Here is a 57821-nt window from a genome sequence, read left to right as displayed (position 1 = left end):
GTAGCTCCAAATTCCTGCTAGTATTGCTTTAGAAGTTTTTTTTTAATTTGATAGGTTAAAAATGATTTTTGACTTCCCTGATGACAGTGAGGGAGGACATATTCATTTGCATTTTGCTTTGGGAACTATTATGCACAATTCTGTTACCTATTACGTATGAAGGCCCATCTATTACTAAGGCTTTGTTTCTCTCAAAGATTACACACATGGATATCCGTTCTTAACTATGCCAGACTGTTACCAAATTATTTTACTGCAATAACTAATGTGATTTTTTTTTTTTTTTTGAGACAGGGTTTTGCTAAATTGTCCAGGCTAGACTCAAACTTGCGATCCTCTTGGCCTCCTGAGTCACTGGAATTACAGAAGTGTGCAACTATGCCCAGGTATAATGTGATAATTTCAGAATATATTTAGTAGCAATACTAATATTGCCCTCATTTGTTATTCTGAGTAAGGCTTAAAAATGACTTTTAGAACACCTAGAACAGTATCTGGTACATACTATATGACTCAAAGCTGATTAATATTGTATAAGCTATTATAATCACATATAGACCTTAGGTTTGTTCATTGTCAAGAAGAGAATATTTTTTATCAGAAGATAATTTTATTCCTTCACAGCAATAATATCCTGAGTCCCCTGCTCTGCAGCTCACTTGCTGTGTTACCTCAGGCAAGACATTTTAATTTTAACCTCAGAGAGACTGAGAAAGCATTATACAAGCAGGTACCCAATGTTAAATGATCCTCCTTCCTAATTTTCTGCTTTTCTTCAGTTGTTTGCTGAATCTTTTATCTTGAGCAATTTTAAAGTTGTTGTTGTTTTTTTTTAATTGAACATGTTACAAGAATTTAGTCAAAAAGATCATGTCACCTTCAGACTCCTCAGCTGGGGCAGCTGTGGTGGAGGGATCAGGACATCCTACTGGTGCCACACCAGCTGCTGGAGCAGGCCCACCAGTCCTTACATTGCAAATGAGGCTCCTAAATGTTGACATGGCCAGGCTTTTGCAAACAAACCAGGCTAAAAAGGTTATCTTGAGCATTTTAGAGTAAAAATGACACTAAGTTTAAAACTTACTACAAAGAAGAACTAACCTTTTCCCATCTCCTTTAAAGAGATTAATTTCAGGATATAATATGGTGAGTGTTAAGGGAATACCAACCATGAGGGCAGCTAAATGCCAGACCGCAGTCTCCAAAAAGTTAAGCAAGATGCTGTTTAGAGATAGATGGTATGGAGAAGATTAACTACAGTGAATCTACTAAGTCATGATTCTGTTATGTAGTTAAAATAGATGGGCGGCATTTTGACTGCAGGCATCCTAGGTTTTTAAAGGAAAGTTATCATGTGCTTGGGAGGCTGAGGCAGGACTGCAAGTTCAAAGCCAGTCTCAGCAACTTAGCGAGGCCCTAAGCAACTCAACAAGACCCTGTCTCTAAATAATACATAAAATCGAGCTGGGGATGTGACTCAGTGATTAAATGCCTCTGGGTTTAATCCTTAGTGCCAAAACCAAACAAAAAAGATATTTAAAGCAGTGTGCAGAGGCATTTATCTCTAATTCCAGTGATTTGGGAGGCTGAGAAAGGAGGATAGTAAGTTTGAGGCCAGGCTTGGAAACTTAGTAAGACACTGTCTCAAAACAAAACAAAAAATAAAAAGGTCTGGGGATGTAGTTCAGTGGTAGAACCCCATGGGTTCAGTATCTAGTACTGGGGGGGGGGGGGGAATCTGTTTCCCTTACAACAAAAGAGGCAAAAACACTACGTAATAATATTTTTACAATTCCCCTACATCAAGCAGTTTGCCAGTGTATCTATATATGCTAGAAACACATCAAAAATCCATTCAGAAATAACAAAAAAGTACAAATTTCGGCACACAGTTTTTTGAAGTATACAATTTGTTTTTATTTACAATACCCTATAAAAATGTAAATTTAGAAACTTTTATTTTCATTAATTAGAACCAAAAAAAAATAAAGCACAGTAAGGAAGAAATAATAATCAAGTATTCACTTGATCAGTTGTGAAGGGAAGGTAGGAAAGGCGCATAGTGGAAATAGTCAGTAGGTGATGGTGGAGGGAAGCTAGGTAATGTCACTGGGGAACAGCTGGTGAAGCCTGGGTTACAGAATGGGAAGAAACGGAGATGAAGAACAAGGACAGCTGGTTATAACAGGATTTTACTGTTGTACAATACATGTATGTGCAAAACGTTTATTCTCTTTAAATGTCACAGCCAGTCCCCCACTACATTCGAAAAGGTGAGAATGGCATAAAGTAGACTGGAAGGGCATGTAAAATTGATTCAGATTTAATCTTCTTCAGAACTGAAATCTCTAGGGACCAAAACCCTTATCCTGGTTGATTGCTGAAAGGAAGGGTAAGTGACAAAAGATCATGGCAGGCTGTACCTGCTAAGATTTAAACCCAGGTCCCTGGCTGTCTGGGAACGAGGCTCAGGTGAGATGGACGAGCCAGGGCGGCAGTTCTGCCCATGTTGGAGGATAGTGAAGAGCAGAGCAGGCCAAGCTTAGCTTCTGTGGTTACATTTGAAGGTTTCTACCCATGACACCAGATGAAAATGAGGAAAAGAGATGGACAAGCATGGCTTACTGAAGTCACCTCAGGAAGACAGAGTGTGCAAAAAGCTACACTGCTCAAGCAGGCTGTAAGTGAGGATCACCTTGGGTGCTCCTGAATGCACTTGAGGGGACAGGCTCAAGCACACTGTGGTTGTAGCTGGAAAAAGGCTTAACCGTGTGCTGTTTCCATTAGGGTGGACAAAACAAAGAAAATACAGGTGGGGAAGAGGAAAATAACTTCTCAACCTAGAGCTGGGCACCAGCCAATTAAGAAATATGATCTTATTAAATGTGCCATATACCCTGTATTTATATTAAAACAAATAAGTATTTCCACCAAATTAATTACAAGACGAAATAGAAACAGATTAAAAATATATCAGTTGGTTTGTTTAGAGATGGTATGTGTCAACTAAATATTTTTCAATCTAAAATTCATTCTTTAAGGACCCTCTGGAGATCATATAAATGTATGTATGGGGTATGTGTGTTTCTAGAACTTGATTTCTATTTAGTTGGCTCTCCTACAGTCATATTAATATGGGATAATGAAAAAAGACTTCAATAGGATGAGGGGAAGAATCTTTTGGCAGGCTACAATCTACTTTGAACTGGAGTAGTGGTAGTGGGATCAAGGGAGATATAATTTTTTGTCGCTAGGGCAAAGAAAATGCAAAATTGAGAAGAATTGAGTAAAAGTAGGACATGCAGAATTGTAACACAGAAAGTAAAGAAGAAACCAGCATAAGTATCACCCAGCCAAATTTCACAGAGCAATGGGGAAAATACCTGGCATTTAGAGACAACCCCTGTAAACAGGAATCAATCCCACAAGACTTTGCTTTGGGGAATAAGCTACCTTCCCTCCCTCATTAAAAACACTCCATTGGTGATGGCAGCAGTGCAGGTGGCAGCCCAAAGGAGGTACAGGACACATTTGGAGATCTTTTATCGTATCCCCTGAACTAGCCTAAGGGTATAAAAAAAGAGAAAGAAAACTTGTTTATATAAATAAGTTTAAATAGAAAGTAAACTTTTGTATTAAAATTTCAACCTTGTAAAGATTCTCAATAACAAAACACCCAAGACATTGTTTTACTCTTAGTCAACTTCAATGAGGGTACTGTTGCACCCAGTATAGCATTTTATATCAGTAGATACGCGAATATTTATTTAAAGTCTTTACTCTTTTCCACCAAATTCAGTTTTATCCTCCCCTCTATCATAACTTCTAAAATGCCAACTTTGTTGACATGTGCAACTATCCTTTTTAAAACTTACTGCAGTTTTGTCTCCAGCAAGTTCAATTTCTGCCGGTCGACATAGCGAGAAAAAAGGGACACTAGGTTTGTGGGTATAGAGATTGGTTTGGCCAGGGCTGCTTGGGGAATCCGCAGAAGTTCTCGGGTTGCCATGAACATCACCTCCGTCCTGATAGGGAAAACCAAACAACAAGATGAGGGAAAAAAAGAAAGATCACCTCAAAAAACTTAAAATAGAGAAATAGTCCGTACTGACCATTGGTTATTTTGCGTTGATTCTGTAGCAGGGTCTGAACTCTGTAAGTCTTCCCCACGGCTCAGGAGAACAAGGAGCAGTGACAGGCCAAACTATGAGAGAAGACAGGGTGTCAAACAAAGCATCCAAACCTCCTCTACGACAACTGATGGGATCCTAGCATTAAATGGGAATAGCACTAAGCCACAATGACCTCACTGCTGTGCTTCTCTGTGAAACCAGGCAGAAAATGGACAACCCTGAGCTAGAAGCCTACGTCCTTTCTCCCGGTTTTGCTTTTGGCACAGCCACGACCAAGCACAGCCTTTGGAAACAGAACATCATGGTGTCCAACATTCTTATCTGTGCCTCACCCTGGGGTGAAAGGATGATCCCCGCCCCCCCATCATGTTTAACATGGGGTTTGGCTTTTTTCCTATTTACAAGAACTGAAATGGATTAAAAAGAAAAGTCAAAGTTCATGGAAAATGAAAAAGCATGCACGGGGCACTGGGTTCGATCCTCAGTACCACATAAAAACAAACATGTTGTGTCCACCAAAAACTAAAAAATAAATATTAAAAAAATCTCTCTCTCTTAAAAAAATAAAAAAAAATAAAGAAGGGATAAACAAATGCATTCATCTTGTTTAAAATTAAAATCCAGCAACATAAGGTTTAGAAACTGAAATATAAAAAAATGTCTTATTTAGTGGCGGTAAAAGAAGGAAACGTAGGTTAAAGGGGCATAAAATGAAAATACAAATGCGGACAAGAAACAGGTTAAATGTAAGAATCACATGATCTATAATGAAACATAAAGGGAAGGATAATCTTGCCTTTCCACAAAATTTCCCTTCATGTTATGGGGGCGGACACTGGGCTATATAATCTTATCTGGTCTCAGTTTCCTACTGCCTTTACCAAAATTAAAACCAAGAGACCAAATCATATCCCTGTTTACTTCAGAAGCCCATCTACATCCCTGAGGCGGTTACTTCTCCTGCTGATGTCTGCCCTTCAGAGTCATGCTTTGGTAGGATTGTAAGCGGAAGGCAGAAAGAGGCCTTGAGACTATTTTTCACCTCTACTGCACAGAGTGCCTGAATGAGTGCCTGTTATGTATGGGTCACTACATGAAGCACTCAAAGCCATCATCTCAATGAAGTACGAGGCCAACTCTGTGAAGTCTACATCATCACTTCTACTTTACAGATCAGGAGGAAGCTGCCCTAGGAAAGTGAGAAAAATCTGTCCAGAATTCTAAGGCTAATATGGCAGGAAAGAACTAAAACCTTGTCTGTTTAAAAACTCACATTTGTTCCTTTCTTTTATGCTTCCACTAGGAGTTTATTTAATCTGACATAAATGAAATGGGAAATTCTACTTATAATCATATAACACAGACCACCAACTGTAACTTAACGATAGACCTTCCTTCTCATTATTAGGAACTCTGACTTTACTTGTGGCACCAATGATGTGCACTAAAAGCTATTTCTCAGACTTTTTTGCAGTTAGGTTTATCTAAATCCTGGCCATTGATATTAAGTAGAAGTTGGTTTGAAGTCCTGGAAAAGGTCCCAATGAAGAGCGCAGAACATTAATCCACATCTTCCATAACCACCCTCCTTCCTAATGTAAACTCCACACCATCTTAGATCATGAGGGATCATGTTCCTTCTGTATTGTTTCCTCTAACAAAAGTTCACAGTCTTGCTACTAAAGATGACAGGAAAAAAAAAAAAAAATGGAGCCTGGATCTCTTGAGTCCACTGTGAGCCGACTACACCAGATTTGTTTCTTCAGGAGATACATAAAATCCTACTGTGTTTCAACAAAAGAAAACAAAAAAAAGCAGCAAAAAATAACAACACTGTTTATCTCTAGCTTAAAACTAACAACACTATTCTTTCTAGCTTTTGGTAGTAGGATTAACGCAACTTCTGACTAAAGGAAAGAATCCCTTTTGAACAAGTTATCACAGCATGGTAGCCACTGCTTTTAAATCTGTAACTCAAATTTAGATGTTTCACAAAATCTAGGGACACAAAAGTCAAGACCACCTTGTTCTGGAGCACAGCTGCAAGGTGAGGGTTGGAGGGTGCTGGTGCAGCTGCACTTTGAGGTAGGTTCATTAGCTGTTGCAGAAGGCTGGTGACAGTCACTGAAGGAAGATGATAAAGGAGGAGAGAGAAGGGACTCAATAAACATGGCAGCACCTACAAAAAAAATAAACAAAAGTATTACATCTTGTCAACTGTTCTTTAATTACTGGCCATCAGTTGCCACGGACAGAAAGATGCTCAGCAGTATACTCAACCACTCATGGCAAGATTTAAGAAAAAAGAGGTGGCAAGCCCAGTGGATATGACTGAAGTCTCAACAATGGATTCTAAGGTATCTATTGAGAATGTTTTCAATTCAATCTTCACTGGAAATGCCATGACTTGTAGTACCAAGGGGGCTAAAATCACTTTTCAAATACTAAATTCATATTAATACACCATACTATTATTTTAGTATGAATGTTGAGCTCATTTCACAAACGTCTAAAAGCCTACAATGTGCCAGACACAATGCCCACCCCACCTCCCCACCAAAAAGATGGTAAACAGGTCACACATGGACCCTTAGACATCTGAAGCATAGTGGGGAAGACTGGCAATTTTGATATACTGTAAGAAGCACTCTAAAGTTTAGACTGCTACACAATTACTAGCACCTTCAGACTTAATTTTATCTTATTTATAAAAGCTCAATGAAGAAGTGAACAAATAGTTAAGTTAAAATACAGCTGGTTTTACAACAAAAAAGGAAATCAAGAGCTGAATGTGGTGGCACATGCCTATCATCCTGACTGAGGATCTTAAGTTCGAGGCCAGCCTCAGCAACTTAAGCAAGACCGTTGTAAAAGTGCTCGCCTAGCACACGTGAGGCACTGGGTTCGATCCTCAGCACCACATAAAGTAAAATAAAGACATCTGTCCACTTGTAACTAAAAAAAAAAAATAAAAACATTAAAAAAACAAAACAAAAAAAACCACGGTGATGTATTATTTTAAATGGCACCTAAGGACAGAGACTGGGTCACTTTTTGACATTTAATACTCTAAACAAACAAAGCTTTTTAATCATAGATATTTAAATACATACATGAAAGTACAAATAACAGTAATTGTTCATGTATCCACTACCCAACTTCAATAGCCAAATTACTGTATTATCAGTAATAAAATAACAGATTTTATTAGATCTGTTCCTTCCATATGGTATCATTTCTTCTAAAAATACTTATTTCTCTAACAAAATCTCATTATATCAAACAAAATTAAAAATAATTTTAGTATCAGTTAATAGCTACTCAAAATTCCTATTTTTCCATTTGTGTCAACAGTATCTTTTAGCAGCTGATTTATTTTAATTACGATTCAAATAAGATCCATATATTGTATTTTACTGATGGGGTTTAAAAAAATAACAGGTCCTTTGCCACAGTCTGTATGTCCTCTTCTCATGCTATTTATTGAAACAAAAAACATGTGTGGGGCTGGGGTTGTGGCTCAGTATGTAATTTGTCTCATTGTTTGAATCTGGCGCCTGCATCCCTGTGATGCCACTTAATTGGTTCTGCCATCCAGTATGTCCCCATTAACTGATGGTGATTACAAGTTTGATTAGATTCTGGTTTAATGGTGGGAGGTGGGGCAGAAGAGGGAGGCAGGAAGACTGCAGGCATTATGTCAAGAAGCACAGTGCTTAGTGTCCCATTCTTGGTGGTGTTTGCAGTGCATCGCCAGGTTCAGCTGTCAGTATGCTCCAAACAAGTCCAGGCTTACAAAATGATTATTTTCTGAAGTTCTTCTATAAAGAATTTTATATTACCAACTCTGGTAACCATGACATTTGGTTATAATAAAAAAGCAGGATAAATGCTTGAGTCTTTCCTTTATTTATCTATTTTTAGGATGAACTGATGGTGTGGCAGTTTCCAAAGAGGACTGGTTTATTTGGTGTCATTATGAATTCATTAAATGAAATACATTTACTACATTCATTCAGTCCACTGTTAATTTTTCTTTCTGATATAAATGATCCCATTTTTAGCCAACAAGAGCCCTTTCAAAGTTAATCTGTGCATCCACAGGACCCTAGTAATCTATTAACTTCTTTGCATTCAGGCACACAATATTTTAGGATTGCCTTAAATTTTCAGGCCCCATACCTGAAACTAACTGTACCTTCATGAAAATAGTTTTGAGAGATGTGGTCTACTGCTTTTCAACACACACACGTAAAAATGCAGCCTGAATATTTAATCAAGTCTTCCTCACTAGGAGGTAAGCTCCATGAGGACAGGCATTTTTGTATTTCTAGCTCCTAGGACTGGGTGCTGTTATTTCTAAGAAATAAAATAGTGTCTAATATGTATCTGCCAACTGAGTAAGGCTCTCTCAAACTTGCTCTGTAATTATGGCAAGAGCGCCTGCTTACAGTGTACATGGTCTGAAATAGCAGTAACTTTTTTTAGTTTAGTCAACTTATTAGGATAAACCTCAAATCTTTAAATTTTCTTCCAACCATTTTTCATTCTTAAAATCTTTTAAAAATAAACTTTCTTACCCACTTCACTTTCTTAATGATTAGACCTAAACTGCTCATTCACTTCTATAGATGCTAAAATTTTAAGGGTCTACAAAAGGAACAATTTCCAATTGTCAAAGCATACCATTTCTAGTGTATCCTGTCACCATTTGTTTTCTGTGGACTAATTACCCAGACAGGTCTCACTCAGCTTGTGGCTGACTGTGACAGGCTCACCCGAATACCTTTTATTATTCTGAATCTCATACTCATTAATACCAGTCCTTTGTCCTACCTTTCTCAATTTCTTGTTTTGACCTCCTACACCATACTAAATTTTGCTAATCTCTTAGATACAGAAGTCCTGATCTATCTTCTATAAATTCTTTTTCCCGGTGGCACTGGTGATTGAATCCAGGGGCACCTTACCACTAGACCACATCCCCAGTCCTTTTTATTTTGACAAAGGGTCTTGCTAAGTCGCTGAGGCTAGCTTCAAACTTGCAATCTTCCTACCTCAGCCTCCTGAGTTGCTAACATTACAGACATCCAACACTGTACCCAGCCATACTCTATAAATTCTGATTCAGCATTTGGGGTACAGAGCCAACTTATTTGCTTCCCAATTAGTTCTGACATACACCATGTCTTTACAACTGTGTTGTGAATTAAGAAGGAACTACTGATTTCCTCATGTTTTCAGAGATGGTCTGTTCCACTAACTATGGGATTCAAAAAAATACACCTGAATTACTTAAGGTTGTTTTAAATAATCAAATCCTAATGCCAAAGTTTAGACAAAACAACACAAAAAGGAGAAGAGACAAAGAAATTAGATTCCAGAAATCTTATCAACTATGAAAAAAACTGCAAGGAAAGATGTCCCACATGGTGGATCACCTCATCTTGTGCATCCTTCTTGATAAGAAAAGGGAGGTTCCTGGCAGTTGTCATGAGAATGTCAGCTGCTTGCTCTGTGGAGAGGAATGGGAGAATACGGGCAACCATTCTCTTCCCTTTTCGAATACACATGATCTGTACAAAGTGGTCATCACTTGGCCTACAAGGGAAGAAAAATGACAATTTTCATTAACAAGAGCAATACAGGAAATCCTCATGTTTTCTCTTCTTAGGTCTTTTTAAAATTAATATGCTGCATTCATTTTCACTCTACAATGACCTGTACTACAAAATAGTGAGAATTACTTCTCCAACTTTAATAAAATAATAAAAAGCAAAATTTCAATTTCACTAATTACATTTTAGAAAAACTTGGTCAAACTATACAAGCATTATTACATTAACCCTTAAGTATCGACACAAATATCACATGGCTAATAGAGCAACACGTGAAAATGTATACATAAAAAATAAAAACATAATCTGAGTTAATTTTACAAGTGTTAACAGTTTGCAGACACTTTTCCAGGTAAATATACATCAACCACATACATTTTAATGCCATGTAACATGAAATTTATGGACAAACCACAACTATTCAACCAGTTTCTTGTCAGCCCTAAAAACACCAGAAAAGGTGTGTTGAAAAGAAAGTGCTTGTTTTTTAAAAATAATTTTAATGTATATATTTTTAGTTATTGATGGACATTTGTTTTATTTATTGATTTATTTATATGTGGTGCTAGGAATCGAACCCAGTGTCTCACACATGCTAGGCAAGTGTTCTACCACTGAGCCACAACCCCAACCCAAGGTGCTTGTCCTTATGTTCTGTTTGTGTATCTCCTGGCTTAGAAGAATCCACAACTCTACTGACTGTACAAAGGGAAAGAGAATTACTAGCCAATGTAGTCCTCTTACATTCATCATGTTAAGTATCTGGGATTTATTGAACATTTACCAACAGCAGGATTCTGTTCCAGATAATAAATGGAAAAGAGATGACACAGAAAAACAATAAAAGTTACAGAACTTAAGACTCCACTGGAAGATTTACTGGTTTCTACACCACACACATATTCTGTGGAAATTCCAAGGAAATATAAATGTTTACAATCCCCATCTTAGTAGAAAATCAAACAAATGAAGATTACATGCTAGTAATCATAAACCACATATAGTCCGTAAGCTCAAAACCAAAAATCTAATAGGCCCACCCCACCATTTATCTGTAGTACCGAGCACAATTCCTAGTAGATACTGAATACATATTTGTTGAATAAATGAACTCAGGATAAGAAGACTCCCCACGCTGACCAGCCACCAGCTGTGAAAGATTATGAAATGGCTAATATGAAATCACCTTTTGAGTTTGGACAATAGGTAGATTCTGAGTTTACAGAGATAGCAGGGAAGGGTCCTGAAAAGGCAGAAATGTGTAAAACTCAGTCTGAGAGAGACAGAAGTCCAGGTAGTCTCATGTTTTTCTCAAAGTGCACAAAGCTTACCTCTCTTGCCCGGGCAATTTACCCCTCAAGTTGTCATACATGCTACAGATTTTGTGCTTTCTCTCTTCCATCAGGGCAGGCCGCTCTTCTTCTAAACTTAGGAGATAACGCCTTTCATAATCCTCCACATCAAGAAGTAAACTATAAGTCTAAGGGAGAGACAAAGCAGGCCACAGCATGCTGTGTTAAGATCATCAAGTATCTAATAAACAACTTTACAGTTTCGGACCACCTGACCTGATAAGATCACCATAAACTTCAGATAAAACAAAACAAAAGGTGGTCTTTAAAATATAGGAAAACTGGGTGAAATAACTTAATTCTTCATGTATCATTTTTTATTTCTCCCTGACTTTTAATCTAGCAGATAAAGATAGTGAAATATCATTACACTTTCCAAATATACAGTGCAGCAACAATAGCACTGTATATATAACATTCTGTTTTACTGCCACAGTGAACTTTGTATTTATAAAAATATTAATAAGAAGTGATTTTACCACTGGGTGCCAGCCTCTGTTCTAAACACTTCATGCTCATTCACTGAACACTCGCCACAAGAAAACTATCATAATCATCTTCATTTTTATAGACAAAGAAACTGATGACAGCACAGAAATATTAAATAACTCACTTTCATATCATAGCCTCAGAAATGGAAGATATAATTTATAGCCTAGAAAATATACTCTAAGGCCATCTTCTATGGCTTTGCCACGTGGGATTTATGCTTTACACACCAACTATATATTTTCCTTAGCACCCAATGAGTGCCCAATAATTATCTATAAATTGACTTAATTAATCCATAGGAGAAACAATATAAATTTTATTCCCATTTTTACCAGGCTTAGAAAGGTGACCTGCCCAGAAATACTCAGCTCTTAATTCAACAAGTCTGAACAAAAATCCAGTACTTCTAATTTTAACTGCAGGATTCTTTCCATGATGCCATAGGGAAGGTATACCACAATTCTTTCTGTAGTGCTGTGGCACACAATAAGTACTTAATAAGAGTATATTTTTAATTAAATCAAAGAACACTGAGTCATTGCTCACTTCTCTGCTTCTTGGGTACACACATACTTGACAGTTCCTTATTTGAAACTAATTATAACAACAAATTCTAAAACTTACTTTCTCAATTATGACAAGGGTTTTTCTTCTCTTGTCCCGAACCTGCTTTTCTTTTGTCTCCTAAAAGACAAGAATATTCAGTGTCTAATAACTCTGCTAAAAACAATTTTCCAAGTATGCATCTGTAGTTCAACTGTGAAAATATTTTAAGAAAATTTTGATTCTGTGAAAGTTAATAATCTAAAATGACACTAGCACAAAGTTCAGAGTTGATGGACTCAACCAACACACAAACTGAATTTATAGATAGACAAATGGTAATTATAGAATTTTACGGAGGATTAAAATTTCATAGCAAATTTTGAAAACACACAGAAAATAGTATTTATTTTTTTGTGGAGCTGGAGATTAAACCCAGGGCCTTGTGCGTGGAATGCAAACACTCTACCAACTGAGCTATATCCCCATCCAGAAAATAGTAATTTTTTAAAAATAGCAAACTGGAGTAAACAGATGCTGTTTGCAGACAAACATGCCTAGTCTAGATTCCTGCCTCTTCTGGCCTTCACCAGCTACATGAGAAATGAAGGTGTTATTATTTCAGCATGTCTGTTGAAAACCAGAAGGCCATAATGTGCCAGGTTGTAAGCTCTGGGTTAGACTACAAACAACTCCGTCATGCCTGATCTCATTCCACAATGACTCCAAAGTAACTGGTGACCACCAAGACATTCTTAAATATATAATTCTACAGACACTTACATCATCCTCACTCCGAGATGTCACAACAGCATCAATCATTTTTCGAGGGTTATTCACACTAGAGACAGTAAGTTTCCCCAAAGAACCCTCAAACTGCACTGTAAGGACAAAATAAAAATAAAAATTCCAACAAAATAAAAACTCAGCAATGCAGGCAGGAAGCATTCACAAAATTTTTACTTTTCTGTTCTTTACTCATGGTGTAACAACTTACTACAAAAAAACCTACGTATCCTTTAAAGGAACTCCTTATTACAATCTATCCTTTCTCATTCCTCCTCATTTATTTTAGAAATATCAAAAGCACCCAAGAGGTCATCTGTCAAGCCATACACTTTATGCTCAGATAAAGGCTGATCTTTGCATATATTAAAGGCAATAGTACTTTATAAATTATTTCCAAACCATCCACATGCATAGAACAGCAGGAATGCCCTCTCCTCCCTGCCCCCAGAAGAGGACAAAACAGATAACGTATCACCTATATTTTATCAAATCAGTGGCATCTCAAATTTCTCTTATCATATAAGGGCCTGCATCTTACCTGGCTTATACGCATGCTCCAGTTTGGCCACCTGAGGGGTGATGAGCTTGGTGCGTTCCTTTTTAGGGCCATCACCTTGCACTTCTTCAGCAGCTGACAGTTTCTCCAGTTTTTCGAAGTAATTCTACCACAAAATGATTTCAGTTGCAACACAAGCACAGACTATGATTGTTCTTTACCATCAAATAATTATTTTACAATAGTGGCAGTAACACAACTTGAACCATAGAAATGTACTGATCTCTAATTTTTGCTAGATTCAAGCTAACATTTACTATATTAAAATTCATAGCATTTGGGCTCAGGGTGTAGCTCAGTGGTGGAATATATTCTTAGCATGCTTGAGGCCCAGGGTTCAATCCCAAACTGCCCCCTCACCTCTACCAAGAAAAAATCCTTAGCCTTCAAAAACTTTAATCGAAGGAAATGTCTTTAGACTGCCAATATACTTAACTGATAGAACCAGATTACTGAAGCCAAAGAAACTGAAAACACTGGTCTCAGAGCAAACAGCTCAAGAGTCTCTTGCTTGAAGCGAGGACAGAATTTGTTTAGTAAATTATCAACTGCTTGAGGACTACCTCAAAAGAAAATTCTACCTCGAACATGTTCCACCACTGAGCTACACCCCCAGCCCAAAGGCTACGACTTTTAATTTAAGTCAAATACCTTTTCTAGCCTAAGGGGCCAAAATGTTATTTTCAAAACTAGCACCAAGTATTTACCTGGTAATAAAAATCATCCAGGTAGGGATCAGTGCTTTGCAGCTGCATCATTTGGATTTTAGAGACCCAATCTTTTTCCCGCTGCAACATGAGATTGGCATATGGATCTTTTCGAAGATGATCTTGATGACTGCTCCTGTGACTTCCTCTATCTCCAGCCCCATTGATATTCCGATGCTGACTGAAAAACATATGCCACATTCACTCTAAGTAGGCATATTAATTATTAATTAATTAAAGGTTATAACATTACAGGAATCAAACAGGCCAATTAAAAATCAAGTCTTCAAAGGAAAGAGCTATGTAGTACATACTCAAGGAAATAAAACTATATGAGTAACAAAGATCTGAGTATCTTACCACATACTAAATACTTTTACTTATGGACTTCTGTATAAACCCTAAAGAACCCTATGAAGCAGGTAGTTTTCTTTTCTCCACTTAAGACAACAAACTTACAACTTTGCCAAAAGTGACACTTCATAAGTTTTGCCTGTCTGATCATGTTAAGTGGTTATCTAATTTTAATCTTGCATTTTTTTTTGAGTGAGTTTGACCATGTTTTCATTTCTATAAGCCACTTGTGTTTCTTCTATTTGGAGTTGTATGTTTCTGCATGGCTTTTGTTATATTAAGGTCTGATATTTTTAATAGTCAAATGTATTAATCTTTCCCTATATAATTTGTACTTTGGAGTATTATTTAATAATCCACACTGGTTTCTTTCTTCTGAACCTGCAAAAATATTCTGGAACATTTCTGAAACTGAGAAGGAATCACACACTCAAAAAACAATAAAATGGATGGTTGAAGAAACTTCAGAGTTTATTTTTTTCTTTTCTTTCTTGCTTTGCTCATGTTATTCAAGTACTCTACAACTGAGTTACACTCCAAGTCCTTTTTTATATTTGAGGCAGGTTGTGCTTGAAACTATGATCCTTCTGTCTTAGTCTCCTGAGTAGCTAGGCATGTACCACCATGCCTGGTTTATTCTCTTCATTTTATTTAGATGCCTAATTATGGAATTACTTTATATGAAACTACAAAGGCAAAGGCTTTATCTGTCTTGTGTGCTTTTTTTAAAATCTTCAAAACCTACCACAGTCCACAATACACAGATGGGAGATATATGTAAATGTATACATTTATATTTGTTGAATAAAAATTAAATAATTTTTATAGAAATAAAGAATGACCACTGGGTTCACATTAAGACCCAAATGTGAGGCTGGTCACTACATTTTTTTCCTCTTTTAAAAATTTTTTATTGATTTGATTTTTAAAATTTTTTTACATACACGACAGCAGTGGAATGCATTACATGGTCACTACATTTTTAAGATTTAATTCTGAACTGAAAGTCAAAGAAAATGTAGTTAAAGAGAATGCTAAGAACTTGGTAAGGTTCTTATAACCTTTAAAAGAATTCAGAGCTCAACTTATGATCAACAGAGTTAGAACAGTTTGGTAATTTGTTGATAAAATCTTAGTAAAGCTAGTGTGTCAAAAACATAAAAATGACAGCATTTGTGACATAACTTTACCAGCAAAATCAGCTTCATACTAAGTAAACTAAGAAAGTAAACTAAATTAATAACATTTTGTTACACTGTCCAGTAAACCACCAAGGAATACACTGAGTACTTACTTCCTGTTCTGCTGCTGTCTCTGATGCAAGAGCCGCCGGTGCTGTGGATGAAGGTGAGTTGTGTCTGGTCTAAACATTGGGGCCTGAGATCTAAGAAAAAAATGAAAAAAAAAAAAAAGGCCTTTCATTCTGTCATCCTGATGATCTGAAGTTTTCACAAATGCTATCAGAACAGGATAACTTCACATAGGTTCAGTAGGGACTGCCAAGTGTATTCTAAAGAGACTCTAAGTAAAAAAGTCACTTTTTAAAAACCTATCTTCCACAAAGACCAGTTCTCAACTAAGAGGATGATCATGAAATCTCAGGAAATTTTTTAGAAAAAGCATGTGATTTTCTTTTTGCTCCTGTTTAACAGTGTTCTCTCAAGAGGTTTATTTGCCTTAAAAACAAAAACAGAAGTCTCCAAAGAAATTCTGCATCAAGACTGGAACACAGAAGTCTTGCCTGAATCTCCAGCCTGCCAACATATAACATTTCAAACTCAAGAATGCAACTTCAATTCTTAGTGATTTCTGGCCTGCCCTATAAATTTTTAACTTGCCAGCTTCCACAATCACATTTGTTAATTCCTTAAAATAAAATTAACCCTTTCTCTATTTTTTTCCTACTGGTTCTATTTTTCTTGAGAACCCTGATAATACAATGTATGTAATAAAAAACAATTTTATCAAAGCAGGAACTTGAACTCCTCTTGTTATAAAATCAGAAGGTAGAAGTAAAAAATGTAGCAGATACCAAGACTTGCCAACTTATCATTATTATTTTTTTAAACTTCTCATTATTCACATCTCTCATCCTTACTTATGATTCTTAAGTGATCAATACCATGTGTGCATATCTTAGTGTGTGTTTGTAAAGTGGACATGAAATGAGAAGTAAAAAACTTTAGAAGAAATAAAAGGTGAGTAACTTGTAACGTATAAATGTGCACAGGATGCATGATTCTTGATGATGACATAAGAAAGCCTAAACTGTCAAACCCCGACTTGAGGATCTCAAAATATTTCACTTACAAGATACATTCATATATGTATGTGTGTGTGTATGTATGTGTGTGTGTGTGTATTTTTGGTGGGACCTAGTGATGAATATCTTTATTTATTTATTTTTATGTGGTGCTGAGGAATGAACCCAGTGCCTCACAAGTGCAAGGCAGGAGCTCTACCACTGAGCTACAGCCCCAGTCCTCACTTAAAAAATATTAAGAGACTTTTATATTAAAAAACTAAATTGGAATTATCAAGAGACTTAGCTGGCAATGGGTAAACATTGGCATGTTTTATATACCTTAGGTTTTGCAGATGAGGTCCTGGGCCGGGAGGGTGCTGCTGTGGAGGTGGTGTTGCAGGGGGTGGAGCACCAAAGAAGGCACGGAAGCCTGGTGCTGGGGGAAGCATCTGCCCAACTCGCCCTTGCAGCAACTTGGGATTCATGGCAGCAAGAGGACTACCAACAAATCCAGGGACCCGTGCAAACTGGCTGGGAGACATCCGACCAGGCTGTAGCTAAAAAGAGGAACAAGATCTTAAGATTGAGTTAACCTTAAATCAGCAGTAAGCTCACCTGCTTGCTGAAAATTGAATACTGTTTCCATCAATAACTTTGTTTTAAAAACTAAAGGCAAAAATAAGAGACAGTGGTGTTTACTAACAAAAACATCTATGTCCTAATGAACCTTAAGACAGTAAGCGGGTTCTTTATGGATAGAGCTAATCACAGGCTTACCTGTGCTCCTCCAAGAAGCTGTGCTCTCTGGAGGGGACTGAGAACCGGAGGAACAGTAGGAGGAAAAGGGTGACCCAGGAGGGAAGAGTTCTAAGGAAAAAAATAAAGTAAGGAAACAATTATATCATGAAACAGGTAAATCAATGTAATAAGGGAACTCAGTAGAAATGCAGTATAAACTTAGATTGTAAAATTCTCAAATTGTAGCACACACTACTGAAGAAATAAAAAGAATAATGCTAGAAATTATGAAACATTATGGCCACATAAAACAAAAAAGAAATTAGAATGAGAGTTGAAGTTAACATGAAACCAGATGACGAGAAAGAGCTTAGATTTTTAAAGAGTAGTGCTAAGAAACACATAAACTATGTCTTCTGACCAGGGGACCATAAGACCCAGAAATTCAAGGATGGAGATTATAAAATTTAAGTGTTCCATAGGAGATGTTAGCACTTCTACATACTGAATCACACAGGCAGTGACCACAAAGTACATACTTCACTTTTTTGTTAGACTGTAAAGAGACATACCGGGACACTGCAGAGCTGGTTTGGAGACATCCTCTCACCATAGGGAGCAGGATAACGTGGTGGCATTGGGGGCCGAACATGGACAGGCTTCGGACACAGAATCTATTAGGACAAACATATATACAACTACACTCAATGAAATCAGTTTTTCTTCCACCTACACTCCCTCCCCTCAAGTACTGGTAGAGACACAGAACTCAATGCAAAGCCCTACTTCTAAGCAGACTGCTATAACTATGGATTCAAACCCAGAACCTTTGATAACTTCCTCTCACAAATCAAGAAAAGTCTGAGGAAGATTTAGCTAATTCTCCAGTTATCCCCACCCTTCCATGCTATCTGAGGGAGATATCAGCAGATATTCTGACTTGCAAATTCTCTCCAAGAGGATGTATTTTGGTAGCAGTGAGGGAGAAGGAATGATAAGAAAGCTGGAGGATTAACTAAGTCCTATTCTGAAGCCTCTGTGATATGGCCGCCATGCTCAGCAATTTCATGATACATTGTGACTCCACCATTTATTTCATAGATAATTGAGCCTAACTAGGCCATACCAACACCACCCTCCCCCCATACCTTCCAAATTGGCCTTCCTTTTCAGCTGCTGGTTTCAGGTGGAGGAAAGTCTATGGAACAGGACTGCACAGGCTCTAGGGAAAGCAGGGATATCTTAAAGGTAAAAAGGGATGTGGACAATGCTGAGTGTTCCCATCCCCCCCAGCTTTCAGTTATCTCTCTGCCAAAGTGTTGGGCAGCCAGTAAAACACTTTAAAAAGTACATAAGCCCTAAATGTGCTTAACTACCCTTTTCCTCCCCCAATTAAAAGGCAGCAGCAACAACAGCAGCAAAGGCTATTCGGGAATGTGTCTCTTATTTGTACTAACTTCTCTGCTAATTGGCTATAATTGGCTATTTTGCTTTCTAATCTAAAGCCTACCCAAAATCTCCACCCTCCTCCCAGTATCACCCATTTCCCAAATAATTTTGCCCAGATGCCCAATATCCTGGGCTGAGTGCCTGTTAATGAGAGGTACCTGTTGGTTGAAGCTGGGTACAGCCATCTGCTTAGGTGGGGTGCCTATGGGCACAGCTCTAACTGGAGGACTCCCAATGATAGGTGAAGTTGAACGCCTTGGTAATGCTCGCTCCGAAAGATCCCGATCATCTTCTGGGCCCTGTGGGGGCCTCTGAGGCAAGGCATACTCTAGTACAGACACTGTAGGCATTTCCTAATGAGGAAGTAGTTAAAAAAAAAACCCCAAAACAAACAGAAATTAGCTAACTTGAAATGTTTTAATAATCTCTACAGATGTCAAAAATACTTTTTAAAAAAATTTTATAATTTATTTATCTATTTATTTACTTTTGGTACCAGGGATTGAACCCAGGGGTGCTTAACCACTGAACCACATCCCTAGCCCTTTTTATTTTTTTGAGTCAGGGTCTCACTAAGTTGCTTAGGGCCTCATAAGTTGCTGAGGTTGGCTTTGAACTCAAGATCCTCCTGCCTCAGCCTCCTATATCACTGAGATTACATGAATGCATCACTGCACCAGCTTTTTTTTTTTTAATTCACATGTAGAAAAATTCAGTCTTTGGTATACAATTTTTTTGAGTTTTGATAAATACATAGAAGAGATGTTGCCTCCAGAGAACAATTTTATCACTCTGCAAAATCCCCTTCTTTTGTTCTTTTACTGTTAATGCCTTGTGCCACATCTAACCACTGGCAAACCCTGATCTCTTCTCTGTCCCTGCCTAGACTTTTAAAATAATTTAAATCATATACTGACAACATGAGTTCCAATGGCTCCCTCTCAATTTTTACCCTGGGGGCTGATAAAGGGCACATCAACAGAGAGAGCCGTCTAAGTACTGGATGCAGTAGTTGACATAATACTGGCAAATGATAAATATCGACATGTTCACAGTAAAGAAAAATGACAACAGGAGTCAACTTAACATTTTATAATACTAGTAATTTTATATAATGAGAAACTTTTTAATACCTGAGCAAGAAGTGGTCCTCGGATTCGCCTCAGAACTTCGGATCCATCCCAGATGCTGGAATTCAGACTTCCTGGTTGAGGCTACCAAACAAACAAACAAACAAAACACATATATACAAATTCTGCAATACTGTGAGGTCTCTGGGTGACTCATCTGCTATTAGGGAACAAGGGTCCAAGGTTTTTACTGGCAAGTAGTTGACAAGAAATTATAGTGCTCCAGAACACACATTATTCCCCAATTTTATTTCCAGAATTACTATCATCAGTAATCATATTATGAATTTTCTATGACATAAGTGATAATGGCAAAGCTCAATATTTTAATAGTCGACTATAGTTCTCAAATAAGAGTAAATTACTCACTTGCAAAATTGGCCTGGTCTGCACTGCCTGCATAATAGCTGGATCTTCTAGTTCATTTTCAATCACCATCTTAGTGAGTCTTTCTGCCAAATTCTCCTCATGGTCACCCAACAAGTCCATCTCATCCCTTTCTCCATTGCCTGTTTGTTCATTAACTGCCACTGGTAGCTTCTCTTCCAACTCAGCCAGGCGTTCATGTGCTTCCTGCCAATCATCATCTATAAGACAATAGCGTGGTATAAGAAATACAGTTCATATCAAAACAAAGGTTTTATATATAAAATTCTTCCTTTAACCAAATGATAACCCAGCTCCAGAAGATAGACAGCAAATAAAGCTTCCATTTATTTAAAGACATGAAATAAGGTTGAAACAAGGAACACATAAAGTGGGCTTTTCATTATTAAGAACAAAAAATACAATGCCAAGAACAAAATTTGGCTTAATGACTTAAAACATTATCAGTGGTGTCCAAATTACAGTCTGAAATTGATTTCTAAAATGGTGATACAAAGTCAGATACAGTTGCATATGCCTGTATTCCCAGCTACAGGAGCAAGGCTGGGACAGGAGGATTTTAAGTGCGAAGCCAGCCTCATCAACTGAGTGAGACTCGCCTCAAAATAAAAATAAAAAGGGATGGGGATGTAGCACAGTGGTAAAGTACCATTACATTCAATCCCTAATACTATAATTAAAAAAACAAACTAGCGACACGTAAGTATAAGACCACCTGTTGGTTTTGAGATTTTACAATACTCCACACAAAAACTTCAAAGGAAAGTAAAATCTGTAGTACTAGTATAACTGTCTCTTAAATTGTAACTGCTATTTTCTTTACCTGATTTTTTAAAAATTTATTTTTTGTGTAGACGGACAGAATGCAGGGACCTTCTCTCATATAGCTTTTTCATTAAAGCAGGGGAGAGACAGATAATAGACAATAAAAATAATGAGGAAGTAAATTAGATACTGTATTAGAAGATGCAAAATGCTACAGGAATATGGAAGAAAGGCAAATCGAAAAAAATAGATATTCAGAAGAAGTCTGCACTGAGATGACATTTGAGCAGAGACTCAACGAATATGACAATAAGAGGGTAAACAGTCAAATGGAAAGGAATGAGCAAGAGGGAAGAGTAGAACAAAATAAAGTCAGAGTCTGGAGGAGGGAGGTTATTCAGGGTCTTCGACTCCACTCCAAAATGGGGCAGAGCTGATGGGTTAACTTTTGAAAGAATCACTAAGGCTACTGAATTAAAAGCAGATTAGAGGAGAAGTGTTGGGGGGAATGCTGGAAGTCAGGTGGCTACTGTAAGGGAGTATCCACTAGCCAAGGGAGAGGGGATGAAACTTTGACTAAGGCCAATTCCTCTTCTATTTTAATTATGTCTTTGCTATTCCTGCACATTGCTATTTGGTCTGCAGCACTAACATTGTTTTCTTATTTATTATGCTGATATAGCATTGACTTTTGAGTCCCATTACCACACAGACTAAAATCTTGTGAACCCTTCATCAAATTCTCTAGAATGAAAACTCTCACTCCAGTTCTCTTGGATCTAATCATTCTATTCTATTTCTATCATAAAAGCACTACTCACAATTCTGCTTCTTTTAGCATTCAAATGCAGAAACCTCTTTCTCCTCATTAAGCTTTCCAAAATATTTAAATTTTCATCTCACCTATACGTGCTACTTTAATGCACATAAATGTACTCTTCTGTATAAGCTATGTACTCTATTCTTACTTTAGTTATATGTCTTGTATGTTCTATAAAATTCCACATTCAGGGATAACAGGTAATCCCCTTTGTAGCTAACACAGAAATCTATATTGTCTTCTTTCTGTTTACAAATAAAATACAGATTAAAAAAATTCAAACATCACAATATATGACTTAGAATGTGAAAGTTCTTCATAATTCCACAGCTCTGTTCAGATTTTAAGAATGCAATCTGTAGTTTAACTTGATTCTTCTTGGATATACTTTCAAGCATGCATACGTGTATACACATATAACTGCTGAAAATATTATCTCATTCTTTTAAACATATATGTAAGATTGCATTCTATTGATGAACTGAATTGTAATTTATTCCCTACTGAAAAACCATCTGGATGATTTGCAACTTTTTACTATAACAATCAATACCATAAATAACCTTATACATACCACAGCATCTCAAATGAATATTTAAGTAGGCTAATTCCGCTGCAAGGTCAGACTAAGCATTTAAAATTTGCTATTTTTATAATATAATAATATATCACATAACCCTATTGATCCAAAAAGCAAGGGAAGTGGGATTTCAAATCTACAATTGTGTTATCCCAGGATCCACTGTCTGCTCTTTAGTCAATGTGATATACAATATAGGAGCTATGGTAAGGGGTTTCTTAAATAGGGATCACTTTGCCATTTCTGTAATAAAGGCTGTGGGCAAGAGTCACAAAATATCCCTATCTAAGCCTCTAAGATATGTGTTTTCATTCTTATGTGGAATTTTCTTTCCCATCCAAAAGCTTCCTCTTACAAAGTGCTTAGTCAGGTGGCACTCTTCCTCTGAAATTTCCTCTTACAGAAAAGAACTTGAAGTAACCACTTCATTATAATGGTCTCAATAAACATACCTAGATGTGCTTAAAAAAGGGAAAAATCCATTTTAGATGAAAATTATAGTACTAATTTAAATGACCAGTCATCTGAAACGTTCTTAAGGAATAGTGTAATAAATGATTGTGACTTTAATATTGGTGTCATCCTTGCTAAAAAAAAAAAAAAAAAAAAAAAAAAAGTAAGCTGAAAAAGGATAATTTTTTTTTTTTTTGAAATGTAACAGCTATGCCAAGAAGAGTGGGGAGTCTATAATCCTGAATTCAGGATTAAAACAATATATATTTTTAAGTTTCCCAAATTTAAACCATTAATTTGTTAGTGGATTAGTTTTAATGTAGTAGAGTTCTAAATTATCTTTGGTAGCCACTCCCCATATTCATATTTGCTAACTTTACCAGATTCTACCAAATAATTTATTTGCACTTAAAAATAACATTTAAAAATAGTCTAAATAGTCATGTTCTGTAAAAATGGACATATTGTGAACTGACTATTGCTTTTTTTTTGGTACTGGGGATTGAACTCAGGGGCACTCAACCACTCAGCCACATCCCCAACCCTATTTTTTTTGGGGGGGAGAGGGGGTACCAGGGATGGAACTCAGGGGCGCTCAACCACTCTGCCACATCCCCAGCCCAATTTTTGCATTTTATTAGAGACAGGGTCTCACCGAATTACTTAGCTCCTTGCTGTTGCTGAGGCTGGCTTTGAACTAGTGATCCCTCTGTCTCAGCCTCCTGAGCTGCTGGGATTACAGGAGTGTACCACCATGCCTGGTGACTGTTGGCATTTTAAACATGGATGCAAAGGAATCTATGCCATAAAACATTGCCAACATTATTTTTGGTTGTTCTTATGAAAAAAATCAGGAGAGGACTCATGCCCTTAGTTTGAAAGAATATTTCACTCTGTTACTTCTTCAAATGACCTAAAAATATAGTTACTTAGATGTGCCAACACTTGACCTTATTGCATCATTGGTTAAAAGGCTAAAGCATAGGCAAAAGAATAGCAGAGAAATGAAGGAAAAGGAGTATCTGTATTCTTCCAACTAATGACCCTGTACTGTGATGTGGGCTACTGAACTCCACGCTGCTTTTTCAAACACTTATACTTTAATGCCTCCCAGGCCTGTCTGGGATATTTCTGAATGAAAAGAAAATAAAAAGGAAATAGAAGTGATTTAATTTTAAGGCAATCTCAGTCCCCAAAGATTACAGCAGCTATCAAGAAAAGGGAAGGAGAAAGAATGAGAAGCCCATCCAAGCAAAGGCAAGAGATTTCCAAAGATTCCCCAAAGACTGTTTTAACATAACTGGTAATTTATACTGACTGTATTTATTACTTAATCTCTCAGTAACTCTGCTTCCTCATTTGTGAAAATGAGGATAATATTGATAACTACCTCAGAAGGTTACTGTGAGAATTAATAACATGTAAAACAATTAAAACGATACCAAGCACATAATAAGAACCATGTAAGGTGTAAACTTTTATTTTCAGAGAATGAGTTTGGGATCACTCTAACACCATTTATTGCTTCGAGATGATGCAAACTTTTTTAAAGGGAGTAGACCAATGATTAGTGTCCTATGGAAAGGTGATATCAGAGCTTTTGTAGCCAGTGACCTAAAATATCCACGGTATAAACAGGTGTTGTTCAAGATGTCAGCTCCATGAATTAAAAATTATCAATCAAAACCTATGTCAAAGATCTAACATTTCATCTACTGGCTTAAACTTCCTCTACCAGCTAAATCTGTAAGAAGTGTGCCAAACATATCACAGGTAGACTTAGCAATTTTCTTTTTAAAATATTTATATAAAGATGTTTTGAAGAATTAAGATTTTCACCTTACAATTCAAGTATACTACACTCTCAATGAAAAGCGCTCACCTGTGACATCTTTTCTCTATTATAACCTTGGCCAACCAAGAAGTCCTTCTTAATACCCTTCTACCCTATGGTACAAAGCAAACTAACCATATGCTATTTCACTGCCTTTAATTTTACTACCTGTTCTTTCACTGTGCACCCAAGAGCACTGTGGACTTATACTTCTTTCCTATCATATAAAATACAGTTCTGCACATTCTAATATTCTTTTAAAGGCAATATTCTTGTCTTGAAGGAAAAACAGAAACTCCGGGGGGTGGGGAGGAACTGCCCTTAGCACTCTGGAAGTCCATGAGAAGGCAGGACCCATTTCTCTCTGTCCAAGTTCAAAACTAAGGAAGGACACATTACTATGTTGTTTCATCTTAATATAGTAGCAATGAATCAATTTCAATTGACCAATTTCATCAACTGAAGAATGTGCTGAAAAATGATTTAATACCCAGTACATGTTTTAAAAGAAAAAGTTTAGAACCAAGAATACAATGTTATGACTTTTATTGTCTAGGTTATTATGCAATTTGCAATTCACATTAGTTCCCTCCATTTGTTTCTTATTTATTTATTTATTTAAAAATTTTTATTGTTGGTTGTTCAAAACATTACATAGTTCTTGATATATCATATTTCACACTTTGATTCAAGTGGGTTATGAACTCCCATTTTTACCCCGTATACAGATTGCAGAATCACATCAGTTACAACTAGTATGGCAATATGTAAATCAATGGATGTGTAGTTCCCTCCATTTGTAATTCTATTCTTCATAGCTTTCCCTGCCATCTCCGTGGAGATGGGCAATCTCATCTCCTAAACTATGACTACAATCCATAGGATCTTTATTTCCTTTCTGTAATGAGTCTAGTTTATACTTTTAACATTCTTCTTGCTGCTCTAGATCATGACAAAGTCACAGTTTCTACTTAATTTTATAAATGGAAGACTAGTAGTAAACTTTTTCATTTTTGCCAGTTCATTCAACTCTGTGCAAGCTTTCACAAACCTAAGCTATAAAGTCATCACAAAACACTATCCACTATAACTTTTATAAAACCTTTGTTTTTGATACTAACACATTGGTATCACCCACTGTTTTACATTTCCTCTTCTTCCTTATTTAATTTTGAATATTTGTTGCTGCAATTCTAAAGAAATTACAAATATTGACACACCACAATATAAACACTGCTATTGCTGCTTTCCAACACTAAGTCAAAACAACAATATCTACATTGACTCTGATCTATTCATTTCTTTAAAAAGTATAAATTTCTAATACTTAGTTAACTTGCTCTAAATTTGTTCTAAGTAAATTTTGTTCTCAAATGTAATCATATAGCCTTGCTTCTTAATTGTTTTATCCCAGCATTTACAACTCTGTAGCTTTAAGTCTACTTTAGCTCTTTTAACTTTTTTCAGCTCTTACAATATTTAATCTATATCTGGAGATGGATAAAATTTCATTTGTTTACAATACTTTTCAAACTTATGAAGATTTCCTATTGCTAAAATTCTTGGAATTAAAAGCTTTTTATTTTATTAAATACAACCATGTACTGGTGTTGGGCTAAATGTAGAACATGCAGAATACTAGAATCTGAATTCTCTATTAGTCCATGAGTTTTCCTTAGGTTACATCTTCTCCAAATAAAAATTCCTTTTATTTAGAATTATTTAAAATCTCTTTCAAATGTCTATTGATCTAAACATCTGAATTCCTTACGGTGGCAACCGAGAATCAAAACCAGATAGCTGGAAGACATAGGGCTTAGAGAATAAAAGATGACCAACCAGAAGAGCACAATAGGAGGATGAACTATTCTGAGTAAAGGACATACTATTCTCACCGAGATCAAGATTAACTTGCCAAATTAGTGAATAAGGTTACTCCTTCTAAGACAAAGTATTTGAGCAAGAGATGAAGATGAAACTATAAGCCTCTTGGGCTGGAGTTATAGCTCAGTTGGTAGAGTGCTTGCCTGGCATGTGCAAGGCCCTGGGTTCAATCTCAACACATACATACACAAAAGATGCCACTTACCAACTGCACCTGACCCAAATGTATCATCATTGAACTGATCAATCTCCTCATCTTCTTCTCCCAGGCCCTGAAATGCATCTTCATCTTCATCTAGAGGACAATCCTCCAAAGACTAAAAAAAAATGAAAAGAAGTTTTTCATGAAATTCAAATTCTCATTTATAATGTTCTAAAAATGTTCACCTTATCTTCTCAGTGAATATAATAGTTTTATTATGACCTTTTGTAAAGATGGCATTTTATACTCCTCAATTACCCTGACATTGGACGCTTTCAGTAGCTTGTTTCTGTTTCTATTCTTTATTCCTTACTTGAATTTTCCCCAAGCATCTTTTTTCTTTACTTTATCAAGAATCTAATGATAGCATTTTCTCATGCACACAAGAAATTAGGCCCACAGTATCCTTTACATCACCGGGTGGAACAGAGATGAAAATTTTCAAATTGCCAAAATGAGTACTTTTATGTATCTTTTTTAACTAAGTTCACATCTTTATCATTATTTTCATGCTGGGTTTTCAACAATTTCAGTGTTCTCTTTTAAAACTTTCTTTTCATTTTCCACCTCTTCACTTTGCTTTCTATAGGCCTAAACTCTAGTGAAAAAAAACAGAAATGAACTCTAGAAAAGCCATGATAAACACAGGCAACTCACTTTTCTGATTAATCCATTAACTATCGTGTGTGTGTGTGTGTGTGTGTGTGTGTGTGTAATGAAGTGCTGAGAATGGAACCCAAAGTAGTAGGTAGGTGCTCTAGCCCTCATTAGCATCATTTGAGAACATTTTTGTCTCAGGTTCTGTGCTAGGCCCTAGGTCCTGGATTCTTAAGTGGCGCCGCAGAGACAAATACCACTTACCTCAAATAGTTTGTTGTGAGGATCAAACAAGGCAAAGACTGCATATTGCTAAATAAAACCTAGATATTACCATAACACTTTCGGTACATTCTGTTTGGACCTGCCACCCCCCTCCCCATCTCTTCAGGTTTACTCAGCTTAATCTCCAAGTTTCCTTTTGGCAACTTCTGCTCATTGTATCTCATCATTCTCTCCATGTTTATACAAAGTCAGTTAACACTTTTATCAAGTATCTGTCCTTACTGGCCTTTCTACCCATCTTAGGGCCCACAAACTTCCACAAAGCAGTCTGCCACCACATCAGAGGCAACTTCCAGCGCACTCCCTTCCAAATCATCAAGATCCACTTAACCAAAACATCAAGATCGACTTAACCAAATCGCTGCTTTTTAAAATTGAAATGACTCTCAGGAATCACCTAGATCAGTCCTTCCACTTTATAAATCCAGAAACCTTGTGTCCAGCGATTAGGAGTGGCTCAAGGTCACTAAGCGAGTGGGCGATACGGTCTAGACTCCACATTCTGGAGCTGCTGCATTCCCCTCCGACGTCGTAGCCAAACCCACAGCTCACTCCACTCGTCCAGAAAGAACTTCAGCTGGACACGCCCCCTCCCGCTCGGAGCGCTCTCCTAGTAAACAGTCCGGGGCCCCAGCCAAAGGGCAAGTCCAGGCGCCCTGACCGAGGGCTGCCGGGGTGTACAGCGTGTACCCGTGGGTAACCCGGGAGAAGGGGGCTGGTTCTGGGTAGGCGGGAAAGTCGTCTCCGGGCATCCCCGGGTGGTTCTTCCTAAGAACAGCCACCCGGTGGGTGCAATGCTCTTCCCTCCACCGCCCCTCCCCGAGTGGGGGCGACGGGCGGTCAGGTTACCGCACTAACGGGCCCTCCCCACCCCAAAGCAGAAGCCAACTCTCCCCAGCGGCATCGGATGGGACAGTCCCGCCCCCCAAACCTCAAAGCTGGTTCCCAGACCTCGGACTAAATCCGCGACCCCAGGTCGGGGGCGCTGCGCTAGATCGCGCGACTCCCACGGCTCGCCCCCTCCCCCCAGGAGCACGGGACCGGAGCGCGGAGGGTGAGAGGAAAGGGGCGCGCGAGGAAGGGGGGGCCACTTCCGGTCGCAAGAGCTTACCTCGTAGCGGAACATTCTTGGGGAAGGGGGGAGGGAGCGGGGAGGGGAGTGGGGGAGGGAGGGAAAAAGCGCTGACTCCCCGGGCTCCTCCGCGCGCGGGTCCTCCACCGGCTCGCGACCCCTGGCCGCCGCCGTACGCCGGAACGTGCGTGGGAACGTGCGCAGGCGCGCCTCGGGCAGGGCAGCCGCCCCGCTCGGCGCCCGGCGGCGGCGGCTGCGCGGGGACGGATTTGGCGTCCCGCTTCCTAGTCTCAGCGGCGGGAAGGAGGTCCCGTGGTGAGAGACTGCGCACGCGCCGTCCGTCGGGGGCTTCATAGCTAGCCGGACTGGCGGCTCCGCCTCTGATTTCTCGGCTTTCTGCTCCGAGCGGAGAAGCTAGTCACGAGTTTCCCGTCACCGACGGGGCGGAGAAAGTCCTTGTGATTGTCACAGGATGTAGTTCTGCGGAGTCCTGGCCTTAGGTCGGGTGCGAGGAATAGAGGCTCCTGGGTTAGTTTTGCAAAGTCCAAGGCACGCTTTTCGGGGTTCCCGGGGGTCTTTAGGGCACGACCCTCGCCCGTGGAGGGAGAAACGGAGGCCAAGTTTGTGGTCCACGGAAGGAACGCTGAATCTGCAGCCGGTCGAGGCTGTGATTTATGCGGCTCAAAGTGATGACAGCGCCCGGCTTTAAAAAAGCCGAAGTCAAGTTCCGAGAGGTTTAATGAGGGTGATGGTGATGGTTTTAGGCTCCTGGAACTTCAGGCTCGCGGAACGGGAGATCCTTTGAAGGGAAGCACAGCCTGGGGCTGCGGGTCTCAGCCGGCGGCAAGTCAGGGGCCCTGAGTGCACCTATGGGTGACACCACTCCCTCTGGATTAAGCCCAGGAAAGGGCGGGTCCAGCTTCTAAACCTTGACAGCCTGGTTCCAGAAATCTGGTGGTTTGTTACCTATATAAGTTCTTCACGCCCTTTCAAGCCTACTCAAATCTTCTCTATTCCTGGAGGAACCAAACTTGTACCATGAAGAATTTATTCTTGTGGGTTTCACAACCCCTTTCTCCTGTTGTCTTTAAAACGCCGCCTCGCCTAAGAGTGGCATACTGTGAACTCCTTCCACGTTGGTGTGACGCGCCTTAGTCAGAGGTGGAGCACTGGAAACATTGGATTTGGAAATTACAAGTTCTGGGTGGGAATTGGCGCTTTGCCACTGGCGATGAGACTTTGGGCAAGTTTTCTAAACATCTGTGAAACTTCCTTTTTTTTTTTTTTTTTAAATAAAATGGGTTTAATTATGTCTGCCTCACCCAGTAGTGAGTCAACCACATGATGCTGATGTTACTAATAATAATGATTAAAGTCCGACTGGCTCTGCTAAGTGCTTTATGTGGATTATTTTGTTGAATCATTTCTTATGTTCACCCCATGAGGTAGGTACTATTACTTTCTCCACTTTATAATTGAGGAACCTGAGGCTTAGAGACATTAAATAATTTGTTTTCAAATCACCCGATGGCAAGTGTCAAACTTGGTGGTTGAGATATTTCTGATTCCCCAGCCCAGTCTCTTAATCACTGTACCAAAATAACAAAGGCAAATATTTACATGAGTCAGGCCTGAATCCTAAAGACTAGAGCAGGCCAGGGATAAGAAAATTGATTTTCAAGCATGAGCATAACATACTAGGTGCAGTGGGTCTTAATTACTGAAATTTTGGTGCTGTGTAGAGGACAAAACTATGGTTCAAAGTTGAATCTGTTCAGCCAAGTGTTTTTTGTAAGAAAATTTTGAATTGGAATATAGCCGTATTAATTTATTTAAAAATTGTCTTTGGTTGCTTTACTCCCATAAAGGCAGAATTGGGTAGTTACAATGGAGACCATGTGGCCTGTAAGTTATGAAAATATTTACTATCTGGCCCATTACATAAAGAGTTCACTGATCCCTGACCATGTTTTCTGATCATTGCATTAAAAATTAATAGTAAAAATAGATAAGAACAAAATTCCTTATTTTTCCATATTCAGAAATAGTTCATTTTCATATTTAGAAGTTTAAAAATCCCTCCCATTGATGGACTAATTAAGAAAATAATGGATCACTGAGTGATAAACACTTTTTTAAAGTTTTTTAGTTTTAGGTGGACACAATAACTTTATTTTTTTTTTTTTTTGTGGTGCTGAGGATTGAACTTAGTGCCTCATGCATACTAGGCAAGTACTCTACCACTAAGCCTCATCCCCAGCCCCTGAATGATAAACATTTTAATGTATCAAAACTTCTGGGGTACAGCTAAAGGAGTTTACATTAGAGAACAGGAAAGCCTGAATGTAAATTAACTACAGAATACACTAAAAAAAAAAAAAAAAGTACAGGGGAAGAGCCTGTGGGGTAGTGCATGCCTATGATCCCAGCAGCTTGGGAGGCTGAGGCAGGAGGATTTCAAATTCAAAGCCAGCCTCAGCAGTTTGGCAAGGTCCTGAGCAACTTATTTTGAGACCCTGTCTCAAGATAAAATATAAAAAGAGAAAGGGCTGGGGATGTGGCTTAGTGGTTAAGTGCTCCTGTCTTCAATATCTGGTATCCAAGTAAAAACATGAAAGGAAAGAAAGAATGCAGAGAAACCATTGAATGAACAGAAAATGGTATCAGGGTTAACAAAATTTCACATTTTTTCTCATGCAACACTGGTGTGAGGGAGATTAAGAGTCCCTTTGAGAGAATAATGTATTTTTTTGAGCTGTATAGTAGGCCCTATTTTAAGGTAGAGTACAAGTTCTTTTTACAGGTGATTCTTTAGACACCTCTGGGGAGATTGTAGGTGGAAGAAGAGAAGACTCCTGCAGGTCAAGTACATGAAGGAGATTTTTTTAAGCCAAAAAAGAACATCAAATAATGAAAGTCAGTAAGCTACACTAGCTTGCTTTGGTGTTATCTGTGCTTTCTCTAGGTGCTGTAAATAATCTATTTGTTGTGTTTAAAAACTTTACATTTTTTTAAGTTGGAAAAAACACATACCACAAAATCCTACTTTTTTTTTTTCTTTTTCTTTAAGTACTGGGATTTGAACCCAAGGGTACTCTACCACTGAACTACGTTGTCAGCCCTATTTATTTATTTTCTTGTATTTTAAATTTTCTGGTACTAGAGATTGAACTCAGGAGCAGTTTAACACTGAGTTACATCCCTGCTCCGTTGTTTTGAGATAGGATTTGGCTAAGTTGCTTAGGGACTTGCAAAATTGCTGAGGCCAGCCTCTGATTTGTGATTATCCTGTGTCAGCCTCCCAGTGGCTGAGATTCCAGGCATGACCACCACACCCAGCATGCCTTTTTATTTTGAGACAGGGTCTTGCTAAATTACCATGTAAGGCCTCAAAGTTGCAATCCTTTCTCAGCCCGTAGGCATGGATCACTGTGCCTGACCAAAATTTACTTTCTTGTGAGACTTAGTTTCAAATGATGTTTTCATCAAGTAACATCTCTATAAGTGATTTCAAAATTTTAGTATCTATCAAAATCACCAAGGGAGTTTGTTGAAATATAGGCCTCATTCCCAGTTTCTGATTCAGTAAGTCTGAAGTTGGGCCTGAGAATTTGCATTTATAACATATAATAGGTGATGCTGAAGTTGATGTTGCTGATGTTGCTAGTTCTGGGACTGCACTTTGAAGAATCCCGTTGTCCATGAGTGCCTTAGGAATTGGAGAAAAAGCTGTGGATTGCACATAGGGTAATTTTTAAAAATATTTTTTAGTTATAGTTGGACACAACATCTTTATTTTTTAAATTTACTTTTATATGGTGCTAAGGATCGAACCCAGGACCTCTGTACATGCTAGGCGAGTGCTCTATTGCTGAGCCACAACCCCAGCCCAAGGGTAATTTTTTATGTAGTCAAAAAAGTTAAACCTAGAAAGTAATGGCAACAAATCTTAGGAAAAAACCAATAATCCATATAATGAAAATATTTACAAGAAAATGTGGTAAATTACATATGGCTACAAATTCATTGACAATTGTCTTATCCAGAGATGAAATGTAATTGACTCTTTACTGAAATCTGGACTAGACTGAATGCTTTGACGAAAGGATTATGGGAGAGAAGATGCTGTCTCCTCTGGGTTTGATCTTTAAGGAGATTGAGGCCCAGCATGGTGGAGCATGCTTGGGCCTGCTCAGGAGGCTGAGGCAAGAGAATCTCAAGTTCAAAGCCAACCTCAGCAACTTAGACCCTGTCTCAAAATAAAAAGCAATGGGGAGGTAGATCAGTGGTAGAGCACCCCTGGATTTAAAGAAAAAAAAAAGATTTTTGCTGGTAAAATGAGAAAATGTTTTAAAGTTTAAGTATTTCTTTATGTACTAAAGATGAAAAATAGAGATCTCACTAGATAAACTATGGAGAGCAACAATGTGAATGAGAAAATATATAGGCCCTGGCCTCTTCTCTTGGATCCACAAAGGTGGCAACTTAGGTCTTGACAGTAAGAAACGATTGTAGGGACATCTCCTATGTAAGTATCTTCTTGACTGCCATTTAGAGGTAAGGAATATAGGATGGTTTTCTGGGGTAAATAATGACATTGGAAAATAAAAACAAAAAGCCACTTGTACATTTTTCAGTTACTTAACTGTCAAGAAAGGGGAGCTTTTGGTACCATTGCTTCCATTATTTCCTCTGACTTTGGGAAGTACATGGCAAGGAAAGGGGTATAAGAACTAATCCCCATATTATTTGTACAAATCCTAGGAAAGCATGATGCTTCACTTCTCCCTGGACCCCTCTCAGTGAGAATAAGTATATTTCTTATTCAACATTTTATTCTCATCACAACATCTACTTTTACTCTTAATAGTAATCGTTCAAACATTTTTGAGTTCTTGTAATGATAAGCCAATATATGGAACTGAAATGGCAAAATAAAAACACAGTTCTACCTACCTGTTCATAGGCAATACCATTCATTCACTATACCTTGTTGGTTCAGGCCCTCTTCAGGTAACCTTTAGCATCTTCTTACTTTGATTTTTGTTTGTTTGTTTGATTGTTTTTTGGTGTGTGTATTCTGTAGAATTACCACAGTAGTTTGAGTGGCAGCATCCTCTATAAAATATATGCTTGCCCATTCAACCAACAGCAGTGGCTGCCTAGCAAATGAGAACTGGGAAACTAAGAGGCAGGAGTAAGGGAGTCCTAAACAGCCCCTGCTGCCTATTTCTGTTGGCTCCCTTGGTCTAATGATTACTAGAATGTTTTCTATGGCATTGGTTGGACTCCTGTACTCACCTAAGTAGGAGAGGATAGTTTAGCTTTAGATTAAGCCAAAATTCAGACCCCTCCCTGGGACTCCTGTGCAGACCTTAGCTGTATCCCGTGTTTTGGACAACCCTTGCCAAACTTGTCAAAATTACTGAACACTGTTAAAAAGTCCCGAGGCATTCTGTTAACACAGAAGCCGGGTGGAAACTATAAGGATATTTAAGAATGAACTCTTAAACACTGTTGTTTCCTTCACCTAAGTAGCTGACATTTAAGATAGGAAAAATTTGACTATTAAGGTTTTCTTTTGTTTATCCCTGTTAATTCGATTAGCATACCTATAATGTAAATTACAACCCAGAATTTTGATGTTTAAATTTGAGGGTGTTGCAGCTATCCACTATGTACAACAAATCATCCTGGGTTTGCTGAATAAAACCAACGATGATGATTTATTTCACTAAAGAATCTGCAACTTAGTCTTTTGATGCCATGGGAACAACAACTCATCTCCTCTTCAGTGTCATCAGCGGGTACTGCTTGGAGGCTGAGGGTTATTTGGTGTTTGGAATCGGGAATCATCTGAAGTTTCACTGTCTGGCAGTTGGTGTTAGTCATCAGCTGGGACTTAGGTGGGCTGTTCAGCCACAGCACTCACCTATGGACTTATGGTTGCTAACTTTCTCCCCAGTGTGATGTTCCAAGATGTCCCTAAAGGGCCAGTTGGAAGGTGTATCTACGTTTAGGACCCATCCCCAAAAGTGAAAGAATGAGTACTCTGTCCATGATCGGGGGATTGAACAAAGCCAGAGAGACAACAGGGAAAGACTAAAAGATCTCCAGAACTGTCAGGATGCCCAGAAAGAATTACATAGGAATGTGGAGCAAACACGCAGCCTGGACAGCAAGAGAGATGTTGGCGTTACCCGGGAGATGGTCCATATGTATTAGCAGGGAAACCACAAAAACAAACCCCTGCACCTCCACAATGGGGGCAAATGGAACTGGATCCCTCCAGTTTGGTTTTCTCCCCCCATAAGAGGGGCACACTGGATTTTCTACGACAAAAGAGAGCAGATACTTGAGGAAAGAGTACTGTGGAGCACGAAGTTTTCTCACCTGTGGTTTTAATAATTCTAAGATGAGTTTATTTGTGCTATGCAGGGCACTCTTGCTGGTGTTTGTCACTTCACATTTTCAAGAGATTTGGCTGAAGGGAACCAGAAGGTCTATCACCAGGAAAAGGAGCCAAGTTAATTTGCCCTATAAGGCATTTTGTGGGGGAGGGGGGTACTGGGGATTGAACCCAGGGATGCTTTGTCACTGAGTTATACCCCCAGCCCTTTTCTTTTTTATTTTGAGACATAGTCTCCCTAAGTTGCTTAGAGTCTTGGTAATTTTCTGAGACTGGCCTTGAACTTGCAATCCTTCTGTCTCAGCCTCCCAAGTCACTGGGATTTCAGGTGTGGGCCACCATGCCTGGCCCTGAGTGGCATTTAAACTCAGGACATTGACTTTATTTTTATTTTTGTAAGAATGAGCTGAGATAATAAGCCCTGGTATTCTGAATTTATAAATTGTCCAGAAGTCACACAGGTCCTGCTTCCATGACCCATAATATACACTGGGGTCATATTGCATATTGTCTTATATAAAGGTGCTCTGTGTGTGTGTGTGTGTGTGTGTGTGTGTGTGTGTGTATGTATATATGTGTTTTGGAGAGGTTTCTTCCTATAGAGATAAAGAGGGCAGCAATTGCAGTTCAGCAGCCCTAAGCATAATGATCTATTGCTGGTTGTGCTCCAGTCAGCTCTGAGTCTTACAGTACACTGGCCACAATATTCCTGTACCTCTTATAAACTGTTATGCTTCTAACATTCAAAAAAGTATAGCAATTATATACAAAGTAGCAATGTATACATAGCAATATCTGGATTTGGACAGTTGATAGTTCTGATCACAATTAGAGAGTGCATACATTCTAATGTATGTTGGAATATCAAGTACAGTAGCCTGTACAACTTTGTAAAATGTTTAGTTTTATGATAATTTTGTTATTTATTTTTAAAGTTTCATTTAATTTTAGTTTTTTCCCTATCTTAATTGGTACATTATATTTATACATAATGGTAGGATTCATATTACATATTCATACATGCACATGATACAATATAACATGGCCAATCTCATTTCTCAGTATTTTATACAATAGAGCATCAAGTAGAATATCCTGTACAGCTTTCTAAAATAAAGCTTTAATTTTTTTTTTTTTTTTTTGGTACTGGGGGTTGAACTTAGAGGCACTCACTGAGCTATATCCTCAGCCCTTTTTATTTTTTTATTTTGAAAAACAACACTAGGTTGCTGAGGCTGGCTTTGAACTTGTGTTCATCTACCTTCAGCCTCCCGAGTTGCTGGGATTATAGGCATGTGCCTGTGCACCTGGCTAAACATTAAATTTCATGGTAATTTGCTTCATATCTTTATTCCTCAAAGATGTATGATCTTTTGCAGGATAGGATGAAGATAATTATCTTCTGATCTTCTAGTGTGATAATGAATAAATGTTTGTCAAATGAATAAGTAAACGACCAAGTCTCTTTAAAAACAAGGAACGGATTTCATTAGGTGGAATAGATGACCTGAGTATAAGCCGTGGAGAGAGACCGGATGCCCAGCAGCTCAAGGACAAGTTGTTATAGGAATTTCATGTTTCTGCAATGCGCTGATGATCATTACTCATTTAATTTTCCAAAGATTTCCGCAAGTAACAAGATAGATATGAATGTCTCCATTTATGACCAAAGTACAGAGAGAGTAATTGAGCCATTATCTCACAGCTATTCAGAGGTGGAAGAGGCTAGCACAATTCTTGGCTTCATTTTTTAAAAAAATATTTTTTTAGTTATATATGGACACAATATCTTTATTTTGTTTATTTATTTTTATGTGGTGCTGAGGATTAAATCTAGTGCATGGAGACAAGTGCTCTGCCACTGGTCTCATCAGTGACACTCTTGGTGAATTCAGGACCAAGAAGCAAATCTTTCCCCAGTTGAAGGTCTCGTGTGTGTGTGTGTGTGTGTGTGTGTGTGTGTAAGAATGACCTGAGTGATCTAGAGGACAGGACACAGACCTACACCAGAACTCCTAGCTAATCCCCAGGGTCTACAGGGTTTCTGTGGGGTTGGAGCTACTCTAAAATACTCCTGATGTAGGAGGGGTGTGGTGAAGCACTGTGTAGCATGCGCAAGATATTCGACTTGGTCCTCAGCATCACTCACAGACACTAAAATAATACTGAGTCAAATCAAAATTTCATTGGTCAGACTTGGCTTGATCTGTAAGGACCTCGGGTATGCTCATAATTAAAGCTGAATTTTATTTGCTGACCAGTGACAAGCTGTGGTCCTTGAAAACACAGTTGCACTGATTGTCTTTGGGTTCACAAATTGGCCATAATGTGTGTAGGGTTAAAAACTTGAATACTGGGAACCAACAGACCTGGGACTGTCATGTGGCTCCACTACTTACCAGCTGTGTGACATTGGCAAACTTAATCTCTATGAACTCTGGTTTCCTTATCTTCATAATGTAAATATTATTAACAACTATCCTGTAAAGTTGTGCGTATTAAGTGAGATAATGATCATTAAATGAGTTGTACTGTGTCTGATGTTGGTAAGTGTTCATTAAAGTCTAGCTGTTACTATAATTGATTTCTTAAAAGAACTGTACTCATGGCCCTATGTGTTCTTATTCTCTGATATAATCATGTGTAATATCCCTGATGATCATTTTTTCTATTTTCAGGTGTCTTTTAACCACAATGTATTTTGATACCTCTGATTATCCCCATTGGGCAAAGTGTGTTACATCTTTACAGACGTCTTGTGAGGTTGAAATTATCATTTCTGTTTTGCCCATCAGTCAGTGGAAGTCCACCCAGGCTAAGCACATGCTCAGCATCCAAGTGCTTCAGTGCCAGGTAAAATCCATATTTTTTACTTGAAATTCTTTTTTTTTTGTCACATTAAACTCCCATTAGTCTGTATTTTTGTGGCTTGAATAATTTTGCTTCTTGTTATTGGTGCTGAGTTATAGAATAACATTTTTCTACGATTGTCTTTTTCATTCCATGTATATCCTATAGAATGAGTATTTCCAAGGTCAGCTGACTCCTAACGCATCTTTGAATTAGTGAAAGATGCTTCTTTGTCAAGTTAAAAATTAAATTTAACAAATTATTTCTCAAAAACAATTAGAGCAACCATGAATTCTTTTTGTGTCAAATATACTGATCAAATTTTGAATGTAAGTAATGGAAAAATTGAACATTCAATCATAATATTAACTGAAAGCTAACAAACAATATAAATTTGTTATAAATATTTATGCATCTTTTATGAAAAATAATTTTATGAGCATTTCAATGCTTACTAGTTCTAATATCTCAATTTCTATAGGCATCATCACTAGTTTTCACTATCATCTTTCTTATGCCATTGCAGGCTTTAGGTTTTTTTTGTTTTTTACATTTTTAATGCTAGGGTTTGAACTCAGGACCTCAATACATGCTAGGCAAGTGCTGTATCATTGAGCCACATCCCCTGTTCTTTTATTTTTTAATTTTTTTAAAGAGAAAGAGAGAGAAAATTTTTTTTAATATTTATTTTTCAGTTTTCGGCGGACACAACATCTTTGTTTGTATGTGGTGCTGAGGATCGAACCTGGGCCGCACGCATGCCAGGCGAGCGGCTTGAGCCACATCCCCAGCCCCATGTTCTTTTAAATTTTTTGTCTTGAGACAGGGACTTGCCAAGTTACCCAGCCTGCCCTCAAACTTGGGATCCTCCTGCCTAAGCCTCCCAAGTTACTGGGATAATAGGCATGTGACATTATGTGTGACAAGTTTTTAGTAAATATTGAATTAGAAAAGCCATATGCTGCCTCAGTGATTGACATCAGCAAAGTTAAAAATAAGAACTAAAAATTCTGAGAGATCAATAGTATTTGAAAATGTATATAGTAAATTATGGCTATAAATATATTTCCTTATTTCAACAGGGTCCTCATACTACAGTATAGAGAACTAAGGGTATGCATTCCTCATACACTAAGTTTACATTAACATTAAATTCTTTGGGTGGTGGGTAGCAGGGTTAAACTCAGGGGCACTCCACCACTGAGCCACATACCCAGCCCTATTTTGTATTTTATTTAGAGACAGGGTCTCACTGAGTTTCTTAGCGCCCTGCTGTTGCTGAGGCTGGCTTTGAACTTGTGATTCTCCTGCCTCAGCCTCCTGCCCTGCTGGGATTACAGGTATGTGCCACTGCACCTAGCACATCATATTCTTTATTGTGTTTATCACTTGCTATCAATTATATATTTTTATGATGGCTGCAGTGCACTTTCTTCATGATTCTGTAAATTACACCTGCCAACTAGAATACACATTTTCCTATGTCCTAAAAAAAAAAACAGACCTTTTAAATTTTTTTTTTAACTTTTTAAAAATAACAGTTTTGTGTCTATATTCATCTGGGATATTGTCCTGTACCATTCTCTTCAGGTCAGGTCCTTGTCTAGTTTTAGCATCAGGTTAGTCTTGGCACATGGCAAAATGTGTTGGAAAGTGTTCATTTTTTTAAAGAGTTTGAGAAGAATTGCTATTCCCTTTAAATGATTGGGAGAATTTAGCAATGAACCATCTGGTCTGGGACCCTTTTTTGTTGGGAGATTTGATGACTGGCTCAATCTACTTACAGTTATAAGCCCATTCATATTTTCTACTTTTTCATGATTCATTCTTGGTAGGTTATGTTTCTAGGAATTGATCCATTTCTCCTAGGTTATCCAGTTTGAGGTATATAACACTTCATAGTAGTCTCTGGTGGTCCTTTTTTATTTTTTTAAATTTTATTTATTGATTCATTTTAGTTATTGATGGACCTTGATTTTTTATTGATATATGGTGCTGAGAATCGAACCCAGTGCCTCACACATTCGAGGCAAGCACTTTACCCCTGAGCCACAACCCCAGCCCTCTTGTGATCCTTTTTATTTCTGTTGTATGAGTTGTGATGTGCCCTCTTCATTTGTGATTTTGAGTCATCTCTATTTTTCTTTGTTACTATAGCTAAAGGTCTGTCAGTTGTTTTTTAAAGAGAGAGAGAGAATTTTTTAATATTTATTTTTTAGTTTTTGGCAGACACAACATCTTTGTTTGTATGTGGTGCTGAGGATCGAACCCGGGCTGCACGCATGCCAGGCGAGCACGCTACCGTTTGAGCCACACCCCCAGCCCTGTCAGTTGTTTTCATACCTTCAGAACACCAACTCTTAGTTTTGTTGACCTTATCAATTGTTTTTCTAATCTCTATTTCATTTATTTCAGGTCTGATCATTGTTATTTTCCTTCTTCTTCCATCTTTGGGCTTAGTCTTAGTTTGTTCTTTGTCTAATTCCTTGAGGTATAACTGTAAGTAATGGAAAAACTGAATTTTCAATCATAATGTGAACTTTTTGTCAGTCAGCTGACATTCCATTGCTCAGAGAGAATCTTGACCAAGGCCTAAACCAATGAAGGTGGCCAATATCCTTGGCGGGTACTGCAGGTTTACATGGCAGAGGTAGAGGGTCAAGAATGGAGAACAACATGCTAAATCTGTGACACATTTTTGCAGTTAAATGATGCAATGTTTATCTTTTTCAAAAAATTTTTATCTTAGATGATATCAAAATACCTGAGTAGCAAGGAAAATGAACTGTATGCATCCAGCATTCAACTTCAACCTTTGGCAGTTGTTAATTCTTGGCTGCCTTTTTTCATTTATATTCCTACTTAACTCTTTTTAGTTAGATTCCACGTATGTAAGGATCTATCTCTAAGAGAAAATTTTTAAAAAGTATTGTCACAACTCCTTGAACAACTTCTTAAGAACATGTAGAGTCTTAACCAGTTATGGAAAATTATATCAACAATAAGCTTGTAATGATGTAGGAAATGAACATAAATTAAAATGAAAGAGGAGACCATGTAACAGCAAGTATATTAAAAATACAGTATAGCAGAGATGAAACAGATTCATCAAAATGTTAAGTTATTTATTGGCACTAATTCTTATCACTAGTTTATTGAAAAGGAAGCATAAAAATGTAGAAAGGGCAATATCCTTACCATCAGAGGATTCTGCAAATTGCTCAAACTTACAGAATGTGGTTGTACTTCAGAGTTGCCAAATGAGGATGAAATAATATCACTTACCATCATTATTATTTTGAGGATCAAATACATAGTGAAAACATTTGTAAATAAAAACTTTATATATAATTTTAAGATATGATTTCTGAGACCAAATCCCTATCTAGAACCTGAGCATTGACATCTACAATGGCAAGGTCCAGAAAGCAGGCTGTGGAAAGTGGACTTAACAGTTGGTTTTATATGGTCATTTGAAAAGAGCACTGGGCGGATGGCTTTGCTTGGGTTTCAGGTCTGGTGTCACCAAAACTAGACTTGTGACTTTCTCAGAGTTCCCCTATACCAGGTTAATCTCTTTACTGTCTCCCTGGGTTGATAGTCATATTCTGGGTTCAGATCTACAGAGGAAATAGACCAATTAAGATATGGGATCTGATTATCTTAATAGTTGCAGGAAAAAAAACATTTGACAAAATATAGCACCCCCTTCATATTCAAAACACTAGAAAAACCAGGGATGGTAGGAACATACCTCAACACATTGTAAAAGCTCTATATGCTAAACATCATTCTAAATGGAGAACAATTGAAAGCATTCCCTCTAAAAACTGGAACAAGACAAGGTTGCCCCATTTCACCATTTTTATTCAATATTGTCCTTGAAACTCTAGCCAGAGCAACTATACAGGAGAAAGCAGTTAAAGGGATACGAGTAGGAAAAGAAGAACTCAGGCTATCACTATTTGCTGATGACATGATGTTATATTTAGAAGATCTAAAAAAATTTCACCAGAAAACTTTTGAAATGTGCCTAATAGAAGAAAAAAGTAGGCCCAAATCTTCATCATGTCAGCTTAGGATCTGACTTCCTAACAAGACTCCTAAAGCACAAGAAGTAAAATCAAGAATCAATAAATGGGATGGATTCAAACTAAAAAGCTTCTTCTCAGCAAAGCAAACAATCAATAACATGAAGAGCAAGCCTATAGAATGAGAGAACATCTTTACTACACGCACCAGATGGAGTATTAATCTCCAGGATATATAAAGAAATCAAAAAATTCAGCAAAGTAGCAGGATATAAAATCAACACCCATAAATCAAATGCATTCCAATACATCAATGATGACTACTGAAAGAGAAATTAGGAAAACTACCCCATTCACAATAGTCTAAAAAAAATACTTGGGAATAAATCTAACAAAAAAGTGAAAGACCTCTACCATGAAAACTACAGAACACTGAAGGAAGAAATTGATGAAGACCTTAGAAGTTGGAAAGATTTCCTATGCTCTTTGGTAGGCATATTTAATATTGTCAAAATGGCCATACTACCAAAAGCATTATACAGATTTAATGCAATTCCTATTAAAATCCCAATGACATTCTTCATAGAACTAGAAAAAGCAATCATGAAATCCATTTGGGAAAATAAGAGACCAAGAATAGCAAAAGCAGTCCTTAACAAGAAGAGTGAAGCAGGAGGCATCACAGTGCCAAACCTTAATCTATATTACAGAGCCATAGTTAAAAAAAAATGGCATGGTATTGGCACCAAAACAGACACATAGACTAATGGTACAGAATAGAGACAAACCCACATAGATACAGTTATCTCATTCTAAACAAAGGTGCTAAAAACATTCACTGGAGAAAAGAGAGCCTCTTCAACAAATAGTGCTAAGAAAATCAGAAATCCACATGTAACAAAATGATATTAAACTTCTATCTCTCACCATGCACAAAAATCAACTAAAAGTGGGTCAATGACAAGCACTAGAATAGAGACCCTGTGCCTAATAGAAGAAAAGGTAGGCCCAAATCTTCATCATGTCAGCTTAGGATCTGACTTCCTAACAAGACTCCTAAAACACAAGAAGTAAAATCAAGAATCAATAAATGGGATGGATTCAAACTAAAAAGCTTCTTCTCAGCAAAGGAAACAATCAATAACATGAAGAGCAAGCCTATAGAATGGGAGAACATCTTTACTACATGCACCTCAGATGGAGTATTAATCTCCAGGATATATAAAGAAATCAAAAAATGCAACACCAAAAAGATAAATAACCCAGTCAATAAATGGGCTAAGGAACTGAACAGATAATTCACAGAAGAAGAACTACACTTGGTCAACAAATATATGAAAAAATGTTCAATATCTCTAGCAATTAGAGAAATGCAAATCAAAACTAAGATTTCATCTCACTCCAGTCAGAATAGCAATTATCAAGAATACAAGCAACAATAAATGTTGGTGAGGATGCTGAGGAGAAGGTTCACTCATACATTTCTGGTGGGACTGCAAATTGATGCAATCATTATGGAAAGCAGTATGGCAATTCCTCAGAAAACTTGGAATGAGACCTCTATTTGACCCAGCTATTGCACTCCTTGGTTAATACCCAAAGGACATAAAATCAGCATACTACAGTGATGCAGACACATCAATGTTTATAGGAGCTCAACTCAATAACTAAACTACGGTGACTTTCAGCAGATGAATGGATAAGGAAAATGTGATATATATGTTATGGATTATTACTTAGCCTTAAAGAAGAATGAAATGAAGGCATTTGCCCATAAATGAATGGAGCTGGAGAATATCATGCTAAGGGGCTGGGGATGTGGCTCAAGCGGTAGCGCGCTTGACGGCATGCGTGCGGCCCGGGTTCGATCCTCAGCACCACATTACAAACAAAGATGTTGTGTCCGCCGAAAACTAAAAAATAAATATTAGAATTCTCTCTCTCTCTCTCTCTCTCTCTCTCTCTCTCTCTCTCTCTCTCTTTCTCTCTCTCTGTCTCTCTCTTTCTTTAAAAAAAAAATATCATGCTAAGCGAAACAAGCCAATACCAAGAAATCAAAGGCCAAATGTTTTCTTTGATATATGGATGCTAATTCACAATAAACAAGGGTGGGGCTAGGGAAGAATAGAGTTACTTTAGGTAGAGGGGAGTGAAGGGAGGAGCAGGGGTATAGAGATAGGAAGGATAGTAGAATGAATAAGACATTATTATTATTATTATTATTATTAAATATTTATTTTTTATTTTTTTAGATGGACACAATATCTTTATTTTGTTTTTATGTGGTGCTAAGAATCGAACCCAGTGCCTCACACATGCTAGGCGAGAGCACTACCACTTGAGCCAATCCCCAGCCCTGAATAAAACATTATTACACTACGTACATATGTGACCAGTGTGATTCTACATCATATAAAACCAGAAGAATGAGAAATTCTACTCCATTTATATATGATGTGTCAAAGTTCATTCTGCTGTCATGTATAACTAATTAGAACCAATATAAAAAAAAGATAGGATCTGAGTTTTCATTAAAGCAGATGGAAGATTAGAACAAAGGATTTCATATTTGCAATCATTTAATGTACAAAAACAGATCACTTTGAGAACTTGTTTGTTTCCTTCAGTGTGAGCAGGACTTAAGAACATTTAAGGTTAGTTTCTACCTCTTTGTGTCGCTGGGTGTACGGCAATGGACAAATCTTTTAACTATGTTGATACCAGTTTTTCAATCTGTATCAAATGTGTTTTATAATTTCAGCTTCATAGGGGTGCTATTAAAAGGATAGGGGTAATAACATTCTTGGACAAGTTTTGTATATGCAAACTACTCTACGTTTGTGAATTGATGTTACTTCAGTGTTCAAAGGGATGTGTTGTCTGGAGGTATGCATTGCCTGTTTCATCTTAATGAATGAAGCTGATTAAGGGAAAATCAAAGGCCATGGGTATTTTTTTTTTTAAAGAAACAAAAGAAATAGTTAGCTTCAAAACTTGGACACAAACCAGAAATGGATCTGGAGTTTCAAATGTTGACATTGGAGCAAGAGATTTGTCAAGAGACCAAGGCATAAGTGTAGTAATTATCCATCGCCCAGATTCATTACCCTGGGTCTTATTACATGAAGTAGGGAACTTTAGGGACATATATGTGGGCATGATATAATAATTCTCAGATGACAGTGTGTGGCCTTCAGGTATAATTATCAGAGTCAAGAATTAAATCTGTCCTAGAACTCAGATAATAACTGGAGACAAAGACTTGGCACACATCTACATGTAAGATGCCAGTTTCCAAACGTTGGGGTGAATAGTTCAGAGGTATTTTTTGTTGTTGTTCAATGTACAAGCATAGATAACTCTTTTAAAATTTTTCTTTAAAAAATGTTTGTGTTCTTATCTTAATGAATTAAAGTCAGCATACTATAGCCATTCATGCATACCCATGTTTAAAGCAGCACAATTTACAATAGCTAAACTATAGAACCAGCCTAGGTGTCCACCAATGGATGAATGGTTAAAGAAATTATGGTATATGTACAAAATGGTGTTTTATTCAGCCATAAAGAAAATGAAATTATGTCATTTGCAGGGAAATGGGTGGAATTTAAGAACATTAGGTTAAATGAAATTAGTCAAACTTGGAAGGCCAAGGGTCATATGTTTCCTCTCCTATGTGGAAGCTAGAAGGGAAAAAGCAAAAGAAATGTATGTGTTGGGGGGAATCTCATGAAAATTGAAGGGAGATTAGTAGAGTAGGGGAAAGGGACCAGGGGGAAATTATGTTGGCTAAATTGCATTATAATATCACGTGCATGTATAAATTTGTAACAATGAATTCCACCATTAGGTATAATTATAATGCACCAATAAAAATATAGAAAAAATTGTGTTCAATTATTTCTCTTAAAATTAAAAAAAATTGTGGAGTAGAGATCTAGCTGAACCATACTGCAGCCATCTTGAGTCATAACTGCTATCATTGCCCATGAGTAACCCTGGTCTGTTTTGCCTCAGTTTTCCAGAATACTGCAAATCAACAAAAACTTTATCCTGGTATGTGAAACTTATGATTGGACCCTGCTATCATCAGAGCCAAGGAGGTGCCTGACATCCTTGATCCTTGATGTTACCTTGAAAAAAACCAGGTCTATTCTTGTTTGGATGAAAGTCACTTTTGTTCTGACCACTATGTAAGCTTCCTTTCTCTGGCTCGAATTGCAGGAACCACTGGTCTTGATGCCACTCTTGACCATGACTCTATAATAAAGTCCCTAATAACTCGCACTGTGTGCAATCCTGTGTCTGTGTCCTTTCTTCTCTCTCCTGGCACCTTTCACCTATGACAGTTAGTTCTTTCACACTGGATTTTCCTGGATCATTGTGAGAACATTTAACCTGAGATCTGTCCTCTTCACATAGTTTTTTATGTGTATAACAAAATATCATTAACTATAGACAAAATGTAGCACATCAGATCTCTGGAACTTATTCATCTGACATTCCTGAAACTTTATATCCATTGATTAGTAACTTCCTATTTCTCCCCTCTTCCTTATTCCCTGGAAACAATGATTTTATTCTTTTCTTCTTGGACTATTTTGATAACTGAGAAAGGTAGAATCATGAATTATTTATTCTGTGACTGGTTTCTTTCACTAAGCACAATATCTTCAAGATTCTTCCATTTTGTTGTATATTGCAGAAATTTCTTCCCTTTTAAAAATCAATGTTATTCATAGCTATAAACACTTATGGGTTTATATATAAAAGTTTTGATATATTATGCATACAATGTGGAAAGATTAAATAAACCTAATTAACACCTTCATCCCATTGTTTTCCCAAAACTTTTTACGGTGAGACATTTGAAATTTACTTTCTCAGTTATTTTGAAATATACAGGGGCTGGGGTTATGGCTCAGCAGTAGAGTGCTCGCCTTGCATGTGCAAGGCCCTGGGTTCAATCCTCAGCACCACATATAAATAAATAAATAAATAAATAAATAAAATAGTTAAAAAAAAAAAAACCCAGACAACTCAATGTAGCCCACTAAAAAAAAAAAAAAAAGAAATATACATTGTATTATTGTTGACTATAGTCAGTACTGTGCAGTGTATCTCAAAACCTATTCCTCCTATCTACCTGAAACCTCATACCTTTTTAAAAATTTTTCTTTTAGTTTGTAGACGGACACAATAACTTTAATCTATTTATTTATTTTTGTGTGGTGCTGAGGATCGAACCCAGTGCCTCACATGAGCCGGGCAAGCACTCTATCACTGAGCTACAGTCCTAGCTCCTGGGATTTCATACCTTTTGATCAGCAACTCCCCATTCATTCCATCCCTACTTCCCCAGCATATTATAACCATCTTTCCCCTCTCTACTAATATGAGTTCAACTATTTTAGACCCCATACATAGTAGACATGCACTGTCTTTTTGTACCTGGATAATGTCAAAATAATGTTTTTCATATTGATCCTTGCTGAATATGACAGGTCCTCTCCCACCCCTATTAATATTGAATAGTACTCCATTACCTATAAATCACATTTTCTTTGTCCATTCATCCTTTGATGGCCAAAGGTTGATTCTATTCTTGCCTATTGTGAATAATGTTGCATTGAACATGGGAATTCAGATATTCCTTAGCCTTACAGATTCCAATTCCTTTGGATAGGTACCCAGAAGAGAAAGTACTGGCTTATATGGTAGTTCTGTTTTTAATTTTTTGAGCAATCTCTGTACCGTTTTCCATAATGGATGTACTAATTTATGTTTCCACCAACAGTATATCATGGTTTCCTTTTCTTCAGATCATCACCAACACTTGTTATCTTTCATATTTTTAATTATTGCCAATCTAACAGTTGAGAGCTTTTATCTCATTGTGGTTTTAATTTGTATTTCCTAACTGATTAGTGAAAATGGACACTTTTTTCATGAATCTATTGGCTATTGATATCTCTTTTTGAGAAATGTCTGTTCAGGTTCTTTGCCTACCTTTAAACTGAGTTGTTTTCTTGCTATTGAGTTGTTTAAGTTTACCATGCATTTTGTATATTAACTTCTTACTAGACATATAGTGTACAAATATTTTTTCCATTAATGTGGGTTTTCTCTTCACTTTATTTCCTTTGTCATGCAGAAGCATTTTAGTATGATGTAGTTATATTTGTTTATTTTTGCTTTTGTTGCTTGTGCTTTTGAGGTCATATTAAAAACAAATCACCACCTACAGCAACATCAGGGAGCTTGCTCTCCATTTCTCTTCAGGTCTTAAATGTAAGTCTTTAATCTCTTTTGAGTTGTTTTTTGTATATGGTATGGGACAAGGGTCCACTTTCCTCCTTCTGCATGCAGAAAATTATTTTTTTCAGCACCATTTATTGAAAATACTGCCCTTTCCTACTTATATGTTTTTTAGCACCTTTGTGGAAAATCAATTGACTGTAATTGCATGATTTTATTTCTTGGCTCTCTATTTTATGCATACAAAGAATTCCATATAGACTCCACCAAAAATAGTGAGAACTAATAAATTTAGTAGAGAGCCAGGATACAAAAATCAACAAATGAAAATTGGTAGTGTTTCTTTATACCAACAAGAAACTATTCAAAAAAGAAATAAAACTAGCTTCCTAACCAACCCTCCCCCCTTCAATACTGGGGATTGAACCCAGGGCTTCACACGTACTAGTTGAACACTCTACCTCTGAGATACACCTCCAGTCCTTTTGAAAAATTTTGTTTTCATAGTAATGTCTCAATAAATGCCTGTAGAATTTTTGTAAAAATATAATAATTTTGTTTTGATACAGGGTCTTGATATATTTCCCAAGCTGACCTTAAATTTATGATCCTCCTGCCTCAGCCTTCTGAGTAGCTTGGGATTATAAGCATGCATCATCGCACCTGGCCCAACAATCTCCCACCCTTTTTTAGATACCTGGAATTGAACCTAGAGGCACTTAACCATTGAGTCACAACACTAGCCCTTTTTTGTATTTTATTTTGAGACAGTATATTGCCGAATTGCTTAGGGCCTCCCTAAATTGCTGAGGCTGGCTTTGAACTCATGATCCTCCTGCTTCAGCCTCCCGAGCCACTGGGATTATAGGCGTGCTTGCCACCACACTCTGCTACAATCCCATTTTTAATAGTTAGGAAAAGTAAAATACCTAGGAATAAATCTAACCAAAGAATAAAACTTTCTATATACTGAAAAGTATAAACATCAATGATAGAAGTTAAAGAAAACACAAATAAATGGAAAGATACTATATTCATTGATTGGAAGAACTAATATTGTCAAAATGTTCATACTACCCATCATCCAGATTCAATACAATCCCTATCAAAATTTCTACAGCAATCTTCACAGTAATAAAACAAAATGATGAAATTTGGATACAGCCATTAAAAGAATGATGAGAAAGATGAAAAACGTTGGAGGTATAATGCTTCCTAATATTGAACAATTACAAAGCTCTACTAATTCATATAATACAGTACTGCTATGAAAATAGACACATAGACCAACAGAAAAGAGAGCCCACAAATACAGCAACACATATATGGTTCACTCATCTTTGAGAAAGGTGCCAATAATACACAACAGGAAAGGTTGATTTCTTCAAAAAATGTTGTTGGAAAAAACTAGGCATATGTATTTTAAAAAGAATTTTTTTAGTTGAAGATGGACACAATACCTTTATTTATTTATTTATTTTTATGTGGTGCTGAGGACAGAATCCAGGCCTGACACATGCTAGGCAAGCATTCTACCTCTGAGCTACAACCCCAGCACCAGGCATCCATATTTTTAAAAATAGAACGAAACTGAAATACTGTTACACATTATACATAAACTTAGCTTGCAATGAATGGATTCAAGACTTAAAGATAAGACTTGTATCTTTAAAACACCTTTAAAATTGGGAAAAAAATCTCAACACTGGTCTTGCCAATAATGCATGGATATGTCACTAAACCATAAGAAAAAAGGGGGGGGGATAAAAAATAGGATTTCATCCAACTAAGAAGCTTCTGTTCACAAAGGACACAATCAACAAAATGAAAGTTCACATGTGGAATGAGAGAAAATATTTAAAAGCCATTATATGGTGATTCATTAATATCTATAGTATATGAGGAACTCTATCAAATAACTAGCAAAACTCCCAAATAATCTAATTTAAAAATGGAAAATGAGCTCAAAGGACATTTTTCAAAAGAAGGCATAGAAATGGCCATTAGTTACTTGACAAGCTCTATATTGCTAGTCATCAAGGAAAAGTCCCTATAACCACAATGTGATGTTACTTCAACCTGTTATGATGGCTATGATCATAGGACAATAGATAAGAAACACTGAAGAGTGTTGACACTGTGGTGGGAATGTAAACTGGTACAGGTGTTAGACAAAACAGAATGGTGGTTCCTCCAAAAGTTGAAAATAGAACTAATACATGATCCAGCCCTTTCACTAGTGGGTGTGTGTCTGAAGGGAACTAAAGCAGAAACTTGAGGACATACCTGCACTACCATATTCACTGCGCTGTTATTCCCAACAGCAAAGATATAGGAAGAGCCTGTCAAAAGATTAATTGATAAGAAGTGGCATATAAATATACAATGGAATATTATCCAATCATAAAACAGAAGCAAATTCTGCCATTTGCAATAACATGAATGAACCCCAAGGGTGTTTATTCTAAGTGAAATACACAAGAAAGAGAAAGACAAGTCCTATATGGTATCACTAATTTGTGGACTCTTAGAAAAGATATTCATAGGAATAGAAAGTAGAATGGTGACTGTCAGGGAATGGGGAGTGGAGGAAATGGGGAGAGGTGGGTTTAATGGTAGGAGCTCTCAATTAAGAGATGAGTAAATTCTGGGATTGAGTGATTATAGTTAATAGTTATAGCATGGTGATTATAGTTAATGTATTGTGTACTTGAAATTTGTGAAGAAATTAGAATATTAGTACTTTCACCAAAAGAAAAGCAAAACAAACAAAATAACAACAACAACAAAAAAAAAACCCAAAATATTGTTGTTATGGTTTAGGTAATAGGTGTCCCCCAAAGATCATGTGTGAGTCAATGAAAAGGGTTTAGAGGTAAAATGAGTGAGTTATGAGAGCCTTAACCTAATAAATGTGTTAATTTATTGTTAGGGATTAACTGGGTGGTAACTGGAGGAGGTGGGTCACTGGGGGCCTGTCTTTGGGGTTTATGTTTTGTCCTTGTTGAGCAGAGGAGAAACATTCAGCATTTAGTTTTTTGGGATTAGCTTACTTCGCTTAGCATGATATTCTCTAACTCCATCCATTTGCCTTCAAATGCCATAATTTTATTCTCTTTTATTGCTGAGTAATATTCCGTGTGTATATATACCACAGTATCTTTATCCATTCATCTATTGAAGGGCATCTAGCTTGGTTCCACAGTTTGGCTATTATGAATTGTGCTGCTATAAACACTGATGTGGCTGTGTCACTGTAGCATGATTTTTTTAAGTCCTTTGGGTATAGATCAAGGAGTGGGATAGCTGGGTCAAAAGGTGGTTCCATTCCAAGTTTTTAAAGGAATCTCTATTCTACTTTCCAGATTGGTTGCACCAATTTGCAGAGGCCAGCAATTTATGAATGTGTCCCCCCCACCATCCTTCCCAACACTTATTTCTTGTATTGTTGAGAACTGTCATTCTGACTGGAGTGAGATGAAATCTTAGTTTTTATTTGCATTTCTCCAATCACAGTATCAGACCTTGAACTATACTACAGAGCCATAATAACAAAATGGCGTGGTTTTGGCACCAAAACAGACATGTAGACCAATGGTACAGAATAGAAGACAGAGACAAACCCACATAAATACAGTTATCTCATACTAGACAAAGGTGCCTCCAAAAAAACACATTGGAGAAAAGATAGCCTTTCAACAAATGGTGCTGGTAAAACTGGAAATCCATATGAAGCAAAATGAAATTAAACCCCTATCTCTCACCATGCACAACACTCAACTCAAAGTAGATCAAAGACCTAGGAATTAGATCAGAGACCCTCTGCCTAATGGAATAAAAAGTAGGTCCACAGCTGAGTTGGGATGCTGGATGGCATTCTGCCAGAAGGGAGTGGTTGAGAGGTGATGCCAGCGAGCCACTGAGATGATGATAGTTATGTTAAGCTGTGTATTCAGTTGTATATGGACCCCTGCTGTCCGGCAATAGGGTGGCTCCCGGAATAGGGTGGTTCCTGCTGCCTTGGGCACCACTACTTTGGAGTTCCTGGTTGAGTTCTCCTGGGGTCCAAGTGGGGTAGGTGCGGAGCCCTGGGGAGAGCTGGGGGAGTTCCCTGAAGTGTGCATGGAGTGCTGGTGGAGTTCCGGCAATAAAGTTTCCTGTTTGAACATACAAGTGCTTTGTGGAGGCTTGGTGATTTGTGCCCAGCCAGACTGCGGCACATCACGTTGGATTAGGCCCTAACTTCCTTAACAAAACTCATAAAGCACAAGAAATAAAATTAAGAATCACTAAATGTGATGGATTAAAACTAAAAACCTTCTTCTTAGCAAAGAAAACAATCAATGAGGTGAGGAGAGAGCCAATAGTATGGGAGCAAATTTTTTACCACACACACATCAAATAGAGCAGTAATCTCCAGGATATATAAAGAACTCAAAAAACTTAGCACCAAAAAAGCCAAATAACCCACTTAATAAATGGGCTAAGGAACTGAACAGACACTTCTCAGAAGAAGATATATGATTGATCAACAAATATATGAAAAAAAATCATTTTTTCTATTATTTATGTTCAAAAATTTCTCCATAGAAGGAATTCATGGTTGTTATAATTTTAACCAAGAAGCAAATACTTTGCTAAATTTAATTTTAACTTGAAGAGAAAGCCTCTTTAACTAATTGAGAAAAAGATGCTTTATTATGATTCTGCTCTAGGAGTTATATGATCAAGAGCTGGATGGAGCGAAAAAGGCAAAGGTAGAGAAGAAAATATACCTAGAAAGAAGGTCTAATAACATTACTATAAAGTCAACAGCAGTTTTTAAAGCCCAAAGATACAGATTGTCAGCTTAATATGATGGAAGAAAAAGGATTTCAAATCATATATCTGATTTCACCCAGGGCTCGGGCACTGTGGATGCTGAGCACACACTTATCCTGGGTGAGTTTCTGTTTTCTGATCTACAAAATGAAAATAATAATAATATCAACCTCTCAAGACTGGTGTTAGGATAAAAGAGGTAGGAGAAAACTAAGTAGGAAACTATACATATTCTGATATATGCACATCCTACGTACATTTTAGTTTATTTTCCAATATACATTTTTATATTCCCAATAATTTATGAAGCATTTTATCCAGCTTCCCTTTTCTGAAAACAGAAGTGGCATCTCCCAATGGTAGTACTGATATTTAAGTAAATTTTTGAGAGAAGAAATAATAATGCATTTCAGAAGGTTAAATTCATACTCTAAAGTCATATCTGAACAAACTGGGTGTGATGGGACAAGCCTGTAATCCCAGCAGCTCAGGAGGCTGAGGCAGGAGGATCACGAGTTCAAAGCCAGCCCCAGCAATTTAGCAAGACCCTAAGCAACTCAGTGAGACCCTTCCTCTAAATAAAATACAAAAAAAAAAAAAAAGGTGGGGGATGTTGCTCAGTGGTTAAGTGCTCCTGAGTTCAATCCCTGGTAAAGAATATCTGAACAGATATTGTGTTCATCTAAAATCTTGCTTTCATCCTATAAAATTTGAAAGAGTTTATATTAAAACAATCAAGTGTTTGACTCTCAAACCTTTATCTAGGTAAGTAGATATCAGGACACTAAAATGCTTTTTCTTTGTGGTAATGATACTAGAGATCTTATTCCTGAAGAAAAGACTATTTTGGTGAAGGTTTTCTGATGTAATAATTCCATTACAGAAAAGAACATCTTAAGAACCGCCTTAATGACAACAGAAAGAAGATGACATCATCAGGGCAAAGTGCCAAGGAAAAGAAAGTCTGTTCTTCAAAAGCTACTGAGTAAGGTTGAAGGTTGGTAAGGATTTTTTTTTGGGGGGATGTCATATTTTGGTTTGCTAAAGTCCCTAAGCCACTGTTGGAGATGGAACTTCACTCGTGGACTGTGAAAATATTCCTAGTGACCAGCTTCTAAGGGGCAAATGCCTCACCTCAGCTAAAAACAGAGCAGGATGCAAAATGGTTGGAAGATGCTTTGACTCTTCTAAGGGCAAGTCTGACTTGTGAGGGCAGCGGCCAAGATGAGGTTAAGACCACAGCCTTACCCCCATGTGTGCAGAGATCTAGAGACATGAGGGAGGTTGGTCCCAGAGGTTCATGCAGGAGTTGTAAAGGCTTGGGGACTGATGGAAATCTTTCATAATAATACCTGGGCTAGAAGACAGATGCATCCTTTTATAGGAAGGTAAGTTCCCTGACAATGTCAGCATCTCTTAGCTGCCTTTTAGGGCCTAAGAATCCCTACTTTTGTTCTTGAGAGATGTAAAGTCTGTAAACCATCAGAGGTCTTGATAACTAGAAAATGATCCTGAGTGTACCGTTGAATATTACAACTACTGTTCCTGACTTTGTCTTTTGTAACATCTGCAAGAATCTGTAAGATCTGGCAGCACCATGGAATTCTGAACTAAACTTGGTCCTGGTTCCAACTGGAATGGTTCACAATGCCATGCCAACATATTTATACTTAGCCCTACGGAGATATTCAAGGGCATCAAGGTGTGTTATTGTACACAGAGCCCTGAAAACAGGAAAACATGATCATCAAGCATATTATACACTGTTAGAATAAGAACACACTGGGCCAGGAGTTCAGCTTTTAAGAAGTCAGTTATGGTAACAGATTAATGGACACTTTCTAACATCAGAAATCATTTTGTAATCATGGTCTCATTTAATCTTTACAACAACTTTGGGGCATAGATGTCAATGATCTTTGTACTCCAAAGATGAGAAAACCAGAGTTCACATAGAGATTAAATTGTCAGCATCACATGGCTGGTAAGTAGTGGGGACAGATGATGGTCTGTTGGTCCCCAGTATTCAGGTCCTTAACCCCACCGACTTTATGGCTGGTTATGAACCGAAAGACAACCAGTGTGACTGATGATGTTTTCAGCATCCAGAGGTTGGTGCTTTGGCACCTGGAAGCACAGCTTTAATATGCACATTTCTGAGCTCCTTACTGTTTAAGCCAAACCCTACCCATGTGATTTTGATATGAATAAGTAGTATTTTAGAGTAGCTCCAACCCTATAGAAACCTTGTAGACCCAGGGGATTAGCTAGGAGTTCTGGTGGAGATCTGTGTCCTGTCCTCCAGATCACTCAGGTCATTCTTCCACACACACGAACACTTCAACTGGGGAATGATTTTTTTGCTTGGTCCTGAGTTCACTGGGAATGTCACTGATGAGACCACAGCTGCTTCATGGTCCTATGACAAAAATAAAGCCAAGAATTGTGTGATCACTGACAGATATAAGGAGATCCAACAGCTAGCCTCTTCTACCTGTAAATAACTGTGAGATAATGGCTCAATTACCTTCTCCGTGTCTTGGCCATGAATGGAGATATTCATATCTGTCTTCTTACTTGCAGAAATCTTAGGAAAACGAAATGAGATAATGGATCCTCAGCACATTGCAAAAGTATGAGATGGCCCATGACGTTCTGTCCTTGAGCTGCTGGCATCTAACTGCCTCTCTTAACCCACACCCATCTTAGCACACATGTAAGCCAGGGGCATTTTCACTTTATCAGAAAAATATTAATTTTAGGAATGAGGGTCTTTGAAGAATCTTCAAGTTCTACTTTTAAGGCAAAAATCTTACCTTCCTTTGTGTGAGGATGAGCCTAATCCAAGAACAAACAGTGATTAGCAAAACACATGTGATTTTGAGTGACTTTCTACATGGAGCTGTTGGGAGGAGGGAATGTTTGTTCATGGACGGGAAAGGGACAAAGCTCTGAAACAAGACCCTGGCTATGTTCAGTTCTCTAGTTTCCCTGTGAGGGTCTAGTCTAGCCAGTGTCCCTTCCACAACCCAGAAAAGCTCTACAGTTGGTGTCTGGTGTCTGTTAGTGGCCAGATCCTGAGTAGGTCAGTGCCCACATCAGAAAGGTACACGGATATCAGTTATGATGGGGAAGGAATGTCCGTGAACATTCCAAAGCTCAAAGTATATATTGCTCATGCTTTATACAACTATCATATTTTTTTCTTTTTAAAAAAATTAGTAATTTAATTTCTTTGGTGGTTGGATATCTAACTAATGAACCGTGATTTTCCATTTATAGCGCATTTAAAAAATAGTGTTGGCTATTATACAATATGTTATACTCTCATTGACTCTTGATTAGATGCGTGGAGAAAGTTTATCAAAGGGTCTACAGTATGAATGTGTCACCCTAAAATCTCACCCTGGGAACTTCATCTCCAGTGCAACCATGTTGAGGTGGGGGAACTTCAAGAGGAGTTTAGCTCATGCAGCTGTGCCCTCGGGGATGGACTGAAACCATCATTGCAGGTGTGGGTACATCATCAGTGTCATGAACGTGGGTTTGTCAGAGAATTGAATTTTGCTCTCTCTTGCTCTCTCACGCCCTCCTTCATTCTCTCATCTTCTACCATAGGATGATGCCACAAGAAGTGCCGCAGTCTGGCTGGGCACAATCAAGAGCCACTTGTCAAAAGAAACTAACTTTATTTTTAGAACCACACACGCCAAACAAAACAGCCTCTCAGGAAAAACCCTCAGAGCCTCAACTGCCACCACCGGCTTTCCACAAGCCTCTCTCTCCCACACAAGCTTCTCCCCACCTCCCACAATCCTCCTGCTCTTGAGGCCGATTGGCTGGGTCACGTGGGCGGAGCCAAAAAAGTCCCCCAATGAGCAGCTCCGTGGTCTGAAAGGGCAGGGAAACAGCCCAATGAGCATCACCGAAGAGGAGCCAATCAGCTAGATGTTGCTGGGGCCGAGGAGCCAATCAGCTAGATGTTGCTGGGGCTGCTGTGAGTCAATCATCAGCCAGCAGCTGGAAGTTTGCTGGCAGCTGGAAGTTTGCTGGGGCCCCTTTGGCTGTGGCTCTCAACAAAGAAGACTCTCACTAGGTGCTGGACACCTTGAAATTGGATTCCCCAGCCTCCATAAATGTAAGAAATAAATCCTTTATCTTTATGAATTTCCCAAGTTTTGCTCTTTTATTATAGTAACACAAAACAAAGTCAGAAAATTGGTACTGAAAGGTGAGGTTGTTTCTATAATAAACAACCTCACCTTTCAGTACCAATTTGTGAAAATGTGGATTGGGCTTTGGAACTACCTGTTGGGTAGAGGCTGGATGAACTTGGAGAATCAGGCTAGAAAATGCCTTGATGGTCGTGAGTGGGGATTTTCATTTGGGGATCAGAAGAAAGAACTGTAGGGAAGATCTGGAACTTAGGGATTACTGAAATGATTTTCGTCAGAAGGTTTGTAAGAA

The 57821-nt window shown here is 37.8% G+C and overlaps 1 protein-coding gene and 1 long non-coding RNA gene across 2 annotated transcripts; one reads left to right on the top strand and one right to left on the bottom strand.

The window, feature by feature from the left end:
- Positions 1-1892: 1892 nt before the first annotated feature.
- Patl1 (PAT1 homolog 1, processing body mRNA decay factor) lies at positions 1893-29170 on the bottom strand. The gene is made up of 19 exons (XM_046445674.2): positions 29025-29170; positions 27035-27146; positions 20476-20693; positions 20110-20190; positions 19135-19329; positions 18100-18201; positions 17567-17656; positions 17129-17346; positions 15839-15928; positions 14191-14371; positions 13466-13589; positions 12922-13019; positions 12220-12279; positions 11083-11231; positions 9575-9734; positions 6157-6312; positions 4113-4204; positions 3876-4025; positions 1893-3564 (listed from the first exon to the last, which is right to left on the bottom strand). The coding sequence occupies exons 1-19, from the start codon at positions 29037-29039 to the stop codon at positions 3543-3545; spliced, it is 2313 nt and encodes a 770-aa protein (XP_046301630.1). The 5' UTR covers positions 29040-29170; the 3' UTR covers positions 1893-3542.
- On the top strand, positions 28542-47043 carry LOC124093277 (uncharacterized). The gene is made up of 3 exons (XR_006851900.2): positions 28542-28967; positions 38073-38247; positions 46293-47043. It is a non-coding gene; the product is annotated as an uncharacterized LOC124093277 (long non-coding RNA).
- Positions 47044-57821: the final 10778 nt, after the last annotated feature.

The sequence above is a fragment of the Marmota monax genome, unplaced genomic scaffold, assembly GCF_021218885.2.
Source record: "Marmota monax isolate L192 unplaced genomic scaffold, Marmota_monax_Labrador192_F-V1.1 WCK01_AAM20220418_F8-fsc00038, whole genome shotgun sequence".
NCBI lineage: Eukaryota > Metazoa > Chordata > Mammalia > Rodentia > Sciuridae > Marmota > Marmota monax.
This window is presented reverse-complemented; position numbering and strand designations above follow the sequence as displayed.

Bases quoted from the DNA above. Each gene is read 5' to 3' on its own strand.
- Patl1 (XM_046445674.2), bottom strand. The intron at 17,657-18,099 runs GTATGTCTCTTT...TTTTTTCCTTAG, and splicing joins ACCAGCTCTGCAGTGTCCCG to AACTCTTCCCTCCTGGGTCA. The intron at 12,280-12,921 runs GTAAGTGTCTGT...CTTGTCTTTTAG, and splicing joins CATCTCGGAGTGAGGATGAT to GAGACAAAAGAAAAGCAGGT.